General features: G+C 42.7%; 1 long non-coding RNA gene across 1 annotated transcript; it reads left to right on the top strand.

Moving 5' to 3' along the window:
- Positions 1-40,382: 40,382 nt before the first annotated feature.
- LOC125165627 (uncharacterized) lies at positions 40,383-63,146 on the top strand. Its single transcript, XR_007152173.1, has 4 exons — positions 40,383-40,424; positions 43,542-43,621; positions 51,952-52,847; positions 62,361-63,146. It is a non-coding gene; the product is annotated as an uncharacterized LOC125165627 (long non-coding RNA).
- The last annotated feature ends 8,943 nt before the right edge of the window (positions 63,147-72,089 follow it).

The following is a 72,089-nucleotide window of genomic DNA, read 5'->3' as shown; positions in this document are numbered from 1 at the left end:
CCCCCGCCCCCAAGTGACGAGGATACACCCTTGGCTCTGGCCATGTGCGATTACATAGACAAGGCACCACAGCCAGAACCTTGGTCTACACAAGCAGGACATCACTGCTACTTCAGAGGCCCACAGATGTAGTTTGGGGACTGCTTCTTTCTCAAGTCCAGACTGCTTGCTAACCTGAGAACATACACATCACATTTTAATTGATTTACTTGATTTCCTCTTACGTTGCGCACTTTAAATTTTCCAGGGCTCTTCCCTTTCGAAATTTCCTCACGCGTCTCCTCATTATCATCTCCCTTATTCTTAGCCCCACAAGTCACCCAATCTGCCTCGAGCTTCAAGTCCGGTGTTCCTTCCACTGTTCCATACAACCTGGGCCCTTCACACACACGGATGAAGTAGATGCTCGTGTGGGAGTGTCCCAACGCTCAATCTCAGTGACAATGACCTGATTTGGAAATAGGATCTTTACAGACGTGACGAGGCTGTGAGTTAAATGATGTCATACTGGAACAGAAGAAGCCCTTAACACAGTATGACCAGTGTCCTTCTAAAAAGAAAAGGCAGGGGGTGTGCCTGGGTGGCTCAGTTGGTTAAGCGCCCGGCTTCGCTTTGGAACAGGACACGATCTTACGGTTTGTGAGTTCGAGCCCCGCGTGGGGTTCTCTGCTGTCGGCCCAGAGCCTGCTTCGGATGCTCTGCCCCCCTTCCTCTCTGCCTCTCCCTCACTGGAGCACGCACACACATACACGCGCTCTCTTCATCTCTCAAAAATGAACATTTAAAAATTAATGAATGAATGAATTAAAAAAAAGAGACAAGGCTCCAAAACAGATGCACAGAGAGGAGAATGCTAATGTGATTCGGGGGCAGAGACTTCCATTCCCCTGGCCTTACACACTGCCTGTAGCACCAGCTCCCAGGCACTGTCCCACCGTGATGCTTTTCAAACTGTGTTGATCTCTGAAAATACCCAGCGCCCAGATCCTGCCCCTGGACCCATTCCATCTCAATCCCGGGACCTGGGCGAGGCACTTAGCATCATTATCTTTACAATTTTTTCCGGGTGTTTCCAGTGATTATGTTACAATGTCCTACAAATTCCTCTTGGGGTTTTATTTCATCAGAGGATGCGTGTAAGTGAGGCCTCTGCCCTATGATAAGCGTTTAGAGCAACATCAGCCTCCAGCTTACAGCCTGTTTTAATAAAGTTTGGGGGGACACAGACACAGATTTCCATGTTGCTTTCCAGCTGCAATGGCAGAGTTGAGTATTATGAGTTTGTAGTCCACAAAGCCAAAACTCTGTCTGATCAGGTATTCAGATGAATTACCTGCTTCATCCTTCCTGGCACAGTGAAGATTTAGCAAAGGGCTTTGCACTTAGTAGGGGCTCAAGTGAATCCAACTGAAGGCAAGTGAACTGAAAGGAACGGAATTAAATTGAATCTTCTTCAGCATATTATCTGAAAAGAATCCAAGGTGTTATACCTCCCAGGGGTATTCGCCTGTTAATAAGTAAGGAGCAAAGCCCCAAAGCTTTTATTCGAAGACAGAAGGCAATACCTGATGGCTGAAATTGCAAGCACCTGTAATTATGAATGTGCCGTTCTGTTCCATGAGATTGAGAAATCTCAGCCGGAACCCCTCAAATTGCACCAGGAAGGTTACCCCCCAGCTTACCTAAGCACAGAATCTAGTGCTTCTAGAATAGGCTCACCAGAGGGCTCGATAGCCTTTACGGTGAAACAATATATATCTCCAAGGTTTATTTGTTTTCTTTATAGTCCTATTTGTTAGCCCAGCAAGGTCCCCCCATGGGATAAAACTGGTAGGTTTTCTGAAAAGGTGTCACCACTTCCCATTTTCTAATTGCTAGAACGTTCTTCCCCTGGGGACTTTTTTTTTTTTTCCTCACTGTGAACATGTATGTCAGCGTAAATAGGTTGGTGAATTTCATTATTTAATTTTACACTAGTCCATGAAGGCTGGGAATTTACTGAGTTAAATTTGCCTCAATGCCAAGTCACCTTGGGAATCTGTCAGCCAGCTAGAATGATGCAGTCTTCGAAGATCCTCATCAAGTAAGAAGTTCTTGAATTTTAATTAATTGACATCGATGCTCCGAAAGAACAAGTGTCACTCTTGTGTCCCAGGTAACCCAAACTCTCCCAGGGGAAGGGCTTTGGGAGGGTAACTCCCGAAAGAGTCAGGGAATGGGAGACTTCAACCAAGGAGTTCAAACAGATCCAGTTTTGAATTCTCACTGTTTGTTTCCATTCAGTGGCGAGTAGACTCAGGTAAGTTCTTGAACTCTCTCAGTATTAGTTGAGAAGAGTTCAAGTGAAAAGGGGAGATAATAAAAGGGTTGTAATGACTAGTGACATGTGGGGACCTTGGCACAGTGCTACAACATAGTAAATATTAAATAAATGCTATCTTTCCTTATGATCTTAGCTGAAATTAAATTACTGTTATGGGAGCTTGCAGCCCTGGGACAGATGGCTCTGGAGAATTCTAACCCCTATTTGCATGAGATGAGAACCCATGACAGACCATTCGGTAATTGCATCTGTGTGTGCTTGCCTGTGTGTTTAATTGATAAACGTGGAGTTCTGGGGTGTCTGGGAAGCTCCATTGGTTGAGCATCCGACTCTTGGTTTCGGATCAAGGCTCCCATCAGGCTCCATGCTGACAGTGCAGAGCATGCTTGGGATTCTCTGACTCTCTCTCTCCCTTCCTCCCCTCCTTCCCTCCCTCCTCTCTCTCTCTCTCCGAATAAATAAACTTTTAAAAAAGTAAAGTTCTGACATCTACCAAGCAACATACTAGAACATTTCATGACTCTGAACACAATAGCCACACCTCCTTACCTTTACGTTCTTCCTTCCTACCAAATCATTCTGTCCACTGCATGATCACACGTTCCTCCTTTTCAGAAGGATTGAGTGGCTCCTTCCTCCCACATGAAAAACATAGACTGTTCTGCTTTCTTTCAGGAGCCACAACAATCTGCCTCCTGAGAAACTGAGTTTACTAAATCCCACCCCAGGACATTGTTCTTTTATTCTGGATTTCCCTCTATTCTACACACGTGTCATGCTCATCATCTCCTCTGTTGGCTCAGCCTTGAGTTCCTTAATCCTCTCTTCCCTCCATCTTCTCGAGTCATACTCATCTGTTAAGATTCAGCTTTGGTCCAGCCTCCTCCCAGTCTCTTGAATTTCTCCTTTATTCCTGAATTTGATAGCAATTACAGTCTGTGTCACACGATTCAACCTTTTACTAAACACCATCTCTCATTCTTCACCGATACTTTGCATGTCCTAGTTGTAGCTCCTTAGCCTGGGTATAACCCTTGAGGTAGGAGACATCTCTTAAGATTCTTCTGTAACACACGTTTTTAGATTATATATACCGTGTGGTGTGAAGGGCATCGGATTTGGTGTTAGACGTACCTAACTTCCGGTGTTCAGTTCTAGGACTTTGGGCAGGCATCTTAACCTTTGTGGACCAAAGTTTCTTTAATTGTAAATGCTGTTATGGGGTCCAGTGACATAACGTCTAGTGCCTAGCCCATAGAAACCAGTCAGTAACCACTAGCTATTATTAAGTCTGATTCAATACATGGCACTAAGCGCCTTTGAAATCCAGTGTTTCTTCGTCTATGCGGTCTCACAGAATGTGTCTTAGCTTGGTGTTGCCCAGAAAACAGAGCCTGAGGAAAAGCTTGGGTGCTGCCACTTTGTTAGGGAGTGCAATGCAGAGAAACGGAAGTGAGGGAAAGGGGAAATGCGCCAGAGAAGAAGGGATGAGCCTAGTTGAAGGGTGCCTAATGGAAGTGGCCCGCTCTGTGTATGGAGTGCTGCTGATTGCTCTTTCTGGCATGTGAGTCTTGGGGGAGCCATATAAGCTACAGCATCTGAGTGCAGTACGTTCAGGGGAAGAAGGAGGAAGACTGTATCCACTGGCCCCTGTCTTCCCTTGGTCAAAGGTTCTGCCCACAGGGCCCTGACTCCCCCGTACTGCTAGCTTCTGTTTCCCGTGGCGTAGAATAAATCCCCAGCATCTGAAGCCTCAGCTTGATACTAGGCCAATAGGGGACACCCTGCGGCTGAAGGCTTCGGAGAAAATTGAGGCCAAGAAGAAGCCCATAAACTCTGAGATAAATGAAGCTTTCCTATCATTCATTTAATGCTTTTATATTTATTTCAGATCTTTTCCCAAGGTTTATACCAGTCTTGTTATCATATTATTTTGTATGTTTCCTTCCCCGTGGATGTTGACATTCATACTTCTCTCTGTAAGATTGTTTTGAATTTGAAAGTAATAAATGCTTAGTGAAGAGAAATTGGGAAGCAGGAATAAGTAGATAAGAAAATAATAATACTTCAAAATTCTTCATCATGATATATATTATACTTACAGCTGGCTTTTCTTAATATATTTCTTAACTTAATGTGCTAACTTAGTATGTATTCTTGTTAACAAATCACAGTCTAGAATCTCATTTTAAGGGCTTTATAACATTTCATTTTATATTTGACCCGTTATTTGCTTCATCAGCCCCTTATTATCGGACATTTACATTGTTTAAATTTTTGCAATTATTAATAACACCAAAGTAAGCAGATAAATATTGTTAAAGATAAATTCCTAGGAGGGAAATTGATGGCTTAAGGGTATGAATCCTTTTAATGCTTTAGATAATTATTATCAACTTCTCCTCCAGAAAGGCTATACCAATTCAAACTCTTCCAGCAGTGTTCAGGATTAAGATACGCATTTGGCTACTTGCAGATTCTATTTAATGGCTCTGACCTCAGTGGAAAACTGCCGGGCAGATGGAGCTCGACCAAGCATGATTCCAATCAATCAGCACTCCCTCTTATCCTCACGTAGGGTTCTGAGGACTCTGCAGGAAGTAGCATTAGCCTCTCGGGGCTCTGGAGCTGCCTTTCTCCTTTCTTTCATCTCTACCTGAGAAAACCATCATTCTCATTGTTACCCTCAGTATCACAAAGTAGCATCCACCTTGGCTGCGAAGTCAACGCTAGTGGCAAATAACAGTCTTCCGGGCCTTGGTGGACCATCAGGGTCCGATGAGGGTAATTCCCACATACGCAATCCCGAATAACCTGTTTGCCAACCTCACAGGACTAAACCACAATTTTCTATGTTGTTCAATCCTTTCATCTCTGGGAAACACATTCGCCCGCCCAGCTAGGTCCTTGGTGTGCATAAAACAATAATAAGCATTTACGCCGGGCTTTTAATCTTCAAAGTACTTTGTGAACATTAACTAATTAATTTTCACAACACTCTTGTAAGATTAGTAAGTATTACTCCTCCCCTGGAATAAAAACAGCATAAACCACTGAAACATTTGACATCACAAAAAACCCGGAACCTAATAGTCTGGGAAGAGAAGAGTGTTGATTACCAGCTCAGTTATGAGAGCACAAGGAAGCTGGGCAGGCTAGTGATTTATCCAGAATCACAAAGGGAATCAGCGACGAGGCAGCAATTAGATTTCACTTCCCTAGTACCCGTGGCTTGGCTTACACCAGAAAGCAGTTAGACTATGTAATTCAGTCAAAACCCTGGACAAGAGTTAAGAATATCTGACAGAGTCAAGGTCACCTACATACAAGCAAATGATGTGAAGGAAAGGTACCAAGAAAAGTTATAAGTATTCAAATTAATGATTTAAGAGGACGAAAGTGTATCTCCGTAAACAGGCACAGCAGGCGTTGAATTGAAAGGTTAGGCATCGACGAAGACATTCAAAATATAAACACAATGACAAGGGACTTTACAATGAATCCTAAGAGGACTGTCCTATGAATTCTTTCTCGGATGTACACCTCTACCGTCACCTAATTGACAATTAGAAATGCCAAAATTCCAGAACATAGGCAAACAGGCAGCTCTTAACGCCCGTGAAAAAATTAATTTGTGTTCTACACCTGGGAACTAGTGATTACTTTTGACCTTTGTGCCCTGAACAGATGATAAAGTAAAGAATTCTAAGGTTTGAAACTTTTCATCATGTGCTAAACCATTAGCTTCTTCGTGCTCCCGAATCCAGTCTAGGAAGACGGGTGTCACTTGGTATATTATTTTTTTATTCTGTGTGAATGGCACATGTCATGGGCACCACGGTATAAGTATACTGGACTCCTGGAAATGAGAATAACACTAACAGCAGCAACAATATAATGCAAATATTGCATATATTGCAAATATTTACCGGAATATTGCCTATTAGTGGTGGATACTGTACACAGAATGTGAAAGGCGAAGCCTACCTTATGGTGTGAAAGAGTGTGGACTTCAGCAGAAAAGCCCCAACTAAACTGTAATTCACTACGTATTAACCATGTGTCATTGAGCAGGTTACATACACTCACTAAGCCCCAATTTCCTCATCTGGATAATGAGGATAATGACACAGTATTGGCCAGGACTCTCGGCTGCAAGTGACCTTTCCCTGACTCCAGATTCCCTCTGGCAACTGTGTTATTGTTCTGCTTTTCCGAAAGAACGGCCCATACTCTGTGTCCAGGTTCCAATTTCCCCAACTCTCTTCAGCCAACCACAAATAAGCTCCTGTCCCTACTGCCATGCCATTGGAATTCCTCTCTCTCTCTCTCTCTCTCTCGTCTCTCGCTCTCTCTGTCTCTCGCTCTCTCTTTTTAAATTTATTTATTTATTTTGAAAGAGAGAGAGAGAGTGAGCACAAGCAGGGGAGGGGCAGAGAGAGAAGATCCCAAGCGGGGTTCTCTCTACTGACGCAGGGCTCGAACTCCCAAACCGTTAGATCATGACGTGAGCAGAAATCCAGAGTCAGACGCTTGAGCAATTGAGCCACCCGGGTGCCCCTTAAGTTTTTAAGGTCAACTTAGGAAACCAGGATTCAATTCTTAATCCTCATCTTGCTGGACTCCCAGTAGCTGGTCCTCAGTGCACAAGTCTGAGCACATGCTTTTCTCTTGAACCTCTTCCTTCTCTTGACTTCGTTAATATCACAATCACCTGGACTTTCTTAAACCTCAGCAGCCATGACTTTTCAATCTCCCCTGCCGACACCTCTTTTTCTGCCTGAATTCTAAATGTTGGAGTGTCTGAGGGCTCCGTCCTTGTCCCTCATCTATAGATATCCCCACCCCCTCAAGAGCTCACCATATCTCATGGCTTCCAATAGAATAGATATTTATGTGTCCAGCCCAGATGCTTTCCTAAGCTCCCTGTTGGCCAATTCAACAACAGTCTCCTCGACATCTGCTCTGTTATAGATAAGAAACATTTCAAACTTTACACATCCAATATTGAAATTGTGACGTCGGGGCACCTGGATGGCTCAGCCGGTTAAGTGTCAGGTCATGATCTCACAGTTGTTGAGTTCGAGCCCCACGTCGGGCTCTGTGCTGACAGCTCAGAGCCTGGAGCCTGCTTCGGATTCTGTGTCTCCCTCTCTCTCTGCCCCTCCCCCACTTGTGCTCTGTCTCACTCTCTCTCAAAATAAATAAACTTTAAAAAAAAAAAAAAAGAAATTGTGACGTCCATCCACCCGCTCATCCTCAGTCCTGCCGAACTTTTCTTCTCCACGTCTTCTCTACCTACTTTATTCATCCAGTTGCTTAGACTAAGAACCTAGGACACATCCGTATGGCTTCCTTGGTTTTCCTCTCTCGCTCTGCCCCTCACACCCTCCACTCATATATTCAACCATCAGGAGGCCCTACTTGCTCTGTCGAAGGATACCTCCTGATTCCCGCCACTTCCCTGTGTTCACCACAACCACCCTAGTTCAAGCCAGCAACATCTCTCTCATGGATTAATGGACGTTTCCCTCCCTTCCCTACTGCTTTCCCTCATGTATTGCTGTCGTTCGTTCTTCACGTGACAAAGTAATTATTTTGGAACAGGACGCAGATAAGTCTATGCTTCTACTCTAAAGCCACCAATGGATTCATAATGCAATTATAATAAAACTCAAACTCCTTAGCAGGTTCTAAGAGGCTCTGCATGAATTAATCATGCCTCACCCACCACCCTCGTTCATCGTGACCTTCTTTCTGATACTTGAATACAACAATCACATGTGGACTTCAGAGACGTTGTACTTGTATTTTCCCATTGTACTTGTACTGGGAAACTCATGCCCCAGGTTTTCACGTGGCTGGCTCCCTGACAACCCAGATCCCAGCTCAAATGTCAATTCCTTAGAGAGACTTTCTTTGACATTTTAAAATAAAGTTATCTCCACACACTTCCACATGCACACATATATTTTCTACTCCATTAAACTTCTTCAATTTTTTCAAGCCCGTATTACTATCCGAAATTTTATTAATCATTTATTTATTATCTGCCTTCCCCCCATCATAAGATTCTATAAAGCCAAGATCTTATGTCTTTTCTTGTCTATATCCTCCACACCTAATAGAGTTTTAGTCTACTCAGAGGTACTCACAAAGTATTTTTTAGAGTGTAGATGAAAATCCAACCTAAACTATCTTAAGGAGAAATAGAAAAAATAAATGTAACTTAGAGGTTGAAGAATAGATTTAACATAAGTTATGATGTAAACCAAGTACCCAAGATTGACACACTAGTGCTGTTATATTTCTCAGTCTCTTGGCTCAGTTTCCCTGTGGGGGGGGGGGGGGGAGAGGGGGTTGTTTTGTTTAATTTGTTTTGTTTCCTGCTCAGGCAGATGAGACAGGAGAAAACACAACAAGTAGAATCTCCTGAATATAGTTCCTTTTTTTTAAGTTTATTTATTTTTTGAGGGAGAGAGAACACAAACGAGGGAGGGGCAGAGAGAAGAAGAGACAGAATCCAAAGCAGGCTCCATGCCATCAGTGCAAAGCCTCATGTGGGGGCTCAAACTCACAAACTGTGACTTCATGACCTGAGTGGAGATGGAGAATCAGACGCTTAACCGACTGAGCCACCTAGGTGCCCCCCTCAGTATAGTTCTTATAGTTCTCAATCTCAGAGAGAGAAAAATTCCCTGGGAAGAAAGTCATTGATTTGCCCACTGTTTTTTTTTTTTTTTCAACGTTTATTTATTTTTGGGACGGAGGGAGACAGAGCATGAACGGGGGAGGGGCAGAGAGAGAGGGAGACACAGAGTCGGAAACAGGCTCCAGGCTCCGAGCCATCAGCCCAGAGCCGGGGCTCGAACTCCCGGACCGCGAGATCGTGACCTGGCTGAAGTCGGACGCTTAACCGACGGCGCCACCCAGGAGCCCCGATTTGCCCACTGTTTTATACCCCAAACCTAGAAGAGTGGCTGGAACATAGTAGGCACTCATTAATATTCACTGAATGAGTTCATTACAGAATAAATACACACATTTTCTCTCCCAGTCCCTACATATCAACTCCTCCAGAAGACTCCCTTGGCCCACTTGAAGGAAAGTAATGCTGAGAAATCACCTGGATAATGTGTCCATGCTGGCAGGCAGAGTTTCCACAAAATCACAAATGATGGCTGATGGCAGATTCCCCTGGAAAAATGCCATAAGAAAACCAAAGTACTCTACCACAAATACTTCCCTGCTCAGGTTGATTTAAGCATTCAGTGAGCTAATACTGGCGAAAATAAATCCTAATGCAATACAGGAAACAAAAATATTTCAGCAATTAGTACTTTCTTCTGCCTCTTCAAATACTTTAACCTATGTGGGGCATAGAAGTGGTTCACATTAATTAAGATCCATCCACTTGCAAAACTTAAGACTCCCTGAAAAGGATACGTTTAGGGGCGCCTGGGGGGCTCAGTCGGTTGAGCGTCTGACTTCAGCTCAGGTCATGATCTCACAGTTCACGAGTTTGAGCCCTACATTGGGCAGTGTGCTGTCCGCACAGAGCCTGCTTTGGATCCTCTGTCTCCCTCTCTCTCTCTCTGCCCCTCCCCAGCTCTCGTGCATGATCTCTCTCCCTCTCTCTCTCAAAAATAAACATTAAAAAATTAAAAAGAAAAGGATATGTTTATAAATTCCTAAGCCTGAGAAGCCATTCTCATATCAAGATTCGTTTGGACCTGAAAACATTGGAGTTTCAGATACCTGTGACTGTATTTGCCCAAGGATTCTAAGCCTCCGATGCTGAAAAATAAGTTTTTACAGGCTTTTGGGTCCATCTGTTTTTCTAGCGCTCCTATGTCTAGTCTGCTCTGGTCCCAGTTCTCTCTTAACATAAATAGATGATACGGATACTTCAAATGGACAAATGGCTATGATTTGGACCTTCTGTTGTGAGGGGGGTTTTGTGATGAACACATTTTAGGCTTGGGAGGCAGCATAGGGGAAAGAGTACTTCTGGCTTCAGCAAGAGTCAATTTCACTTACTAGGAATGTGTTGTCTTATTTGCGCATACTCATGGCCCTGCATGCTATTTATTTCTCTGGTCAACTCACATTCCCAAATGATATTTTTCACATTATACTCTCTCCACAGACTTCAAACTTCTCCCCACTCCTCATTCTCAACAAGCATCTTCTCTTACTTTTCTGAGGAAACAGACGTTACCGAAAAGAGCATCCAGAGGATCTCACCGATAAACCTGTTCTTCTTGCATAGAATCTGCTCCTTGTGTAAACAAACTATCTGTTCCTCCTATCAAGGACCATGACCATCACCATGCCTTCAGCTGTACACTGGACTTCCTCCTCTCGTCCATGCAAGGATATTGGTCTAACCAGCATTTATTCTCTTTCCTGCAAACTCACTTTTCCCTCTGGGTGAACCATGACCATGAAAGCATGCTTGAACGATCTCTGTTGATAAACGTACCCATTCAGCAATGGCCTCCTTTCTCTTGACAACAGTAGGGCTGTGAAATAGCTATTTGCACTTCCTTTCCTCACCTCTCTTTTGAAGCCCATCCAATGAGATTTCTTGCTCCTACCGCTCCACCAAAACAGCTCTCGCCAAGGTCACCGTTGACTTCCACATGGCTACATGCTACGATCAAACCTCAAGTTCCATCCCCCTCTATCAGAAGCAATTGATACAAAATATTTTTACCTCCCTCCTCCTTCTTGAAATACTTCCCTCCTCACTTTTAGAACAACGCTTTGTACGATCCTCCTAGCTCATTGGACACCCCCATCCATTTCTTTGCTGGTCCTTCTTTGTACGCCAACCTCTAAATATTCCATTGATCGATGGTTCCATCCTCAGACTCACCTTATCTATCTGTATTCTCTGCATTAGGAGTTTCATCCAGTAAAACGATTATCTATATGCTAATAACAACCAAATATACGTCTCTGGTCTCTAACTTTCCCCTGAATCCCCAGCTTGTCTGCCACATTTCTCGCTCAGTATCTCCACTTAGAATTTTAATAGGCTTATCAAACTTAATCTACGTTAAAAAATCCCCCAGGGGCACCTGGGTGGCTCAGTCGGTTAGGCGGCCGACTTCGGCTCAGGTCATGATCTCACGGTTTGTGAGTTCGAGCCCCGTGTCGGGCTCTGTGCTGACAGCTCGGAGCCTGGAGCCTGCTTCTGCTTGTGTGTCTCCCTCTCTTTCTCTGCACCTCCCTGCTCATGCTCTGTCTCTCTGTCTCTCTCTACTTCAAAAATAAATATATATTTTTTTTAATTTGAGAAAAAAAATCCCCCGAACTGAAAACTTGACCCAAACACACTCAACCCAAAACCAACCCCAAATGCTCCTTCGCGTGTTCCTCACTTCAGCGAATGGCAACTTAATCCTACCGAGAAACCCTGTCAGCTCTACCTTCAAATAGAGGCAGAAAATGACCCTTTCCGGCCATCTTCACCTCTACACCTAGTCCCAACCTCCATCGCTTTGCGTGAATTATTTTAATAGCCCCGTTACCTGCCCTGATTGGTCCTTTTGTACAGAAACCAGAGAGGTTTCTTGAAAATACAAGTCAGGCCATGTTACTCCTCTGCTCAAAAGTCTCCAGTGGCTTCGCATTGCTTGCAGAACAGAATCTGAACTCTTCAACATGATACAAAGGACGCTATGATCTACGCCTGACTGCCTTTATGACCTCCTTTCCTACCGCTTTCCCTCTCATTCACTCAACCCCAGTCACACTAGGCTTCCCTTCTTCATTGGACATGCCAAGCTCATTCCCACCTCAGGGTCTTTGCATGTACTGTTTGCTCCATCTAAAACAATCTGCTCTACAAATTTCACACACCCATTCTTTTCTGGCCTCAAAATCTTTCCTGATGACCTTATCCAAAACAATTCCTCCTCTCCCATTCAAACTCACCTTTTTTTTTTTTTCCTTTAGCACTTACCACTCTATGACCTACATATTAGTGCCCAGTCAGGAGACAGAAACCACACTATATAATTAAGCAGGGGAAATGTAACGCAAAGAACTGTTGGGTTGCCTGGGTGCCTCAGTTGGTTAAGCGGCCAACTCTTGATTTCAGCTCAAGTCATGATCTCACAGTTCAAGAGTTCAGGCCCTGCAATGGGTTCTACACTGACAGTGTGGAGCTTGCATGGGATTCTGTCTCTCTCCCTCTCTCTCTGCCACTCCCCAGCTTGCTCACATGGCATGCATGTTTTCTCTCTCTCTGTCTCTGTCTCTTTCTCTGTCTCTCTCTCTCCCTATCAAAATAAATAAATAAAACTTAAAAAAAAAAAGAATTGTTAACTAGTAGGAGGTGGTTAAGTGATAAAAGCGTTAGCAGAAAACCCTAAGGAGTCTAGATTTAACTTATGCAAAAGGTAGCCACTACCTCTAGGCTGGGGAAGAATGCACAATAAGGGAGCTAAGGACTAACAGTGCTGCCCTCTTTCAAGGCTGAGGTACAGATCTTTTCAGAAATGGCATGGCCACCACAGGAACATGCAGGCTGGCTATGGCAAAGAAACTTGTCTAAGGGTATGGGCTTCTACCAGTCTTTAGACGCAGTCTGCTTTTGCAGAGGCTGTGCAAAGTTGGAGGTGGTCTCTAGAATGGGCCCACCATTGCTGGAGGTTGTGGGAGACCAGAACTGATGGAAAGTGACCCTGGTAGGGATAGCCTGACCTAAGGATGCAGCTCGAGCTCATCTGCAAGAGCTTCCAGGCTTTTTAGCCTAATAAAGGCTTTTGAGCCTAATAAAAATGGAGAGCTAGACTCTTGAAAGTGTTGCCAGGTGAACTGGGGAGACCCTGGGCCCTGGGGCCTCAACCCAGCCAGACCCAAAGGAGTCACGAAAAGTTCTTGGTCTTGTCATGAGAACGAATGTAAGGACAGATACACAGTGCTGCAGATAAGTGACCCAAGGGGAAAAGCTTATTAAAGCAAAAAGTACACTCTCAAGATACAAGAGTGAGAGCAAGAGTGAGCTAGCGAGTGAGCGAGAGAGAGAGAAAATGAAGCCTAGGGCTGGGATTCTATGTTTATTTGACACTTGTTAACTAGGAGATGGCATATTCATTACTTGGGGCAGGAAGCAGGTTTTCATGCTTTCTCTTCCTCATTTGGTCAGGGGGTTCCTGTCATGGCATCTGCCATCTTGGGCCTGTCTCGTTTGATCCAGCTTCTTATGGAATGTTGCCAGGACAGGGCTCTGACTTTCCTGGTAGCTGTCCATGACTTCCTCGTTGCTGACCTCCAGGTATCCTGTTATAACCTAACTAACTGCCTACTCTAACAAAAGGAAGTATCTTCGTGCCTCTCTCATTTTGACCCATGGCTTTCTGTTAGTAAAATCTAACATTCCACCATCTGGAAAAGTAGAAATGAACACAGGCCCAGCTTCAGTATTACAGAGCAGGACCAAGAAGGGAAGATTCAGAGAGACAATAAATTGGTAACAAGGACAACAGGTTACATATTTCTCTGTTTATTTGTTTTTTCCCCACTAGCATACAAGCTCTAGGACGGCAGGGACTTCAGCTTGTTTTCCTCTGTGTTCCAGCATACAGTTCCCAGGATATATCAGCTATTCATTAAATATCCATTAAATGAAAATATCAGGGTGCCTGGATGGCTCAGTTGGTTTAGTGTCCAACTCTTGATTTTAGCTCGGGTCATGATCTTACGGTTCATGGGATTGAGATTCACATCAGGCTCTGTGCTGACAGCATGGAGCCTGCTTGGAATTCTCGCTCTCCCTCTCTCTCTGACCCCCTGCCACACACGCACACACACACACACACACACACACACTCAAAATAAATAAACTTCAAGAAAGAAAAAAGAAAATACCAGTAGATAGCTTGGTTCTTTCTAGAAGTCATGTGTTCTTTTGGTTACCTGGCATCCCTCTCCTCTTTTTTGCCAATCACACCCCACTTTCCCCCAATAGAATCCCACTTTTCTGACTCTGAGGCTATGTAAGTGCATCATATGTTTCAACGGTGAACCCACGTCCTAAGTCAATTAATCATTATATTCTACCCTTTAGCCAATGAGTATCAGACAGAGATGCTGTCCAGAAATTGCTAGTGAAAAGGAGCCCTGTATTTTGTTTTTTTGTTTTTTTTATGGAGAGGAAATAAGTCTGGGGCTGCTGGCGGATGCCTCAGGCATCATGGGAGGGCTTGTCTGAGGTTGGAGATAGCTCTGTAGATAAAAGCCAAGCAGAACAATCGAGAGATACCAGTTCCAGGTGACATCATTTGAATCCCTGGATCCAGCCACACACATACTTTTTAAGTACATTAGCCAAAAAATGTACTCTGTTTCTCCAGAGAAACAGTACCAATAGAAGATATATATATATATATATATATATATATATATATAGGTAGATATATATATATCTCTATATACACACACATATATACATGTATATGAAATAGATATAGATATATAGATAGATATAGATATAGATATAGATATAGATATAGATATAGATGATATAGATATAAAGGGATTTGTTTGGACGAATTGGCTCACATGATTATGGAGGCTGAGAAGCCCCACTGTTTACCATCTGCAAGCTAGAGATCCAGCAAAGCCAGTGGGAGAATCCCAGTCTGAGTCCAAGGCCTGGGAGCCAGGGAGCTAATGGTGTAAATCCTAGTGGAAAGGCAAGAAAAAGCCAATGGACTAGCTCAAGAGGCAGAAAGTGAAAAGGGCAGTTTCCTCCTTCCTCAGCCTTTTTGTCCCATCCAGGCCCTCGGTGGACTGGATGGTACCCATCGACTTGGGGGAAGCCAGTGTCCAGAGCTGAGTCTATTGATTCAAATGCAAACCTCGTCCAGAAACACCCTCACAGACCCACCCAGAAATAATGTTTAGTCTGGGAGTTTCTTGACCTGGTCAATCCGACACTTAAAATTGACCATCACCCTAGCCCGTTTGGTTTGTTTTCCTGTCACCGGTAGCTGAACACGTTCAGTTGTACTTTCTAATTTTCTAAACTCACAGTCTTTAGAGAGCATGTCCTTCCCTTAAACCTTCTCCTATCTCCACACGCACTGGACCTTCCCTGGAAGACGCTCAGGGTGCTCATAATTTAGGTTACACCAATATCCATGAAATTTCTGGAAATTAGCTTTCCGTTTGGCCCCAGATCTCCATTCCGGAATAATGACTTCGAGATATGTTTGCCTATAAAAATGATTGGCAGAGGAAATAAAATATTAAAATTTTTAAATTTTCTTCACACATAGACAAACGGAAGTGAAGAAACAGCTTTAAAACTGACAGAAAATCTCAACGTAGCCAAAAATAACTAAGCCGCTATATAAATACCTATGGTGATTTTAGAATCCAACAAGAGTGGAAGTTGCGCTGTCACGTCAGGGCAGAGGTAAGAACGACAACAAAATTCACGGAGAACTGCCTTCTGTCTAGCAGCACAGCGGGTATGTGGCCCCCGACCCAGAGCCCTTCTTTAGGGCCACCCATAAATTGCCTATGGCTGGGAATATCATCTCCTGATGTACCACAGCCAAGAGACTTTCTGGATGCTGTCTGGCCACAGTGATCTGCTTCACTTAAGGTTCTCCTCTCAGGGGAGGATAACTGGCTGGTATAAGGTCCTAAAGACCCGATCCCCTTACCTCAACTTGGCCTCATTGTGGAGGGCGGTCCCCATTCCAGAGCTCCCTGCAGGAATGCCTAAGACCTCAGCTGCAACCACGTGGTCAATGCCCGGTGCATCCCTACACCCGTCACTAGGGATGTAGTGCTTACAGGCACTCCCTCCCCAATAAGCCTTCCGCGGGCACTTCTCCGCCCCAGACTCTGTTTCCACCAACCTGATCTAAGAAAGGTAAAAAAGGAAAAGACATTGAGAGAAGATGAATCACATGAGCGTTTTCATATAAAAGAAATGGAGACAGTGCTGCACTTGAAAGAGATTGTCTCAGATTATTTTAGAGCCCCAGAATTCTGATTTAGAATGCAATCGGCAGCACACCCTCTAAGCTACTGACTCCTAAATCAGGGGATAGAGACAGTAGAAATCTTACTATTTAAAAAACTTAGTATTTTAAGTCTGGATCACTGCCTTCACCTCTCCTAACACAAAATGCACTGCAAGTGCATTGAATATGTAAATAGCAACAGTAAAACCAAACACATTAAATTAGTGATAGGAGAAATGAAAGAGAAGGAAGGAAGGAAGGAAGGAAGGAAGGGAGAGAAAAAATTCATATGTATTCATTCATCATAGCTCTTCTGCTTCTCTGACTGAACCATGACTGATAAATTATTAAATTGATATGAACTACATCAAAAGCCTAAGCGTGAGGGCTTAGGACCTGAAAACTTTAAAAAAAAATTAATGATTGAATGACGAGTGAGAAGACATTACGGGTAGAGCTCAGGTTTGTCTAAATACCCCTAAATGAGGCAGATGAAAATAGTAACTCCCCTGGAAATGTTACAGATCAGAAAGAAGGAAAAGACACAGTCCATTTCGTGACTTAAGATGCTACATTCACTGTAATAGGCTGGTCACTTCTGATTCTACTTCATTTTTATTGTCCAGACATTGGATGAAAAAGGAAACAGCTGGGCTGGGATAAAATACTTTATCCTGGAAGCATCCTGGACACCAGATTTTTTTTTTATCTTTTAAGTTTACTTTTGCTTTAGGTTATGTATTGCTTTAAAAGTATCTATGGGGCGCCTGGGTGGCACAGTCGGTTAAGCGTCCGACTTCCGCCAGGTCACGATCTGGCGGTCCGTGAGTTTGAGCCCCGCGTCAGGCTCTGGGCTGATGGCTCGGAGCCTGGAGCCTGTTTCTGATTCTGTGTCTCCCTCTCTCCCTCTGCCCCTCCCCCGTTCATGCTCTGTCTCTCTCTGTCCCAAAAATAAATAAAAAAACGTTGAAAAAAAAATTTTTTTAAAAATAAAAGTATCTATAGGGTGCCTGGGTGGCTCAGTTGGTTAAGCCCCCGACTTCGGCTCAGGCCATGATCTCACGGTTCGTGGGTTTGCGCCCCATGTCACGTTCTGTGTGACAGCTCAGAGCCTGGAACCTGCTTCTGATTCCGTCTCTCTGTCTCTCTGCCCCTCCCCCGCTCACGCTTTGTTTCTCTCTCTCTCTCTCTCTCAAAAATAAATAAAACATTTAAAATAAATTTTTAAAAAAAGGATCCATTCCATCCCTATTTCCCACAGAAGAATTGAGGTTACAGCTAAAAACAGAAAAGGTGGGGTGCCTGGGTGGCTCAGTCTGTTAAGCACCTGACTTGAGCTCAGGTCACGATCTTGCAGTTCGCAAGTTAGAGCCCTGTGTCAGGCTTTGTGCTGGCAGCTCAGAGTCTGGGGCCTACTTCAGATTCTGTGTCTCCTTCTCTGTCTCTACCCCTCCCCCACTCACGCTTGTTCCCTCTCTCTCTCTCTCTCTCTCAAAAATAAATAAACATTAAAAAAGTTTTTTAATAAAAAAAAGAGACAAAAGGAATTTGCCTCTTTCCACAGTGTATAAGGTAATGCAAATATTTCCATCAAGATTACTTCCGATTCAAATTCTTTATAACATCTGTTTCTATTGAACCAAAATAATATGCTGTCATGTATCTAGGACATACTCACACTTTCTATTTTCATATTAACAGCACAAACACTGTCATTGTTAACTTGATACACCTGCCACCAATACGCTGACACGCACAGTCACAAGTTCATCTTCTCTATCCTTGGAATGCTCTGCAAAAATCAGCAATTTCCCTAGCTCATTTTAACCTGTTTTCAATCTTACATTCTGGATACAAGGTGATATTTTTACTCCAACGCACACAATAAACATCTATATAATGGAAAACAACATGTTCATGTTGTTCATGTTCATGTTCATTCCCTTCAGTATTTTCCACCTTTCCGACGCTGAGTAGGTATAATTCTTCCAAACAAACAAACAAAAAAAAATGTGACCTATTTTTGAAAATGAGACAATATAAGTTTCTTGTCTTTAAATTAATAAAAGAGACACTCTGAACAAAGTAGAAAAATATGTGTAGAACTGAAACGTATTTTACAAGGTCTCCCCTGATTGGGCATATTCTACTCTGAACAGCACTTTTAAGTATTACTTCAGTATTCAGTAATCCTTTACATACATATATTATATATATATATATTACACACACACACACACACACACACACACACACACACATATATGTATATAGTTGGAAATTCCTAACTCTATATTCATTTGTTAAGTGTGGAAAGGGAGAGAAATGACTCAGTCACTCTCTGTTCTTGTTGTCTCCTTCAGAATTCTCCACAGGCCCTGAAAACTCCAGTCCTAATGTCTTATTTTCTTCTGTCCCACCCGTCTTTCAGTGTCTGAGTTAACGTCCACACAAGATATCCGAACCAGAACCCTACAAGTCATCCTCTGCTCTTGCTTTCCGTACCCACTCTATTGCCGAACCTTGTAAACCCTTTCCCTCAAATTTCCCCTAAACTCCGTCCGTCTTCTCCATCCCCTTGGAAACACTTTCATTCTGGCTCTCCCACGGTTCAGCTGATTGATTCTATGGACTTTCATAATCTGACTAGTGAGGAGTCCAAATCATTGAAGTTTAAACCTGACAGGGTCTTATTTTTTTCTAGTAACTTCCTCCCCCCCCCCCCCAGGTATGTTGAAAATTTCCTTTCTAGATCGGGTTCCTCTAAATTGCTTGAATTTTACTTATAAATAATAGTGTCTTTTTTTTTAATGTTTTTTCTGAGAGAGAGCGAGCATGTGCACGCAAGCTGGGAAGGGACAGAGAGAGGGAGAGAGAGAGAATCCCAAGCAGGCTCCACGCTGTCAGCGCAGAGCCCATCTTAGGGACCCATCCCAGGAAGTAGGAGATCGTGACCTGAGCCGAAATCGAGAGTTGGACGCTTAACTGACTGGGCCACCCAGGCGCCCCTTGTGTCATTTTCTTTGTAAAGGTCAGGTCTGTTTTTTCTTAAAACTCCAGTGTCCCACTGCACGCAGAGGCGATCACCTCCCTGCCTTCACTGCTACGTGGAACCTGTGGTTCCAGCAGTCTGGAGAAGGGGTGGCAGATGTGGAAGCATCCGGGTCTTCATTTTCGTCACAGACTCAGCCAAGGAGGGAAGGAAGAAAAAGGAAAGGCATAAACACCTCCTTGCTAAGCCAGGCTGGAGTACTCTCCTCTCCCTGATTAGCTGCAGCTGCTATTATCTGCGGGTTCAATGAGAATGGATTGTGGCCCCCAACGCTAGGCGTTGGTCTAGTGGTCCTCTGCGAAATTCATTCTCTCTCGTGGGCCCCAGGCAGGGTTGTTCTTACTACATCTCTCCCATATTCTCCATCTTTGCTCCTGTGTGTCGGTAATCTCATCAGGATTGGCATCTCTGGTGTCATCTTTACAACACAGCCAACCCTTGGACCTGTTGGCCTGGGTGGGACCCCTCTCTCTCACCTCAGGAAAGAGGCACTTGCAGGCCCATCTCAACCTGTGTCCTCCCTGTGGTTCCCCGCCACGTACTTAATACTCTTGTCCTCAAATTCAGTCTATAATCATAACTCCTTGACTCGAGGCCCAAAAAAATACATTGATGTCTTACTGGACCCCTAATTGGTATTACCATGTGCAATCTTGTTCTTGTCCCATTCATCATTTATTTCTGGGGGATTGTGAAAGAACCAATTCCCTGAAAGTCAATTTCTCAAAGTCAGTTGACCAAAAGACCAATTTGTCAACTTTTCCAAGTTTACTCATTTACCAAAAGCTTATTTTTCAGAAGCCAGTTTACCAAAAATCAATGTAAACAAGGTCAGTTTGCTGAGAGCCTATTAGCCAAAAGAAAAATTAGCCAAACTGCAGATTTTCCAAATACCTGTTTTCTGTTACCCACTTACAATGCACAGCAAAGTTACGGGGGAAATTTCAGCAGTCTTTAAGACTCTGTTTTGAAGTTTTGGCTCATGTTTAGTTGTAGATTTAGCTGAAGCTTCTATTTCACTGTACTAATTTCAGCCAGTTGATTATGCAATGAGTTTGCTAGTCCTTCAAAGTTGAATGTCAGTTCTGCGTATGGTTCACATTTCTGATGACGAGACTGCTCATATTTTTGAGGCATACCCAAAATATATTTGAATTGGGTAGATTAAAACATCTATAAATTCTCAAAAGGACAAAAGGCAGTGGGCTCTAATGTGTATCTTTTAATGAAATTAAAAGTAATGAAATTACTTGAGTATTTATAAAAATCCTTGACCTCAAGATATGCAAAACACTTGTAATTCAAAACACACCGAAAATGTGCACTCCCAAAAGCTACAGACCAATCTTCCAGAAAATGCCAGACACTTCTGAGCATTTCCTGACCACAGTATAACGTTCACTGCCAAGAGCAAACTGAAGTGTATAAGAAGTTTTCAACAGTCAAATGTAATTTCATGGAAATCATCAAAAATTATTATAATTATTATTTTCCATGGGATTGCCTACGCTTTAATAAGTAGATAGAAGAAAGTAGCGAGTGTGGTCAATTGGGCACCTCATGAGACCAAATTGGGGATAACAATGAAGTGTGTAATTCACACCACACCTGATGTTGATTCAGAGCCTAGGATTATAACCGCACTGCTTGGGAAGGATGCTTCATCTTCAGCCATTGTGAGAGCAGGGCTGGATGTCTCCATACCCAGGAACATACATCTAGGGCATATACAAGGTAAATAATTGCAAAGAATGGCACACAGAGGAATGGGTGGCCACTGTGGCAGGAAGAGGCCCCCTGGGGGCAGAATCGTGTACGTGTGGAGGCAACAGAGGACGGGCGGTATCCAGCAGAAGTAATGGGATCAGAATTTTCCTTCGAAGATCTGGGGGACCTGCCCCTCCAGACACACTTAAATCAAATGAGAGTAAAGGTAGTAATAATTAAAATGCTAGCCGCTATGTACCAAGGCAACTAAGTACCTTAGTGTTGGCTAGAACCAAGATCAACTGAGGCTGAAACTTACACTAAACGATATATTCTCAAAACCCTGAAAGTTCAAAATCTGAAGTGCTCACCCTCACAAAACCATCCCCGCTGACTTCATGCCCCTCTCCATTACTTGCTACGGTCCCGATTGGTATCGTCTGGGAAGAGGGGCAGTCAATTCCTAATTGCACAATAGGCATCCGGTGCCTCTTGGATGTAGAGAGAAGACACAATACAAGATGGGTTGGATACGAATACTTCCCAGCTAGGACACCTCCTATCTGCAGAGAAAGGAACAGGAACTCAAACAAATAAAATCTCAGGGCAACTGAGCTCAAGAAATATTTTTAGTACAGCTTTTTAATACTGAGGTTACGCCTAGTGCTGTTGATGTCTGGGATGATATAAGGAGATGAAGATATGATTTTCCTAAAGTAAGCAATGCCCTGTGATTAATTTCCTGGAGGCCTGTGGCTGTGTGGTCCTTCTGGGATAAAGTAGAACCACAAAGCCACCGAGGCTGGGAGGTGCTGGCTGCAGGGCCCATCCTGTGGGATGTCACCAGATGTCACCTGATGTGGGACTGTCACCATGGCTCTGGCAGGCAAGTACGGCTCCAGTTACACAGAGGAAAATTAGACTGCAAAGCCCTTGTTAGACACATTGCTAGCAGATGACATTGATGTTCAATGGCACTTTGTCAGCCTGTTGTGTCTGCTGCATCTTATTTGATATGGTAGAACCCAAAATAATGAAAACAAATGGTGTTTATACCCCCCTCCCATCTCATATCTATCTGGGTCTTGTTCGTTCATTTCCCCCTAGTCCTTTACATTTCTAGGGAGGATGGCTTCAACTTGTATTTTACATGAACGTCACACTCTAAACATTTTTGTACTGCGTTTTTGTTAGTTGATGCTTCTTTTTTTCTTTCATTTTTAAACTTTATTTTTTTTAAGTTTATTTATTTATTTTTGAGAGAGACGGAGAGGGATGGAGAGAGAGGATCTCAAGCAGGCTCCACATTGTCGGCTCAGAGCCCAGTGCAGGGCTCGGACCCACAACCCATGACCTGAGATCATGACCTGAGCTGAAATCAAGGGTCAGACGCAGGCGACTGGGTGGCTCACTCAGTTAAGCATCTGACTTCGGTTTAGGTCCTTTGGCTCAGGTCATGATCTCACAGTCTGTGAGTTCGAGCCCCGCGTTGGGCTCTGTGTTGATGGCTAACTCAGAGCCTGGAGCCTGTCTTTGGATTCTGTGTCTCCCTCTCTCTCTGTCCCTCCCCGATCAAGCTGTCTCTCTCTCAAAAATAAGTAAAACATGAAAAAAAATTTTTTTAAAAAGAGTCAGACGCTCAACTTACTGAGCTACCCAGGCACCGCTGTTATTTGATATTTCTCTATTTTTCAAATGATACTGCATATTCGAGGTACAAACTATTAGACTTTGTAAGGCATACTATTTTGCTTGATAAGACCTTTTTCTTTATTATTTTAAAAAGAAAAGATATGGATGTGGCTCGGAGGGAGGAGACCCATCCTGGGTTCAGCACGGCCTTGAACTCGTCAACTCGCTTGTGCTAGGGTGGCTTTGGTTTAGTTTTCTCTGTAGATTGAACCGTAAGCCCTACAATCTCCCTTCCAGCTCCCAGTTTTGCTCTCTGTGCACCCTCTGCATGTAGACTCATTCACTTCCATACTATTTTGCTTCCATAGGGGAGAATGTAGCTCTGTGTCAAGACCCCTGCAAAAGCTGGTCTCTAGAAATGATCCCATGTGGGTGCTTCAAATAAACGAATAAAAATGCCTTAGTAAGCAGTGTTTCTTAACTCACTGTTAGGAAATCATTTATTTCCCCAATCTTTTCTCCCCTCAGATTAGTAGCATTTCCTCCGACTCCGTTCTCGGAATACAGTTGTCCTGCTACCGCTAACACTTTTGACATATTCTAAGCATTAGCCCTCATCTACAGATATTAAAGATCTGTCTTCATCTGATACAATACATCGTTATTGTTCCCGCATAAGGACATATATTGCAAGGTGGTTTTGTAAGTGAAAGTATTGACCTATACCAGTCTGAAAATCTAAGGCATACCTGCCAAAATTTCATAGGCATTTAATTTTTTATCAATAGGTAAGGTAGCCGAAGAAATGACATTAAAAAAAGTCAAATAGGATTAGTTTATTTCCAAAGCACTCATTGTTTAAAAGTATTATTCGCGTTACTACAGCTGAATTTCATATACTTTTTATTGGGTTTTGTTCTGCTTTATATGAATTATTGCATTCATTTTTTTAAATGTTTATTTATTTGCGGAGAATGAGAGAGAGAGAGAGGATGAGTGGGCGAGGGGTAGAGAGAGAGGGAAAGAGAGAGAGAGAATCCCAAGTAGGCTCCACACTCAGCACAGAGCCCAGTGCGGGACTGGCTCCTACAAACTGTGAGAGTGTGACCTGAGCTGAAGTCAAGAGTCAGACGTTGAGCTGACTCAGCCACCCAGGTGCCCCTCATCTGCTTTTTTAAGTAGGCTCCACCCCCAATGTGGGGCTTGAACTCACAACTCCAAGATCAAGAGTCACATGCTCTACTGACTGAGCCACCCAAGAGCCCTTATTTCATCCCTTTTTAATGGAATCAGAGATGCAGGGAGAAAAGAGACACATGATATTTTTAAAAAATATCTATGGCTATAGGTGCTCATAAGTTGCAAAATAATCAACATAACATTCGGTTTTCAAAACAATGCAATGAGTTTTTGAAAGAATAACCTACCTTCATATCAAACCTTTTTTCCCCTCTTAATTTACAACTATTCGGATGTCAATATAAATAATTGGAAGCCCTTTATTAAATTTCATTTCTTTTTCTTTTTAGAAATAGAATTCCTTGTCGTAAAATTTATACCATTGCCCTGTTGGGAAGACCAATCTGTTTCCGACATATTTCTATTATGCCACAAAGAAAATAAATCCAAGACTTTCCATTTCTCTTTTCATTTTTTGATACTCTTCTTCCTTTCAGGAAAGGCAGTGCTTCTGTTTATGAGCGATGCCTACTCACTTTGCTTAGTCATTGTGATCGTGTCTGTCATTTTATTTACATGACTAGTGTTACTCCGCTATCTCCCTGATAGTAATAATGGTCAGGCCCATATCTCTTCTTGAGAGTCTGTGTCATCAGTCTGACTGAGGGAAAACTGAGGGAAATGGATGCAAGGATAGGGCTCCAGGGCTGTTTCCACACCCAGGAGCTGCTTCACGACTTCCCGTCCACGATGAGAACATCTCAGGAGAGTTCCGTGGTGCTGGCCTCAGGCCTTGGCCTCATCTGTCCTGTGCAAGGCAAAAGCATCTGGTGGGCAGCAAATCGACCGCCAGCTCTTGCCTATCCTTTCTCCAGTGATTGTCATAGCCACTCAGTTTTAAAAGGCTGAGAGAAAGTAGACAGCAGACACAGAGACATCCCCTGACTCCCCTTGGCCTCTCCATCCGTGCCCATTAATAAGGCCACATGGCGGACCCCCAGCAGCTGGTGGGAAGGGCCAGGAGTCTGCGTTTGCCTGAAGGGAGGGGAGAGAAGACAAAGAGGGTGTAGTTCAGACCGGCAGGCATGACAAAGGCCCGCCAGAAACAGCACTGGATTTTGCCATCTGGGCGTCACCCTTTAAAGATGACGTGGCATGCCCTCGCCTCGGACTCTGTTAGCAACCTCACTGGCTGGGAATTAACATATGATAGGAGGGTTTGAACCAGTTTTAGCCGACGGTGTTAGATGTGAACTCGTCAGAAGCTCCCTGGAAGGTTAGGGCTGGTTTGGACCCATTACGCGGGGTTTGCCCAAGGTGTGAGTGGTCAAGTCGTGACTGAACGAGAAGGGCATGAGCACACCGGTCAAAACCAAAAGAATATCAGCAAAAGGAATATTTTCCGGTTGGCATAACAGTGTTCTTTCTTACAAGCTAATTAATGCTCTTCTTTCGTAGTTGATAGTATTTCATGTGTTATAATTACATGACCGCTTTTTATAATAGAGCGTTTAACGCTTACCATCGTTTGTTGTGAAACATACATTATTTACGTTAAGTTTTGTTTTTCTTATAGTCCTGATTCAACTTCCCTCCCTTCTCAGTAAGTAACTTCTTAATTCAGAGTTGCCAGAAAATGACGAATGATGTTAATATGTGTACCCCATAGTCCTGAAAGTTTTGTTTTACACCACTCGACTGGCTGATTAACTCACGTTTTTGTAAACCCTAGTGTGCTTCTAAGACACTATAAATAATCATGACAATATCTAATAAAAATAGATGTCATATCACAAAACCACAGCAGAGTTTAAACTTAGTTTAGCAAAATCAACAACTTGCTCACAAGACTGATGAACTGCAGTTACGTGTTTTTAACAAAAGCATTTCGAGCAACCAGATAAGCAAGTGTCTTCTTGACAGAGATGGATGGTAGCACATGGGCCAGAAGCCAGTGGAAAATAGGAGCTGTCATCTAGAAAATGACAGAGCCATTTCGAGTCCCTCTAGATTAGCACTCCATCTTCGGCTGAGCAGATATACTGTTAGCTGAAGGTCTATTGCCAGCAAATCAGAAGCAAGAGGGCAGAGCCCAATCGTTCCACGATGACGAGAATCATCAGAGGCTCAGAGGCAGAGGTGCACATGATGACATCCCAGCTTTCTGGAAGGTTCGTGGCAAAAAAAAAAAAAAAACACTCAAATAAAAGAACTACTATGTGGGTCAGTGAAAATGTAAGTTCATCTCTTCACCATAGAAACTCCCCTATGTTCACAAATATTGTAAACGTTGTCCATAATATGCTGCCTCATTCGAAATTGTCCTGCAGACAGGTCCCTGATTGTAACATCACCAGCTTTGCCACTTATCTTTATTGAAACAATGGAGTGTTTGGAAATTTATCTCCTCGGCCGCATGTGCCTAAGTAAATACCGTCTAACTGACCAACCGGCATCTAGGGAGGAATGTCCAGAGTGTACTGAATTTCGCGAGACAGATTTTCTTTTTTTTTTTTCTTTTTTTTTTTTTAACGTTTAGTCATTTTTGGGACAGAGAGAGACAGAGCATGAACGGGGGAGGGGCAGAGAGAGAGGGAGACACAGAATCAGAAACCGGCTCCAGGCTCCGAGCCATCAGCCCAGAGCCCGATTCGGGGCTTGAACTCACGGACCGCGAGATCGTGACCTGAGCCGAAGTCGGCCGCCCAACCGACTGAGCCACCCAGGCGCCCCGCGAGACAGATTTTCAAATGCAGCTGGGTCTGCATTTCAGCAAAGTCTTCCCCACCTTATCTTGGAGCCCACTGGAAGCCATCTCTTCGTGACTGGGCTTAATGGCTAAGGATAATATGCTGTCCCCCGCATGGTCCTCTGGTAGGGATGGAACACTGCTGTTCCGTTAACGGCTTAGCACTGCACGGCACACTCTTCATAACCCTGATCTAGTGCCTCTGGGCACAGCGGAGCCTGTGCAAGGGCAGACGGCTCCCTCATGGTCAGCCCCATGGGCAGATGGCTCCCTCATGGTCAGCCCTTATGGCCTCTTGATTTTCAAGGACCCAACTCGGGCACCATTGGGTAGGTCAGCTCCCAACTATGATGCTTGTCTGAGTGATCGTCTCCACGGGACACCAATGGGCGTATCAACAGTTTTGCTGCAAAACAAAACAAAAAGCTGCCCTAGACACATTTTTGTTCATGACGGGGCTTAGCAGAAGAGAGGAAAATATGGTTAGAAGTGTTTAAAAGCTAAGAAAAATAAAGAAACAAGCAATTCTCCCAGGGGAGAAATGACTGCCTTTCATTCCGGTTGGTTAACAAAGGCCTTTCAACTCTAACTTGGAGCTCAGGCTAACGGTTTGTGTATAATTTAGGGCTCTCTGGAATCTCCTTCCACCTAGCAGGCCAAGCAGTGCTGTACAGATTTTTCTAATTAATGTAACAAGCCAAATAAAATCCAATCGTATTGATGAGGCTCACTCCAGAAGGCAATCCGTTTCCAATTATTTATTTTGTCCGTCATGACCATTGGCTCGTCTTCCGTGCGGTGGCTCAAGAAAACCTCTGCTTCCACGGCACTGTAATTCGGTTTCAGGTCTGTGGATCGCATGAAAGCCCCCCGACCCCCCAACCCCCGCCCACGTTTTTCTTTTCGTCCGTGACATTCGAGGCGGTGAGCGCTCTCGAAGAAGCTGCTGCTGCTTCTCTTCAGCTGGCGGTGTCAGTTCTGAGCGCGGGGTCCTGCTTTGTCACTTCCAAGGTCTCTCTGAAACCCTGGATCCCAGGGCGCTTCAATCAGGAGCTCACAGAGAGAAGGGGCCGGCAGAGTGGATCCTCGGCCAGCTCTGTGCAAGCCGCCTGTCTCTTTCAGGGAGCGCCGTGGAGTGCACCTTTCATTTCGGTGCCGAGGAAGACCGCCTCATCCACAAACCCTCCTTGACGAAACATATGAATAACCTCCCAGCCTCCTAAGGGACAGGGGGACATTTGGGGGCTTGACCTCACGCGACCTCTGCTTGTCAGCATGATTTGACTTGAAGAAACACAACAGTGGATCCCGTTTTCTATTGTGGTTTTAAAACCCGGCATCTTGTTGAACTTCGGGACATCTTAGTTATGCAGGTCGTGGCAAAATGCATCAGTAAGAATAGACGAGTGGGGTTTTTGTTTTGTCTTTATTTTATTTATTTTATTTTTTTTTTTGTAAAGAGAAATGTGCTCCTGTGATGGAATTGCTATTCTTTCCCAATAAATGTCATGATATTTCTTTTTCTTTCTTTCTTTCTTTTTAATGTTTTATTTTCAGGATAGCTCATCATGGAACCTCTTCCAAGATCATATTTTCAATGTTGAAAAAGCGTTTTATGTATACGTGGGAAATGAAGATGAAAGAAAACATAGAGTGACCATTTAGGCAAAAAAAAAAAAAATGGCAATGCTAGGCAGATGTAATATTAGGATTTACATTTCTAGCTGAAATCAAAGTGGCAAGTTAGCAGAGAAGTCTGCAAATGGAAGTGGATTCTTGGTCACACATACTACGGACCAACGATTGGAAGTAGAAATTCTCCTGCCTTGTTGTTAACTTCTTTTTTCAAATTCTGTGGTTTCACTGTGGTGCTTATTTAGCAGTTGTGTTCCGGGTTGTAGCTTATTCAGAGAAAATAAGCCTACCTGGCTGAAGACCATGTAATCTGGTTGTCTCCCACATAATCACCATCTTCCAGGACCCCCATCCCAGCACGCGATATCATCATCATCCATTCTCAACCAAATCAGAGCCGAAGCTCACAAACGTATTCATCTGGCGTCTTACTGGTGAGGATGAGCTTTAAAGATCCGCACTCCTTGGTGCAATGATGACTAAAGCTATGTGTAGCAGAAAGTGAGCATTTTCAAAAGCACATTTATGAACATAGGTGTTTTATCGATGAAAAACTAGCTATTTTGTAAAGAGACTCTGATAATTATAAGATACATGTTTCTGTATCACCACATATGAAACTACACCCAAACCGACAGTTACCAACAAGGTGTCAGGGGAGGGGGAGATGGAGAGTCGCTCTTTAAGGGTAGAGAATTTCATTTGTGCAAGGTGAAAAAGCTCTGGGAATCCATTACACAACAAGGTGAGGGTAGTTAATACCATTGAACTATCTACAGTTAAACCCGGGGTTCGGAGTAACTTGTTCTGCCAGTAGTCAAGCAAGCATTTCCTAATGAATTTTATTTTTTTATTTTATTTTTTTTATTTTTTTTTCAACGTTTATTTATTTATGGGACAGAGAGAGACAGAGCATGAACGGGGGAGGGGCAGAGAGAGAGGGAGACACAGAATCGGAAACAGGCTCCAGGCTCCGAGCCATCAGCCTGACGCGGGGCTCGAACTCCCGGACCGCGAGATCGTGACCTGGCTGAAGTCGGACGCTTAACCGACTGCACCACCCAGGCGCCCCAGAATTTTAACTTGATAAATGAGCCATGTCTTACAATACAAGTAGCACGTGACGCTGAATGTCACGTGATCACAACTGAGCCCCTGGTTCTTGAACTTCGCTCTGACATACAAGTGCTTTGGATTACAAGCTTGCTTCTGGTGCGCATTTTGCTCGCCAACCAAGGTTTTACTGTACTTAAAATGGTCCAGATGGTAAATTTTATGTTCTGTGGTTTTTACTACAATTAAATGTTTTGCACATTTTTCTAATAGAATCAAGAGAAGCCCTCTCTAGGGCTAGGAAGATGGGCTAGGTGGGATGCGTTGTGTACCTGTCAAAAGCCAGCTTTAAGTTATAGAAGCACCGGTAGGGATCGAGGAATACAAAAAACAAAGGTCGTCACTGCCTTTGACTCCTTGGATAGTTTTGATTCATGAAAAATATCAGAAATCGCCTCTCAGAAAAACCTCTCACCATGAGATGTGTGGCTGGGGAACCTGTAAAAAACAGTACAAGGCTTATTAATCCTTGACTCTGTCGTTGCTTAGACACGGACAACACCGAGTTTCTAAATATCACACGTGCAGCAGGGACAAGAAACTTTTTGGGTGAAAGTAAAGGAGAAGACAGTAAGATTTGTCGAGCCTGCCCTAGGTGCTTCACCCGTAATAATTCATTTAATCCCGGGAGGCAGCTGCTATTATCCTAATAGTTCTAAAGGGAGAAGTTAAGTCTGAGAGATTAAGGAATTGGCCCCATTTTGCCTGGAGAGTCCCGATGTCACTAGGAATGGACTTCCTACCTCGTCTGATTCAGTCCCACCCTAATCTCTCTGCCGTGTCATTGTGGAAAGTCCAAAGTGAAATTGAGGGGCGGAGGCATACCTAGTTTTTCTTGCCTGCTCACATACGGAAGGATGATTCTCACACACTAGGACTCTGTGGTCCCCGTCCCTGAATCCAAGTCTGGCTTCTTAAGCACCTATCTACTGCTCAGTGGCCTGAGCCACTACGATTAGCCACTATGCCAGTAGTCATCCTTTTAACACCTGACCATCAATACAGAAATCCTTGGACACAGGAATCGGAACAAGGTCGAGCCCTTGCCCTCAAGAGGCCACCCGTCTAGGGGGAAATACTGACCGGTAATAAGTATGGTGAGGAGCTGCCACAATGGAGGTATATTTGTAGTTTCCCTGGGGAAAAAAATTAAAAACCAAAATGGAGGAAGGAGTTGGTAGAGAAAGTGTGATTGGGAGGGATACAGTATCTGCAACCAAGGGCACGGAGTGTGACAATGGCAATGCGCTGTCCGCCAAGCCCCAGGCTCTGTCTCAGGTCCGCCTCCGTCTTTTGTGGGCAAGATTCCTAAAAACTGAAGGGAGTTCAACAGTACCTAGCGCCTTAATTTTTGCCTTACAAAACCCACTGGCCAAGTGACGGATCCAGAGTATTTTATATTCGGTTACTGAAGACTCAGTTTGGTCCTCAATTAGGAACCAGATGTGTATGTGGAGGTGGCAGGCGTAGAAGGTAGGCCAGAGTGGGGCTGTGGAATCAAACTCTGTTATTCGTGATTGTCGCAATTTCTTCAAGCATCTCGAATGGGCATAAGCTGACAGTGTTACCTCTCCTCGTGCGTATGTCTAGCATGCTGGACAACTGAAGGTTGATTCTTTCATCTGTCCCATGAAGCAGAAATTCGCCTTCCAGTTTTGGACTATTTCATGCATAACGTCGTATATTATATCGTCTGTATTACAGAATTTTTCTACCGATATAATCCGGTCCTCCAAAACGATTACCTTTGACGTGACAAAATGTGATCTGTTGGCTATACTCGAGAAAGCAGTTATTGAACTCCTGGTACTGCCTTGACTTTTCTTTGGATTTTTTGGATCTGGTGTTCCCAATCAGTTACAATAGGTATGCTGAAGGAGAGCCTGTCAAATATGGAATGTCGCTATAGAGGGCCAGGCTGGAGGGGCTACAGGAGATACTCCAGTGGGTGACGTTGCAGAATCAGCATGAGGAAAACAACAAGAAGAAAGCTGGAGAGATTCACAAGCTACAATTGGCTCCATGAATTCCCTTTAACTGAATTCCTAACATGCTGTGTAAAGAATGGGGACATTTACGGGAAAAGGTAGCACACCCCTTTTTTGTCCCAGTGATGGGGTGTTAAAAGCATACTACATTTACAGGTCCCCTGGCTATCAAATTTATTTTCTTACCACAAAGCTTCCCCAGCATTGTTTGTTATCCAGGAAATTCCACAGCTTTAGAGGACCCAGACTTCAAAGTCAAGGAAGTGGATTGGGGGCATGGGAGTCTTGGGGCACAGGAGGGAAACTATCCATCAGCATTAGAAAACTTCTAGATTTTTTTTTTGGTCTTTGTTTACTATAGGATGCAAATCAGAAGAGGATATCCACAGATAATTTTGAAAGCCCACGTATTCATTTTTGAAGACTAATATAGACACTAGCTTATCCTTTCCTAAAAAGTTGAGTCTACCAGACAAAACACTGTTTTATCAGTTGTTGATGGAAGGAGCCTTCCTTTACTAAACATTGTGCAGCCCCCCGCAGTGTGACCCTCAGGTCATGGGATAACACTAGCGTGCTCAGGCTCGAAGGGGCCTTTTTTTTTTTTTAAGTGGCACCTGCTGTGAGGCTCTCCGCATAAATATCGAGCGCCTGCAGCAAATCACAGATGTTTTATGCACTAGAAAAACCGACAGGAAGTAATCACTAAAAGAAAGCCAGAAACAGTATGGAGTAGGTAGGAGCAGGAGGAGAAAAGAAAAAGGCTATTTTTACCTCCGGGAGGATGTTTGGGGAATGGATTTAAAATGCAGACTATGAGTAGCCTTGCTGAGTGGTTCAATGTGACCCAGACTCCCTCTCGACCCAGCTGAGGACAGGGTTTCTGAAGAAGACAGGACATCCCATGACATAAGCTGAGTGGCAAAACATTCTTGAAAATCCCTTTACATTGTTCTTGGGTGGGGTGGAGTCCTTAACTTTTAGTTGTTACTGTTATTTTGAGGCAGCCAAGTTTTTCATAGAACAAATACCCTATGTCCTTGGAGGGGGTTTTTTGTTTTTTTGTTTTTCCAAGTGTGAAAATAAATGCCTTCATTTTGGTGCAAATCTTTCTTACTAGCCAGGGACCCTTTACACACCCCAGGGCAGTCCCTACCACCTCTCGTAGATGCTTTCTCCTGTTCACAAGGTTCACATTGGCTATCGACCCTCTAAAAAAGAACGTCACGCATGAGTTTATCTTGTTTTCACACCAGCTTATTTTTGGTGTATCTCAAAGCCATATCGTAACATTATTTTATAGAGTTCCAAGTAAGTAGTAACAAAGAAAATATTTGTCTACTCCCCATTTCCTCAACAATCTCTGGACCTCATTTCAAAGCGATGCGTGTTACCGGAATATTAATGTGTTTTTCTTTCTTCCAGAGAAACCAAAGCATATTGTTTGTTTTCACAGGAGTATTTTATACTTCACGCGCTTACATTTTAAGACACATTTGCTCTATCCTGAGATTACCTCTCTAATAACTAATTTTCAGCGTATAATCACATTAACAATCTACCCCTAACCAATTCTTCTGAGTCCTATTTTTTTTTTAATTTTTATTTTAATATTTGACGTTCCCTTTGGAGAAAGGCAAGAGCATTTGAGATCATATTGGATATTTTGCCAAGTCTGTCAAATGAATAGCATTTCCACTTTCCCAGCTCCGTCTCATTAAAATTGTATTCTAATTCTGTCTTAACTTGGTCTCTGTGCTTCATAAGTCATTGCCTCCTCATTACGTGTAGTGTGGGAGATGAAATTTATTCAAACCCGATAGCTGAGATAAAGAATTGAAAGGCAGGCAGCTGGGAGAAATGAAATTAGCCTATTTTAGGGCTTTTCCGGCTGGATTTTTGCACCGCCACCCGTTAAGCCATGTGTCAGTTTGCATTTGTGACACCATCTACGTTTGGTTTATAGATTTTCGTTAATACGATATTCTTAAAACAAGAACACAGAGATTCGCATTGCCCCCCCCCACCACCTTTTTTTTTTGTCTTAGCCTTGAAATGCCACCGAGTGTCTGAGTTGATAAAGGGGTAAACATGATTTTCTATAGTTTTCTATAATTATAGAATCATTAAAATCGCCCAACAAAGATTAATCGTTTCATTGTGTTACAATTCGTATTGGTGTCTCTTACAGAAAAGAACACTGGTGACAAAGAGTAAATGTTATACCCTCAGAATGGTTACAGGGGAAATGGATTTGGAATGTAATGTGACTTACAGGCAATTTCACATACAATCCAGGAGGGAGCCACGCTTTCTAACGCAACCACTCCATCTTGAGCTTTAAATGTCAGAAGAATACGCTGTCGAATTCCTAATTTTGAATATAGAGGAGTTTTTGGAGGAAATTGACTGAAAGCACTGCACTTTTCCATTATAAAATTGAGTTGTTAAGGAATTATATGGTCTAATTACTAAACTTGGTATTTTTTTTTTACTATTTTGATTATGAACAGATATTGTCATTAGCTAGCTAATTAAATTGACTGCAATAACAAGCAGTAATTTAGAAATATGTTCCAAATTAGTTTCTATATGAAAGCAAAGTCTTTGTTGATCTGTGTATGTGATTAATGTCAAGTGTCGTGAATTAGCTGAGGGAATTCTGTGTAGAAATATATGAGTTTCTATGAAAGAAAGAAGAGAGTCATTTACAACCTGCACTTCTGAAAGTAGAAGATGAAGCTTGATATGTGTCTAAATATAAGTCCTGGTAATTTTTTTTTTCTGGTCACTCAAAGAAAATATGGAAAGAACACATTTCCTAGAGCTGTGATGGTTAGTTTACATTAGGTTTCTCAGTCTCTAGGTACAGGGCAGGGTATATACCCAGCCTAGAAACTTCTCAGCTAATATATGTAAATTTAAATTTAAACAGAGCCGGCCCAAGTATTATGTAAGATATGTGGACACATCTGTCAAATCCACCGTAGTACAAAATCACGAACTATTTTATGTGGCTAATAAATTGTGCAGATGAGCAGCGGACCGTAGTCATAAACAAACTTGCCTTTGGTGTCGGTGTTTCCTAGGGGCAGGTACTGGATTGGAAAGGTGACCCTCTTGAGAGCATTTAGCATGGTGGATTTTTATTTGCTTTTTCTTTCTTTCTCTCACACATAGCTAGGCCCTGGCATGGCTTAAGAGATTCTGCCCAAAGGATCATGGAACAGGTGAACTATGCTATAGTCATATATACGTATGAGTAAGTTGCAAACCCCCAAACCGATGTGGGCCTAAACAATTTACTCTCACAGGATTTATTCTTTTTTTTCAACGTTTATTTATTTTTGGGACAGAGAGAGACAGAGCATGAACGGGGGAGGGGCAGAGAGAGAGGGAGACACAGAATCGGAAACAGGCTCCAGGCTCTGAGCCATCAGCCCAGAGCCCGACACGGGGCTCGAACTCACGGACCGCGAGATCGTGACCTGGCTGAAGTCGGACGCTCAACCGACTGCGCCACCCAGGCGCCCCCAGATCGATCATTTTTAACACCAAGCCTGGGTCTACATAGTCCTCGAATTTGTAACTTAAGCCTCAGAAATCTACACCCTAAAGGGCTCTGTCGAGAAACCTACCAAGAAAACACACCATATGTTTCTGCACAAGACTTTGACCTAGGTCCTCAGTAACAAATCAGTTTCCCCCCTTTTCCAGGCTGTAAGAACCTGGTCGCCAATTATACTTAAATTATTTTACCTGGCCCCTTGATTCTTTTATCTACTGGATGTCTTCATAGAAATAACAGCTGCGGTAGCCGCATTTTTTTCGAAGCCACAAGGAAAGAATCTGTTTTCCCCCACCCCCTCCCGCCCTAGAGTCCCAAGTTAGCCTGTTTCTTCTCACCACAGAGGGACAAAAAATACCTACAGGGAAAATGAATAGGAGAGCAAAGGGCCATTATGGATCTATTGTCCGTCTAAGGCCCTGCTGTGGCCACCAGGCTTTGGGGTTGCGCTCTGCCCTCAGGACTGCTGCTTACCTCTGTTCTTCATGGCTGGTGGTGGTATTTCAGTTTAGCACCAGTGACTACTACGGTCAGTGTCAAGGAATTTGGCTGATTTCTCAGATGTGGGGATTATTGCCTTCTCCCTGGATATTCTGAGTTCTTAATATTTCTCGAGAGCCGCGTGCCTTGTCGTGAATTCCAGCCCCACGAAGGCATTTGTGATGCCAGATCTCAGAGAGGGGATCTTTGAAAAAGTGGGAGGCCTCACTGGAGTGTGTGCGCATGAGTCTTCTGAGTAGGCACACCCACACCCGTCCCCATTAGCTTTAGTGCACAACTCGGACAACAGTATCCGTTTGCTTCTCGTCACTCCCCAAACCGAAACCTGTTTGTCCCGCAAAACATTGTTTGCCCATTTTTTTTTACCTTTGTATTTGACTTTCTTGAGATGTGACTGTATCGTTCTTTGACTAATTCCAGTAGTTGAATCAGTACTTGTGATCATGAAGAGTGCCCCTAATTATGAAGATTTTCTTTGAGAGTTCTCATTCAGCATCAGCGCTCCTGGCCTCTGCAGTGAGATGTGTCTTAAGAAAGTAACCAGTTCCTAGGGCACCTGGGTGACGCAGTCAGTTGAGCATCTGACTTTGGCTCAGGTCATGATCTCTCTCTTTCTGTGAGTTTGAGCCCTGCCTCGGGCTCTGTGCTGACAGCTCGGAGCCTGGAGCCTGCTTCACATTCTGTGTCTTCCTCTCTCTCTGCCTCTTCCCCACTCATGCTCTGTTTCTCTGTCAAAAATAAATAAACATTAAAAAAAAAAAAAGGAACCAGTTCCTAATCAACAAATGAAAGTAACTTTCCTTTTTTTTTTTTAACATTTATTCATTTTTGAGAGACAGAGCATCAGTGGGGGAGGGACAGAGAGAGAGGGAGACAAAGAATCTGAAGCACACTCCGTGCTCTGAGCTGTCAGCACAGAGCCCAATGTGGGACTCGAACACACAAACTGTGAGATCACGACCTGAGCCAAAGTCAGATGCTTAACGGACTGAGCCACCCAGGCACCCCACAAGTAACTGTTTCCTAATCAAAGAAATGCCCACTTCTAAAGCAATGTCTTCTCTCGTTTTCTAGAGTTTTACACCCAGTATACTCCCATATTTTTACCCGCCCTGGCCTCTCAATCTGTTGTTCCCATGTCTCCTTTCTGGAATGACGTTTACTTCCCAGATATTAGTGTACTTAGTCATCAGAGATGAGCAGTCAAACTTAGGGACGTGAAGTGGCTGGCTCTAAAAACAATCACACCGAAGATCAGCTTTTGGCAAAAAGAGAACAAAAATCACGTAAGACATATTCCCAAATTTGTTACAGGACGAGTTACAAAAAGAGGAGAAATCATGGCTCCGTATATAAATATAAAAGGAACACACGTCAAAGACTCTAAAGGGCAGACACATAGACCGGGAATATTGAAATGGATTGGCAAATAGATACAAACCTGGCTTCTCCCACAGTGGAGTAGCCAAGTTAAAACTTGCAGTTGCAAATTGATTTGCATGTCGGTAGCTAAGAACTATGTGCATGACTATCCATTTTCTGCAAGTTACTTTCTACTTTAAGGAGTTGTAAAAAACTGTAATCTCTAAAGACTCCATGGAAAGGATATGCAGTCATTTCTTTTGGTTATTCTAAAGTTTTGCTTTTTTTTTTTTTTTTAACAGATCAGTTGAATGTCCTTGACCCAACGAATGAATACCCTTGATTACACTTCTGCTGTACGTAGGATTAATTATTCATTCATTCAACAAATATTATTTCTTACATACCCGACCTACCTTCCTGAGTATGTTCTGGGTGCTGAGAATGACGCAGTTAAAACAGAAACACCTTTATCTTACGTTCTAATGGGGACAGATAGAAAATTAGGAAGCACACAAGCAAATTATGAGCATATGTGTCAGATGATGTGTAGGGCGGTGGAGGGAAATAAAGCAAAACGGAGTAGAGGGAGTAGGGCTGCGGTAGTTTTTAAAGACGATGTTTAGGAAAGGTTTCACTACTATGGAGTTATTCCAGCACAGACCTGAAGGAAATACAAGTCAAAGGTTTTTTTTGTTTTAAGTTTCTTTCTTTATTTTTTGAGAGAAAGAGGGAAGAGAGAGAGAGAGAGAGAGACAGAGACAGAGAGGGGCAGTGAGAAAGGGGGACAGAGGATCCAAAGCAGACCCTGTGCTGACGGCAGAGAGCTCACTGTGGGGCTCCAGCTCACGAACAGCGAGATCATGACCTGAGCTGAAGTCGGACACTTAACTGGCTAAGCCCCCCCCCGGGTGCCCCAAGGTGAAAGTTATACAAATCACTGGATGAAACTAGCAAATGCCCAACTCTGAGATGACACCAGGCTTAGTGTCTGTAGGGTCAGCAGGGAGGTCACTGTGATGGAACAGAGTGAGCGTGGGGCCAGAAGAAAGAATAGTGGAAGAGAAGTAGCAGAATGGATGAGGGAGGGCTTTATAGACTGTGGTACAGAGTGTGTACCTCTAAGGGTTACAGAAAGCAAGGGGAAGGAGCGGGGTAGAGTACCAAAATACGCTAGCCCAGAATCTGCTTCTTTGGCATATGGATTACTTTGAGCTGAAGTCCATTGAGAACCAGCAGATACAAGGAAAGCTCTCAAAGCCGAGCACAAGTTTTCCCAAGGAAATTTACATCTTTAAAGAAAATTTCCATTTGTAATGATAATTCTCTCTCTTACCCTGAAGAGGAGGACTCTTCATAGCTCTTATCAATAGACTTCAATTTGCGTAACAAAACTTACAAAACAACTTGTTTACCATACTTTTCCTGGTCCCCTTCCCCGTAACTTGCGCCCCCCAGCCCAGAATCCCCTAGTCGCTTTTCCTTAAATTAGCCTAAAAGGGTAGGTAAGCCCTTTGGGGTACTCATCACGGAGCATGCCCACGTGTTATAAACTTGTTTTTTTTTTTCTTTCTCTTGTTGATCTATCGTTAAGCAGTCTGACTTAAAAGGTACCCCCCCACCACCCCACCCCGGCAGAAGAATCTCAGATGGGTCGGGGGAGACATTTTTCCCTTACAAAGCTTTTGAGCTTGGGAGTGTAATGATACAATATACATTTTGTATTGTCTCCCGTGGGAGATGGGATCAGGATTTACTGAAGATCAGCCGGGAGAGCTCTTTGGAGATTATTATGGTGGTTTGAAGCAAGAGTGGTGGCTGTGGAACCAAGGAGTGAAACCAACAGGGAATGTCTGCTGACCCCAGCAAGAAGAGGAAATCACTTTGCAAGACACGCACACAGTTCGTTTTTTTGCCCTTCAGAAACTTTTCCTAATTCAGACACAAACTTGTCAAAACACACAAGTATTCCCGGAAGATGATTTGCAGCAGCTCCTGCAAAGCATGTTGAAAGACATCCGTTGTTCGCCACCTTTCCTTACCGAGCCTGTGATGGGTGCTCGCTTGTTTGCACCCAAGAGAAACTTACGGTGACTGAGTTAAGCAGAAAAAGAGAAAATTGAAAGCATATCATTCGTTTATAGACTCTACGGAAGAGTTGGAACCAGTTTTTTGAAGCCAACAGGGGGAAAAAAAGTTTCCTTCATTTTGTGTATGGGGAGATAAACACGAGAATATAGTGTTTTTAAATGTAAAACAGGGACCCTGAAGAAAAAAATTACCCAATGAGTGGAAGACATAAAAATATGAAGTAGGCTTACACAGCTCTGTATCAAATGAGAATTTGCTTATACCAGGAGTCATCAGTTTTGTTGTTTTTTTTCTTTTTAACATTTATTTATTTTTGAGACAGAGAGAGACAGAGCATGAACGGGGGAGGGGCAGAGAGAGGGAGACACAGAATCGGAAGCAGGCTCCAGGCTCTGAGCAGTCATCCCAGAGCCCGACGCGGGGCTCGAACTCACGGACCGCGAGATGGTGACCTGAGCCGAAGTCGGACGCTCAACCGACTGAGCCACCCAGGCGCCCCCAGGAGTCATCAGTTTGTATCGAGTAACCGTGCAGTTATGGAAAATGTAGGCTCTGTCGCTCTGGTTTAAATGGTTTCAAATGGGGGCACGTGGGCGGCTCAGTCAGTGAAGCATCCAACTCTTGGTTTCAGCTCAAGTCATGATCTCACGGTTGCTGAGTTCGAGCCCCACATCGGGCTCTGTGTTCACAGCGTGGAGCCTGCTTCGGACCCTCTGTCTACCTCTTTCTGCTTGTCTCTCTCCCTGAAACATAAATACATATTAAAAATATTTTTTTTAAAAAATAAAATAAATGGTTTCAAATGGAGAACTTCTCCTTGTAACAATGACCATAAAATCCCCAACCAGGGGAATCTACTTGGATCATTTTGGCCATTCATCTGATTCCTCTGGGAAATTTTTGTTAATTTTTTTTTTTTAACACACATTTCCAGACCACAACGCAAAATGTTCTAAATTACCACACTTGAGCTTGGAAACCTGTGCTATCTTTACAAATTTACAGGGATTGTAATGATCAGGCAGTATGAGGACCCATGAGTTAAGCCTCAGTCTGCACCTAATTCTTTTTTTTTTTTTCTTTTAATTCACATGCTCAAAGAGAGTATCTGAAAATAATGCTGTGTTTGTTTATTGGGAGTTCCTCATTTTATTGAGTCACAGAATGTTGGTGTTCAACGATATCTGGTCAGAAGCAAAACCGGCTGATGAGACAAACCCAGCCCCAAAAGTGCCCAGAATCCACAAAAAGCTCAGTTCTCCCACACTTTTCTCACCCCACTGCCTGTTTTCCCATGTGGACATTGCCTGAAAAGTATGCTTAAACATTTTTTTTTTCATATATAATGTGGTTTCCTTACTATGCGGATGTGTAATTTTAATTATCTGGTTTCTATCTATTTTCAGAAAGTTAAGCCGCATTTAACAAATAGATACAACATGAAACAGTAAAAAAAAAAAAAAAAAAAAAAAAAAAGAAGAAGAAGAATGAGAGAGAGAGACCAGAGAGCAAGATCAAGGAAAGAACAAGGTAAATATGCCAGCGAGAATTCATCACCTTTGCAGTGATACAGTTTAGATTGGTTTCCGAGCTCCATGACACTCAGGGCAAAAAAACAAAACCATACTCTAAGTTCCACTGAAGGTAAGTGGCCTGATTTCTTTCTCATTATTTATTTTCCTTCTTCTATGAAGCCGTGAATTGCTTGGTCAATAATTAATGGCTGTGAGTCGTAACACTGGAGCTGACACCACATTAAACTTTCATGCCATTATGCTAAGGGGCTACAAATTTCAGAAGGAAACTTGGAAGGTGGCTAGGACTATGTAGAAAACAGAGTGAGCCGTGGATATGGGTCTGTGTGGGATTTCACACTGGGAAGACATTTAATCAAATTTAAACACCATTGGGGCGCCTGGGTGGCTCAGTCGGTTAAGCGTCCGACTTCAGCTCAGGTCACGATCTTGCGATCTCGCGGTCCGTGACTTCAAGCCCCGCGTCGGGCTCTGGGCTGATGGCTCAGAGCCTGGAGCCTGCTTCCGATTCTGTGTCTCCCTCTCTTTCTGCACCTCCCCCGTTCATGCTCTGTCTCTCTCTCTGTCTCAAAAATAAATAAAACGTTAAAAAAAATTTTTTTTTTTAATTTAAACACCATTTATTAAAGCTTTCCTGAAAGAAATTTGTGTGTATCCTTGTTTCGGTTTTCAGATCTAACACCCAAGCCTAACTCAACACAGTTTATCCGACTTACTATTTTTCAGGCTTCTTTTGGCTTTTTGCCCACGACACGACTCAGAATTCTTCAGGTCCCTTAGCTTTGTTGGGCTTCATCTTTCCCATTTTTTTAGGTGTTTTACCCCAAAACAATGGTGGGAAATACAAAGAAAACAATTGGGCCCTGTGCTCGTAAAAAGTACTGAGCTGCCCGCTTCCCTAGTTTGTTGTGGTTGCCGCTGTTGTTGTGACTGTCCTGTCTTTTGTGTACCTTGAATGGTCCTTACTTTTTAAAATGTTTATCCAGTGTTTCACATACTTCCCATGACTCCCTGCTGATACAGCTTCAGTGTAATTAAAGTATTTCTATGAACACTGCTGAATTCAACTTGCATTATTTAGGCACACAAAGGAAAATTCCTGGCATTTCCAAGTCACAATTGTTTAATCAGATGACGTCGTGTCACTGGGTTTAAGAATACCTTTACACCCAGCAAAAAAAAAAAAAGTGAAATTGCCGTTTTCTCTTCCCATCCTATGGTGTTCTTCGGTGAAATTAGTTGAACTGCATTGTAATTCAATTTGGACTGAATTTTTTAAACTAAGCAGCCTAAAATGGTCGCGCTGGACTCTATTTGCTTATTTAATTGACTTGGGAAAAAGGACCATATCTGAACAGGGAGAAAGCCGTCATCACCATTCAAAGAGACCTCACTGCAGCCCTTTCCCTCCACCCCTTTAAGTAAAGTCTTGCCCCTTGACACATCCTCATTATGGAAATGAATGTAACATCGAATGAGTAATGTCATTCTTTTGGAATTATGACACGGAGGGGAAGAATTCTAGCACCCTGGGAATTCGGGTTAGGAATTGATTTATAAAAGAAATGGCCACGTTTGTTTTTATTGTGGTTAAAGCCCTAGTTTGGGAAAAGACAAAAGGGCAAGGAATTTGCGGAGTTTATGGATGAATGTGGATCTAATGAAGAGAGTCCGTTGGTTCCACAGGCCAGAGTAAGATTCCCACAGTCCTGAACAAACAGTTCTCAGCCTATAATTTCTGAACCTTTGTTTCCCGACTTTGGAATTCTGACTACAGGCAGGTTACCAAGCCAACTGGGTTCACTACAAAGATCTAGCGAAGCTCTTTTTATCACAAAGATCAAGACAACAATTGTGTGCCTACAAGAAAAGAACAACTGAAACCATCCAACAAGCATTAAAAGAACAATTCTAGAGATAGTTGCCTTTGAGCTCCAATAATGGGCAACCTTCAGTCCCAAGATTTGAAATTCAGAGTTAAAAGAATTCATTACCAATCGCCTTTCCTTGTAATTATAAGCGCTTCTGGCAGCAAGTATCTTCAGTGGCGTTACTTTTGTCAAAAGTGATATTTTGCAGTCGTGTTGAATCCCATACAATGGCCGTATTATAAATCTGCTTTACAGACTTAGTTTTGTTTATGATAGAGTTCATTTATGAAATAGAAGAAATCTACATTTTGCCTTGGCTTTACCCCAAACCACAGAAAATGGAGTGTTGTTTCACAAAAGCTTCTTCTGAACTATCACTTCCTGAATGTAAAAGTGTGCTGTTTGTGCAGATACGTTCCGTTGACATGCGCGATGTCCAGCTGAGAAAGTAAGAAAGGGTAACCAATCTGCCTGTTTTCCTCTTTCAGCTGTGTGACCTGTGAACAATTTCAGTTCCAGCTGGAAAAAAATAATAATACTAAGTTCCATTTCTGTGTAAATACTTCCTTTTCTGATGGTGTGAGACTATTTTCAACTGAATCTGAGCGGGCTGCAGTAATTCCGTATAAATATCCTATTGGGAGATTTTTGACCACTGTCATTGTCCAAACCTTAGAAATCACTTTTGAGATTGCAGTCGTTCCTTATCACGAAATCCACCACAAACTATTTGTTTTTATGTGCTTGTTGGGAGTGCACACTCTTTTCTTTCTGCATAAGAAAAACTAAAGTACCCACTATCCCGCGGTTTCCTTTGGGGGACGATGGAGTGAGTTTGCATTTCACAAAAATCTAGCGATGCTACTTCTGGGCACCAGAGCAACTTGTGTTTGTGCATTGTTAACACCTCGCTCCTAGAAAGCTTGCCAAAACACTTCTTGCCAAAAGGCAAAAGATGGAAGAAAGTTGACTGATAGGAAGTGGCCTGGGGCTTCGTTGTTCACTTAGATTTCGATGATTTATTATTGATGTGTATCCACGTATAAGTTTCAGTGCTCCGCCAGAAAATTTTATGCCAGAATCCATATGGAGATCCATTTGGGGATATCTTTATTAATTTCTTAAATGGGAAACTATGAATTTGGCGAGTAACTTCTCTTCAGTTGCAAATGATCAGCTTTAATGCCTTGCCTACAAGATTTCAGATTACCATGAAAAGAATATTGTGATTTTTTTTTTAGGTCCACATTTGAATGCTAGTTACTCAGAAGTCACAGAAATGCATTAATTATTAGCCAACACGGGCAATTCTTAACTAAAGGTAGGTTGGTAAATTACGTTCTTAGAGGGAAAAGAAATCTATAAATCGAATATGATTTTTCCATTAAAGGGTAATTTACTGTTATATTCCCATGAAGACCTCGATGACAAACTTTTTAGGACAAAAAGGGGGGGGAGTAAATACCTTACTTTATGACTGATAAAGAATTTTTCTACTCTGTATGCTATGACAAGATTCATAGAACATCCAACCCTGTATGTTTTTTTTTATTCTTTTATGTTTATTTTTTTTTAATTTTTTTTTAATGTTTATTTTTGAGACAGAGAGAGACAGAGCATGAACGGGGGAGGGTCAGAGAGAGGGAGACACAGAATCTGAAACAGGCTCCAGGCTCTGAGCTGGCAGCACAGAGCCCGACGCGGGGCTCGAACTCACGGACTGCGAGATCATGACCTGAGCCGAAGTCGGACGCTTAACCGACTGAGCCACCCAGGCGCCCGTATGTTTATTTATTTTGAGAGAAAGAGAGAGCACACATGCTCCTGTGCACGTGCAGGGAAGGGGCAGAGAGAGAGGGAGAGAGAGAGAGAATCCCAAATAGGCTTGGTGCTGTCAGCATAGAGCCCAGTATGGGGGCTCTAACTCACAAACCGTGAGATCATGACCTGAGCCGAAATCAAGAGTCAGATGCTTAACCAACCGAACCCCCCAAGTGCCCCAATCCTGTATTGTGATTAAAGAGGAGAAAGAATAGGAATTGTGTCTGAAGCCAATGGTCACAGATCCCAGAAAGACTAAGGCCAGGCAAGTGGAGAAGAGGGAAGAGGAGGGAAGGAAGATTTCATATGCCAGGGCACAAGAGGGGAGACCTACTGACAAATATAATTTGTGACGTGCCGGCTTTTAGATCCACAAATAATAACATGGGATACTCTTGGCAAAGGACTTTGGGTGTAAATTGCTATAAGTCAAAACCTATTGCTATTAGGCATATCAGGCTTTCAAAACGTAGAGGAGATGAGGTGAAAGGATTATACGAACAATGTGCAGCAGGGCACTCACCCTACTTTTGGATGTTAGTAAATTTATGACGATTTCTTGGTGGGCTTTTTGGTGCCAGTAATATTAAAGAGCAAGTGTTGAATTAATACATAAGTTGTTAGACGCAGACGTATGTGCATAGTGGAGAGAAGGAAAAACTTCTCCTCATCCCCCTTAGGGTCCCTCGCTGGGTCTGAAAACTAAACTGGCAAAGACAGATGAACAGGAGAATAGCAGATACGTTTTGTTTCACATAAGATTCACGTGGCATAGGAACTTTTGTGATGAGGACCCGAAGAAACAGCTAAGCCTATGTGTGTTCATACTAAGTGTGATGAAGAGTGGAAAGTCGCGGAAAAATGAGACAGGACGAAAGGGTCTGAACTAAGAGTAGTAAACTGGGGCACACTTACCAAGGCTTGTTCTTTCATAATTTTTTTTGTTTTTGAGAGAGAGAGAGCGTGCATGCACCTGCAAGTGGGAGAGGGGCAGAGAGAGAGAGAGAGAGAGAGAGAGAGAGAATCTTAAGCAGTTTCCACGCCCAGCACGAGCCCGTAGCGGGACTCCGTCTCGCAACTGTGAGATCATGACCTGAGCCAAAGTCGGATGCCCAACTGACTGAACCACCCAGGCACCCTCACATTAGGGTCTGTGACCTGCTTCGGGGGAAAAGGGGGAGGTCAGAGTCCTCCCTACACTTTCTATTTCTCAAATACCTCCAGTTTAAATACAGTCAACATGCAATCTGTCATATTTCAGGGTAGAGCATTCTAAGCCCCAACACTGTGTTTGTATCCCACAAAAACATATACAGGTGTACCTAAAGCTTCTAATTTATCTCTAAAGAGTTAAAAAAAACAACAACAACAACTGTAGATACAATCAAAATACATGGTGAGCTGTGGTCTTTCTGCACCACTATCGAATTTATATATGGTTGCAATATCCGTGCATCTTTGATTTGCCTATGCAATCCTGAAGACATTAACATTAGACATTAACAATAAACTCTTCGTGGATCAATGCTTAATTTACACGTCTTTAAATAGAGTATTGGCACTCCCAGCTTGATCTTTATTTCTCCAGAATTTATCTGGAAACTCTTCCCAAGTACCTACCTAACACCCATCTACTTTCGGAGACTTTCAAAAATTAGAAGAGGAAAGGAATGGGGCTCAGCCCTTGTTTCTCTCACACAGGGACATTTCTAACACCCATAGTAAAAATTTTTTGAGAGTAAAAAAAAAAAAAAAAAGCTTAATTTGGATCTCCACGTCCAGTGTAAAACTGTGGTATGCTCCCTGCTGAACCATAAAGTTAACTTTGAGTTCTATTCAATTACAGATGAACTCTATCTTCCCTTTTTAGCTTTCGCTGATGGGCAGGGAAGGACGTGACATCGTACGTGGTTATGATGGCCATTGCCCGCTTCCGACAAGAACAGCCATAGGGGATCCTTCCTGGCCATCTCATTGCAGCTCCCAGAACCATGATCTGGGCACGCAACCAGGCAGCCATCTTCACGTGTCCAAAAGTCCTGGCGTGAGACCAACTCACAAACTCAAGCTACTCAAAAAGCAAGTAGAAAGGAGCCGAGATGGAAGATCTAAGCACGGGTCACTGCTTTTCATGTTTTTAAAATATATTGTTTCCACTCGTCACAAGACCCTGCGCAGTACATTGTCCCCATTTTGCAGACTGCAAAACTGACAAGTGGAAAGATTTAAGTCACCTTCCCCCCATCACATACCTCGGGAGCAGCTGAACAGGGTTTCACAACAACCTCTGTCTGACTCCCCAGTTCGCAGACCAGTTACTTTAGCCGTGCTGTTAAGATCATTAGCTTTAAGTAGATGGTTATCTTTAAAGGGAAAAAGTCCAACGGCTCTCTGGTCAATTGCTGGAAAGGCAAGAATCAAAATTGTGTCCTACGTATCTCTACCTCCCTCATGGAGATGGTGTCAGTGTCAGCAAAGGAGGTGTTCAAGAAATAGTGATTAAATGGATCATGCATAAATTGGAATATTTGTTTTCAGATTCTTTTAGTTAGACATGACATTAAAACAGTACTTTTCTGTGAATGGAAGATACACATTTAAAATTTTGATTATGCTAGAGCTGGGGTAATGATGTAACACAGAAATCATTAGCTGTTATATTCACTCACTGTCCCCTAAATTTGTTACTTTATTAAGAGATAAACAAGGGGCGCCTGGCTGGCTCAGTCAGTAGAGCGTGTGACTCTTGATCTCTGGGTTGTGAGTTCAAGCTCCACGCTGGGTGTAGCACTTACTTTAAAAAAGAGAGAGAGAGAGAAATAAATAAATCCATGGGTCAATTACACTCTCAAAATGGCGTTGACCTTGTTCCATCTCTGAAACTCAATCTGGAAGTAACATTTTAAGATTACAGACAACAGCGGGACAAAAACAAAACAAAACAAAAAAATCTTATCACATGTTTGATCATTTAAAGCCCAAACGTCAGCCCAAGAAATCTATACATGAGACATCGAAGTCAGTGGATGCGCTAATGAACGCCTCACATGTTTGCCAAAGTAAAACAACATCTAATAATAAGAAAACTGTGATACCTTCCTGTTTACAAAGCGTTTTCCTAAGTTTGTCAAACTGAAGTAGTTGTTCTTCCTAGCAGCAATCTAAAGATAGGGGCACCTGGGTGGCTTAGTCTGTTAGGTGTCTGACTCTTGATCTCAGCCCAGTTCTTGATCCCAGGGTCGTGAGCCCTGCACTGGGCTCACCCCTGGGCCTGAAGGGTAATGAGAAAAAAAAAAAAAAATCAAAAGATAAATGTGGTTAATGTCAAATTGTGTAAAATATTTTTATATGAAAACAAACATCTCTTATAGATTAAAAAGGGAAAATATGCTTTTGTTTTTAAAACATGATCAAGGAGACCTCAATAAAGTTGTTCTCTACTAGGTCCTTAGGGATTTTCCCCCATTTCCTCCCCTACTTACCATGAAAAAAACCCTGCTATATAGCATACCTTTTGTCTTCAAAAGAACCCTGTAATGTATTTGCAATCATGGCCAGTTTACAGGGGAGTAAGGAAGCCCTGAGAGCTTAACTTGTTCAGTGTAGAGGGAAAGGGTTTTCAAGAACAATCTCATTTCTAAAAGGACTTCCTTCCTCCTCTTGTAAAGCCAGCTATTCATAGCACATTATCAACATCATATGTCAATTTACAAGTGCTCTAGGGGAAAACATGCAAGTGAATATGGATTGCTGTATATCCAAGTTTATAAAATACATATATATATATATTTTTTTTTAATATTTGCTCATTTTTGAGAGAGAGCGTGAGTGGGGGAAGGGCAGTGAAAGGGGGACAGAGGATCCAAAGTGAGCTCTGTGCTGACAGCAGTGAGCCTGATGCGGGGCTTGAACTCAGCAACTGCGAGATCATGACCCGAGCCGAATTTGGATGCTCAACCGACTGAGCCACCCGGGTGGCCCTAATACATACATATTTACATTCACTCTCAACCTACTTTCTATTAACTACCTCTCCTACTTATCAACATTATTTTTTCTTTCTATAAAATATGACATATTTTCTGTGAAGTCTGATGAAAATCTCCAACAGTGGTTCTCAAGGAGTGATCCCTTGACCAGCCACATCAGCATCACCTAGAGACTGGTTAGAAACCCAAATTCTCAGACCCCATCCCAGATCTACTGAATCCAAAGCTCTAGGGATGGGGTTCAGCAATCTGTATTTTTTTTAATTTTTTTAAATATTTATTTATTTCTGAGACAGAGACAGACAGAGCATGAGTGGGGAGGCGCAGAGAGAGAGGGAGACACAGAATCAGAAGCAGGGTCCAGGCTCTGAGCTGTCAGCACAGAGCCCAACACGGGGCTCGAACTCACAAACCATGAGATCATGACCTGAGCCGAAGTCAGTCGCTCAACCGACCGAGCCACCCAGGCACCCCAGCAATCTGTATTTTAATAAGCCCTCCAAGTGGTTCATGTGCCAACCTCTGAGACTCACTTATTGGGAGTGACTCTCCTTGCTCATTGCTTCTTAATTGTATACTTTTACTAGAAGTTATGAGTATGTGCAAGAAAATCCATGCAGAATTTCCCAACTGGTGGACACGCCCCATCCCCTCATAAAAAGGCTGCTAGATGGATGTCTAATATATACGTGTTTCCTATTTCACGGATTCCTTGGCAAATTTTTTGATTCACTGACCAACTGTGGAAGCTGGCCCCAACTGTGTTATAGCTCCCTCTTAAAAGAGTTGAAATATATAACAGATCGATAAATGATAGGTAGATAAATTTGATATGAATGAAAAAAGTAAAGATTCAAGCGTACCTCTGCAAATCCCTTAAGAAGCACAGAGAGGGCATTTGCTTTTTGAAATGTCTCTATTTGAATTTTTTTTTTTCAACGTTTATTTATTTTTGGGACAGAGAGAGACAGAGCATGAACGGGGGAGGGGCAGAGAGAGAGGGAGACACAGAATCAGAAACAGGCTCCAGGCTCTGAGCGATCAGCCCAGAGCCCGACGCGGGGCTTGAACTCACGGACCGCGAGATCGTGACCTGGCTGAAGTCGGACGCTTAACCGACTGCACCACCCAGGCGCCCCTACACACTGATATTTAAAAAAAAAAAAAAATTAATGTTTATTTCTTTTTGAGAGAGAGAGGTCGGGGGGGGGGGGAGCAGAGAGAGGAAGACATAGAATCTGAGGCAGGCTCCAGGCTCTAAGCTGTTAGCGCAAAGCCCAACACGGGACTCAAACTCAGATCATGACCTCAGCCGAAGTCGGGCGCTGAACCGACTGAGCCACCCAGGAACCCCTACCGCATCGATATTTTAAAATGTGCCAAAGTTGGGGCGCCTGGGTGGCTCAGTCGGTTGGACGTCCGACTTCGGCTCAGGTCATGATCTCATGGTCCTTGAGTTCGAGCCCCGCGTCGGGCTCTGTGCTGACAGCTCAGAGCCTGGAGCCTGTTTCGGATTCTGTGTCTCCCTCTCTTTGACCCTCCCCCATTCATGCTCCGTCTCTCTCTGTCTCAAAAATAAATAAACGTTAAAAAAAAATTAAAAATAAAATAAAATAAAATGTACCAAAGTGAACAGAACAAATAAAGAACAACACCAAGAACTTTTTTTTTTTAAGTGATTTCACAATCTCTCTGTCCAACGCTAAATCCAGAGAGAAGATTTATACTAAGGGTTGGAGGGAGGGGAGTAGGGCAGGAGGGAGTGTGGATGGTAATATTGCCAAATGGCTGGTAGTTAAAAGCTCTCTGCCTTTGGGCTTTTTTTTTTTTTTTTATCTTAGCCACATTCCCTTCAAAAGAACTGTGAGTGATTATACATTATTGCCTCAAAGATATCTTAACATTATTTAGTAGTTGGTTTTAGAGCAATGCAAGAGAAAACTGTTTCTGTTAGCACTGAGTGATGGCTCAACACTATTTAACTGGGCTTTAGGGAACAAAGCCTTCTGATTACCCAGGTGTCTTTCCCTCTCAAATCTGGCTTCCAGTGTTGGTTTCATTCCTTCTCTTCCGCCGTAAGAAGCAGAAAAATACTTTGAATGTGAATCCGAGGTGTGAAAATGATATCCTCCGGATATAATTTGGTTTAAGCTGAGCAATTGATCACAGATCTAGGATTCAGCTATGAAGGGGAGCAGATTTTGCCACCCCAAAACATGTTTCTTTGGCAAAAGGATTATTTTAACCTAAAGGCGATGCATACCCAGCAGATTCGAGAAAAGCTCTTCCCTGTACCCTCATCTGCCTACGTTTACACCAGAGAGGGGACCTGTACCAGGGAGAGAGCTCTTAGCGCAGATAACTTCTTACCTAAGAAACTTAGCTGCCTAGCAGGGCAGCCTTTATCTTCTAAACCTTCTTATGAAAGGCCTCCCTCCCCTTTGCATCCCTAGACTCTTTCCATAGCTCAAGGTATTCTACAAGCTTCTATTCTGTGATTGCCTTTTGAATCTTCAAATCTTTATGGGGCTTCCCAACGTACATCATTTTGGTTTTCTCTGGTTAATATGCCTTGTGTCACTTTGATTGTTAGACCAGCCAAAGAACCTAGAAGAGCAAAAGGAAAATTCTGCCCCTACAGTTGGCGATCACAGCGGGCTAGACACTGCTCACCGTGACCTGCTGTAGCTGAGAGATCCTGGCACCTCTGACAAAAGCCAGCAGAGGGGCCGAATTCTTGAAGTGTTAGTCCCCTGGATCTCTGCCTGCCTCCTTACATATACACACATTTAGATTATCAAGAGAAAATATTTGGTGGAACTGGTCCCTTGGATATAGTGACTTTGGTCAAAATGTTTTAGGAGTGCTTTCATTTTCTATTGATCCCGTTCCAGAGATCGTCATTATTTTCTTTTGCCTGCGTCATAAAACGTGGTTGGAAAGAAATGTGGACTCCATTTGCAGCTAGATATGGGTTTAAGTCTTTCTTTTTCCTGATTATCTTTGGGAGTACACTTTTTCGACTCCACCCTCTTCTCCACCCTTTTATCCCCAGCTTCTGGTCCCTGACCCTCCAGAAGATCTTACGGATCTCTAGGCCCCTCGTGTAACCACCCCTCCTCTCAAAATTCAACCCCATCATTTTAGCAAATTTCCTTAGATCTCCGAACTCCTCCGACTTCCGTACAAAATCCCTTAAACGCCCAGCTGCCTGTGTTGAGAAGGAAGAATTTCCTCTATCATTCAAAGTCTTTCTAGGTGGGCTAAAAACCGAATTGACATGAGACAGATTAACAGGAGAAAATCAAATTTGGCAATGCAATTACGGGGAATCCACACAGACATGGAAATTCCAGATACAGTGGAGAAACATGGTTCTTACATGCGCTAAGGAGAGGGGTAGGGTTGTGAGAATGCAAATAGAAGGTAGACCACTAGCAAGAGAGTGAAACATGTTTGGAAAACAAAGGTTGCCATATTACGTGGGTATATTTCTTAGTTAAAGAAGAATCTCTATGAATCACTCTCTTCCTGGTACAAGCAGGCAGTTGAGGAGGGAGGCAAAGAGCTTTTCCTGAATCTGCTGGTTTTGATTGCTTTTAGCTCAAAATAATGTTCATGCCAAAAAACCATCATGTGGCAGCCTGCCCTTGGCCCCTACACCTGTTTTGACTGCCTTCTCTTTGTAAGATTTACAGGAAGCATTCTGTGTGATCTCCAGGCCTAGGATATACCAGTTAGTTATATAAACACTAAAAGCCAGGGCGTGAATTTAGCAGAAATACCCCAGATGGACAGTAAAGTTTGCGTTGTATCACTTACAACTACTCCCACTTTCCAGGGCTCTGTACCAGGATCTGCGAGCTTCAGGCTTTCCTATGCAATGTCTTCGTGAACATATCCTGGACATCTGCCTCAAAGAATTCATGAACCCTGGATGGCAGCAGATCTTCTAAATATGAAGGCCTTTTACCTCCAGTTACAGAAGATGCTACCAAATTCAGACAGGAATTAGGAAGATTAGTAGCCATTCGCAAATCTACTCACGGGGACCACGTCTGGTTATTAAGGGATGTTCCTCGCATCCACGATTATACTGTAGTTATCAGACAAGCTAAATGACTCCTTTGGGAACTTCCTCCCCCAGAGGAAACAAATGGCTGTAATTTCTCCCAGGCTCTGCTACAAATGACCTGGAAATGTCTCAAATGGAGGCTGATATTCAGGGGCTGATAGAAGCAACAGCAGAAACTCCTCCAACTAAGGTGAATTGGTCTAAGGTTGAATCATACACTCGGAAAGATGAGCATCTAAAGGCCTTTGCTGAACCCTTCATACAGATTTTTTTCTTAAGGCAGCTACTTCAAACCCCGAAGTTCTCGAATATAGAAATCTTTTCATTTATACCTGAGTTAGAAATCTCCTTGATATAAAGAAGGAAATGAGAGAATATGTGGTTGAACGGGAAAATCGGCCTATTCATATTATTCAGGGCACAACTCAATTCTTTGCGCAAATGGGAACAATTGTCTCTATCTTGCAAATCTCTACAAAACCAGAAATGCAGCTCTGGGAACACTTCAAAGTCCACCTATCCTTACCAAAACAGTATCTCCCTCATTCATCTCAAAAAGCTTGCTGATATTGTGAAAGATCAGGACCTTAGAAACAGAACTGGCCCTGCACTTAAAAGAAGGAAGAAGTTTAATAGTAATTACTCCAGACCTCTGATAATAGGTAAATATATCCTCAAAACTCTATTGGAGAAAAATTGGATGCTATCTCTGTGGCTTTGCGATGTAGATTTTCTACATGCCCACTCCTTATCTTCTCGAGGACTAAGAGCCATCCTTTAAAAGGCAAAATGGGGGCGCCTGGGTGGCGCAGTCGGTTAAGCGTCCGACTTCAGCCAGGTCACGATCTCGCGGTCCGTGAGTTCGAGCCCCGCGTCGGGCTCTGGGCTGATGGCTCGGAGCCCGGAGCCTGTTTCCGATTCTGTGTCTCCCTCTCTCTCTGCCCCTCCCCCGTTCATGCTCTGTCTCTCTCTGTCCCAAAAATAAATAAAAAAACGTTGAGAAAAAAAAAATTTTAAATGCAAAATGTAGGGAGAACTTTCTCATCATAAGGAGAAAAAAAGTGAAATATTTGGAAATGGCGCTAAAGAAGACCCTTCAATGTTCTTTTTTTTAAAATTTTTTTTCAACGTTTTTTATTTATTTTTGGGACAGAGAGAGACAGAGCATGAACGGGGGAGGGGCAGAGAGAGAGGGAGACACAGCATCGGAAACAGGCTCCGGACTCCGAGCCATCAGCCCAGAGCCCGACGCGGGGCTCGAACTCACGCACCGCGAGATCGTGACCTGGCTGAAGTCGGCGCTTAACCGACTGCGCCACCCAGGCGCCCCGAAAACCCTTCAATGTTCTTGCTGAAAGTATTAGTAAAAAGCTTTTGCCATTTGAGGAGATGAACTTAATTTATTCCACCTGTCTAAACAAAATTTGGGTTTACCTGGGTGGCGCATTTGGTTAAGCATCCACCTCTTGACTTTGGCTCAGGTCATGATCTCATGGTTTTGTGAGATCAAGCCCTGAGTCCGCTCTGCACTGACCACACATAGCCTACTTGGGATTCTCTCTCTCTCCCTGTCTCTCTGCCCCTTGGCCCCACTCTCTCTCGCATGCGTGTGTGCTGTCTCTCTCTCTCTCTCAAAATAAATAACTGAACATTAAAAAATTTTTGATCCAAATGCTCTTTTATAAACTAGTGAGTTTTACATCATCATATCAATCTCATGGCTAAAATTTTCTTTTTTTAATTAAAAAAAAATTTTTATTATTTATTTTTTGAGAGAGACAGACAAAGCATGAGCAGAGGAGGGCAGAGAGAGAGGAGACACAGAATCCAAAGCAGGAGCTCGAACTTACAAACTGTGAGTTCATGACCTGAGCCAAAGTCAGATGCTAACCGATTGAGCCTCCCAGGCACCCCTAAAATTTTCAAACAAAAACTATAAGGTCTCTGTTTGTATCTGTCCGTATATTGATAAGTGATGTGTATGTTGTAGATGTGAGTTATTTTTGTGCTTCAAACCGAATTACCATATTGATTTGTAAAAGAGCTCCTATTTAATTGGCTTAAAAACAGACATTTATGAATTAAAGATTGCTGAAACTCTCAGACATATTTGAAAACTAACCCCAATGCTTTTCAAGTTCATGTGACTTGGGAAAATATTTACTATTAAAGCTAGTTTAGGTGTGTTGGTCCAATGAAAATAGGTATGTCTTCAGAGTTATCAGTATTGAAAATCTGCAAGCATACAACTTTCATTTTAAGTGTTTATTAAATAAATTCATGTTATCTCTGTTGTAAAATTTGTTAGCAAGAAAAATAGCTTAGGATGATGGCTGACTTTGTCTACTGTCTTATAACATCTTCATGAGTCATCTAAACATAGACTGTTTAGGAACAAGTCAGTTGTATAGATTTAAGCGAGATAAGATTGTAAGTGACCATTTTAAGATTTTATTTTATTTTTATTTTTATTATTTTTTTGAGTAAACTCTGCATTCCACATGGGGCTTGAACTCATGACCTAGAGATCAAGGGTCGCATGCTCTACCCACTGAGGCAACCAGGTACCCCTGAACTTTTTAGCGACAATTATGTTTCAAGGAGTGTGTGCTTAAAAACAGCTTCTAGGGGCTCCTGGGTGGCTCAGTCAGTTAAGCGTCCGACTTCAGCTCAGGTCACGATCTCGCGGTCTGCAAGTTCAAGCCCCGCGTCGGGCTCTGGGCTGATGGCTCAGAGCCTGGAGCCTGCTTCCAATTCTGTGTCTCCCTCTCTCCCTGCCCCTCCCCCATTCATGCTGTGTCTCTCTCTGTCTCAAAAATAAATAAACATTAAAAAAAAATTTAAAAAAAAACAGCTTCTAAAATCTTTTTGATAACTTTGAGGCTTTAGAATTTTGCTAGGTTAAGTGATAAAAAATTTATTGACGTTCTAGATCATTCCAAATAAGATAACACTGTGAAACTTGAATTAAATGACTATAGATAGGTATTCCAATTTTGGCTTCCTATTGCAGAAGAACTAAGGATAAATTTGGGTTGGCTAGCCAACATGTCTTGTGCCCCATTGAAACATTGTTCTAAACAAAGAGCACATGCTTCTAGAAATTATGAAGTGTATTTCAAATCAGAGACTCTAAAGATTGCTGGTATAAAATACAAATTTACAATTGCTTACTTCTTAGTTTTCACTAGAAAGGTTACTAAGGGTTAAGGATTCTAGTTAGTGTGTGAGATGGAAGCAACTAGAAATAACAAGGGAAACAACTTTATGCGAGGACAGTAGGCTGTGTTTTGGATTAAGAAAAAGTATGCGATATGAAGATGCATTTTTTGTTCAGAGAAAAGAAAGTGAATTTATCCCAAAATAAAACTGGTTATTTCAAAATAGGAAAGGAGAAAATCATGGACAAACAAAAGAAGAAGTTGGGAATAGAGAGAGAAAAAAAGATCTTACCCTGGGGGACCAACTTGGCTAAATTTGAATAAATCATTAGAAAAGTTTTAAAATTTAGCTTTAAAATCAGTAACATACGTATAAAAAACTCAAACTTTATTTACTTTCAGAGCACCTGGGTGGGTCAGTCTTTTGAGCGTCTGACTTGATTTCTGCTCAGGCCATGATCCTAAGGTGATGAGATTGAGCCCCACGTCAGACTCCTCGCTGAGTATGGGGCCTGCCTAAGATTTTCCGTCTTCTCCTGCTGCCCCTCTCCCCTGCTTGCACTTTCTCTAAAAAACAGTACAAAACAAAAACAAAAACAAAAAATATCTTTTTAATTAAAAAAAAATTTAGGGGCGCCTGGGTAGCTCAGTCACTTAAGCTTCTGACTTTGGCTCAGGTCGCGATCTCCTGGTTTATGAGTTTGAGCCCCACATCGGGCTCTCTGCTGTCAGCACAGAACCTACTGGGGTTCCCTCTCTCCCTCTCTCTCTGCCCGTATCTCACTTGCGCGCTCCCTCTATGTCTCTCAAAATAAATGAACTTAAAAAAACAAACAAACAAAAAAACCCCTACATTTACGTTCATCTGCCAAAAGGACAAAATTTTCTTGAACTATCGATCTGCTCCTGATAGGAGATTTTGAAAGTTTTTTCTTTCTCTCTCTCTTTTTTGTAAGTTTATTTATTTTCAGAGAGTGAGCAAGCAGGGGAGAGGCAAAGAGAGGAGTGAGAGAGAATCCCAGGTTGGCTCTGTGCTGCCAGCCTGGAGCCTGATGCAGGGCTCAAATTCCCCAAACCATGAGATCATTACCTGAGCTGAAACCAAGAGTTGGACACCTAACGCACTGAGCCACGCAGACACCCCTGAAAGGTTTTTCTTTACCTTTTACATAACCTGCCTACAAAGCAAAAATTTAATAAATATATTTATTCAAGTAATTTCCTGTGCTTAATGTTAACTTTATTATTAGGCCTTTGATTATTTAGGAAAACTGAGTCTTCTTAGAGCTAAGCTTCTGAAAGAGCTAAATTTGGGGGCACCTGAGTGGCTCAGCTGGTTAAGCATCTGACTTCAGCTCAGGTCATGATTTCATGGTTCGTGGGTCGGGGCTCTGTGCTGACAGCTCAGAGCCTGAAGCCTGCTTTGGATTCTTTCTTTCCATCTCTCTCTGCCCCATGCCCAGTCACACTCTGTCTCCCTCACTCTCTCTCAAAAATAAATAAACATTTTTTTAAAAAGAGCCAAATTTTGCTCACAACTCTGTGACCTTCTGTATTTGCCGTTGAAATCTTTTATGTCATTTTGGTCGAATAGATAATTAAGTGTTGTTTCATACTGATCATATGTCCAAACCTTTTGATATTTTTGACACATCTCCCCAAATCAAATTCCGACAGCTTTAAGGAACTGTGGTTGACTTTATCAAGCCAAGAAAGCCTCTTAGAAAAACAGCTTGGTACTTTGTTTACAGAGCTCCCAACAGGTGAGTAAGGAAGGTCACTTCCTAGCAGGTGCAGGAAACTTTGGATATCTTTGGGACCTCAAGGAGAGAGGAATTCACTGAAATCTATAGATATTGCAGGTGAAGTCTGATGGCACATCCTTGCTTGGCTTCTGAGGATCCAGAGGGTTTTAGGAGTCCAGCCTGAATCTCCTTATGAAAAGTCCCAACAAAGCAGATTTAAAAGAGTCTATATGGTTGATCATTGTTCTTGCTAAATTTATATAAAATAACCAGGCCAAATATAATAAGATTAGACTTATTTTGCAAACAAATTATTTCTACTATAATTATTATTGGTAGAAATGGGTTGATAATAGAGAGAAAAAAATATATTTCAGTAGAACTGTGCCATATATTGATAGATATCAGATTCTAGTTCTGTTAATTACCTTTGAGGTTTTGTTATTTACCTGTAACTGGACTGGATCCTGAATTCTTCTAGTTTCCTCGTATGTCTGGCTACAAATCTCCAGACTAACATCTCCAATTGTCTTCCACTCTCCTGACTTGGAATCACTAAGGGAAACAAACAAACAAACAAAAAGGCTGTCCCTTTCCTCGAAGCCCTGCAAAGTGTAAGTGAACGATTTGATTTAAACTTCAGAGAAATTGCCACAACTCACGTATAGACCATATTTGTGGCTGTTGCTGTATGCACGAGTCAGAAAGATCACCAGAGATATTCAGACCGCAAAGCAGGAAAATCTGTCAGAGTGCCACGGTCTGCCCTCACTCTGTCGGGAGATGCTTTGTGCCTGACATCTAGAAATCTTCTCGACTGCCTGCCCCGAGAAATGGGAAACTGGGATGATAGTCTGCTCCAATCATTAACCATTGTTTCCCTGTTGTGTCCATAGGTATGATCTTCTCAAATACCTGATTGCTTGCTTACACAAAATAGGCCTAGCTTTGGGAGTCTAACCTGCATCCCCCACTCCCTGAAATGAGACACAGCTATCTAACTATGCTCCTCTTTTCCAAGACTGAGATTGGCCCGGTGAGACACGGAACCCAGTGAGATCTGGAGCAAGCTCCCAACTCAGCTACTAGACCGTGAAACTTCCTCTTCGAGGTTTCACAGGTGGGCCTGAAGGGAAGCAGATTTTGCCGTCCCAAAATACGTTTCTTTGGCAAAAGGACCATTTTGAGCTAAAGGCAGTCAAAGCCCAGCCGACTGAAGAAAAGCTCTTTACCTCACTCTTAGCTGCCTAAATTTTCGCTGCAGAAGGGCACCTGTACTAGGAAGAGAGCTATTAGCACAGGTCAGTTTTTAACCTAAGAAACTTATCTGCGTAACAGGGCAAACTCTATGTTCCAAACCTCTCTTCCACCTTCCGGGGAATGGCTTTCCTCGTGTTTGTAGCCCCAGAGTCCTACCCCTTTCCTTATATAAGTCTCTATTACCTGCCTGCCTTTTGAGTCTCCATTATCTTCACAGGCCTCCCGTACATAGGTAACCCCGTTTGCTTTCCTCTGGTTAATCTGCCTTATGCCAATTTGATTGTTAGCCCAGTCAAAGAATCTAGAAAGGTCGAAGAGGAATTTTTCCGCCCCTACAGCAGATTTTTTCCTCTTGCCAGACTTTACATATGAAGATGGGTGAAAGACAGTTTCAGTGTCACCCTGCTGGTTTTGACGTAGCTTTGCCTTGTGAGCAGATATAAAGTTGTATTTCTTGGCGGAAAATGACCCCAAAGAGAAAATAACTGCTGTGAGAGTTAGGGCAAAGAGGGAGACGTGAGACAGGGTCAAAGAAGGAAAACAAAAGCTTTATGAGGAAATCATACACTTCATGTGTGTCATCAACAGAGACCCATGTCTCTGACCCACTAGTCACAATAGCTGAACATGAAGACAACCCATGTTGTTTTCCATCCACCCGCCCATCAACGGATGAATGGGTAAACACAATGCAGTACATACAAATAATGAAATATAATTCAGCCTTAAAAAGGAAGGAGATTCTCATGCTACAAACAAGGGTGAGCCTTGAAGATGTTATGGTGATGCTAAGCAAACTAAGCCAGTCACAAAAGGACCAGTATTGTCCGATTCCACTTCTACGTCAAGGTCATAGAGACCAAATAGAATAGTGGTCACCGCAGGTTGGAGGTAGGGAGAAATGGGGGAGGTATTTTTTTTTTATTTTTTTTTAACGTTTATTTATTTTTGAGACAGGGAGAGACGGAGCATGAACAGGGGAGGGAGACACAGAATCTGAAGCAGGCTCCAGGCTCTGGGCTGTCAGCACAGAGCCCGACGCGGGGCTGGAACTCACGAACCGCGAGATCACGACCTGAGCCGAAGTCGGCCGCCTAACCGACTGAGCCACCCAGGCGCCCCGGGGGAGGTATTTTTTTAATGGGTACAGAGTTTTAGTACGGGATACCAGTGATGGTTGCATAACATTGTGAACATACTCAGGGCTGGTGAATTGGACACCAAACAGTAATTAAAGGGGTAAATTCTATGTTATGTACATTTTACCACAATTTTCCAAAATGAAAAAAAAAAAAAAATCTTGAGATTCACAAAGGTCCATAGGATGGGTTCCAGGTACGTGCAAAAGGGGTACGACAATGTTACTGCTTTTAAATGGAAAAAAAAAAATCAATATGGATAATCTAACAGGCATAAACAAAATGCTTCAAGAAAATGACATTTAATCTCACTTCTAACAGTCGTCACGTAATAAAGAATGTTAACTAAAAGAATCTCTAAAAGCACTCATTAAATATATCAAAAGTTTAGGAAAAAAGCAAAAACAGAAAGAAAACAAATGCATCAGTGAGGCAGTAATTAGTAAAAATTTGCTGTGCACACATCATAAGGACCCTTTGCAAACTGGGAATATTTAAACCGAAACATGGAATGAGGCTTAGAGGTGTATTACTGTAAGGCAGGTTATACATTGAGAAGGCAGTGAATGTTTATTCTTTACACTGGTGGGTTTAGAGTTCTTTTTTTTTTTTAGCGTTTATTTATTTTTGAGACAGAGAGAGACACAGCATGAACGGGGGAGGGGCAGAGAGAGAGGGAGACAGAATCGGAAGCAGGCTCCAGGCTCTGAGCCATCAGCCCAGAGCCCGACGCGGGACTCGAACTCACGGACCGCGAGATCGTGACCTGAGCTGAAGTCGGAAGCTCAACCGACTGAGCCACCCAGGCGCCCCTAGAGTTCTTTTTAAGTGAAAGGGAGTTGGTTAGCTGTTAACTCCTATCAGTTTTGCAGAACGATATTAAGTTTCATTTACGATTTTCGGAGGCGGAAACACGAAGTCACCCAGGTCAAGTTAACTTCGCTTGTCTTGCAAAATAACCTACCCGAAACACTGCTTGTATGACTTCACTGGATGTGTCTGCTCAGGGAACATTCCAGTGTGGTCTCTGCATTAGCTTTTAACAAATATAAGGAAACAAAGTTATCTTAAACCCACAGTAAGCAGTAGGGGTGGCGTGAACAGACTGTATATCAACGTTGGGATGGATAGTGAAGTTTCAAAAACTGATTTCTCGGGTCAGTTTCAGAGGCGTCAGGGAAGAGAGCAAAAACTGGTCGAAAAGCAAAGACAAAAAGAAGCCCGGCTGACGGCCAGCTATGCCGGGGAAGGAGGAGAGATGAGTGTGAGTGGAGTAGCGGCTGAGAGGTCTGACATGGCAATGGCTTGAAAGCTAAAAATAGAGAATTTAATCTGGGATGGAAGAAATAGTGTGTGACACCTGAGGGCGATTGCTGATGTCACCTGCTGTGATGTTCTTACTTTACTCTCGGCATCAATGAAGAGCATTACTGATGGCCATGGGGAGGAAACTTTGGGATTGGGAGCCAGAGACAAGTATTTTGGCTGAAGATCTGTTTTTCTTTTTAAGTTTATTTATTTATTTTGAGAGAGAGAGAGAGCATGTGCAAGCAGGGGAGGGGCAGAGAGAGAGAGAGAGAGAGAGAGAGAGAGAGAGTCCCAAGCAGGCTCCACGCTGTCAGCAAGGAGCCCGACGTAGGGCTCGAACACATAACCCGTGAGATCATGACCGGAGTCAAAATCAAGAGATGGCCCTTAACCTACTGAGCCACCCAGGTGCCCCTTGGCTGAATATGTGCTGTCATCAGAGTAGGGATGTGGACAGCAAGAGGAAGAACAGTTGTGTGGACAGGAGCTGCAGGTGGGAAGCAGCCCAGGCGGGGCAGGAGGTTTCGCAGGTTTCCAAAGGGGAGAAAGAGACCGTCCTCATCGTCGTTGGCATTGATGGAGAGCTACGGGGCGGCAGGACTCCGGGTGGGAAAAGACAGAAGGAGAGATAATTGAAAGATAAGAAGGAGCCTCTTACCTGGGAGCCAGACAGAAAAAGTGATCGTGCAGATGAAAGGAAAAGATGGGGGGCGGGGGTGGGGTGGGGGAGGAAGGAGGCGGTTTCCATAAAAGCAAAAAGATTAAATGAGTATTTAATTATCAATTTAGCAGTGTGTGAAGTGTAATGCCTTAAATTTCTTTAAGTTCTCTACGTGTGAACAGGAAGACAAGGAGACATGTTGAAAAGAAACTCCCAGAACCTTCTCACAGGAGGAACTGTGTCACTCAGCCATCCACACACACAGACACACTGATGGGATTTGTTAAGAGGCTTTTTTTTTTTTCTTTTTCCCTCAAAGCCTTGGATGATTTGATTGAAATCTTCATTTATGACTTTGAATCTCATTTGAAGCTCCTTCCTATATGCCCCGGTGTAGAAAAGCATCATGTACTACAGAGTTTGCGATAAATCACCAGGCATATACGGGGCCATGCTTTTGTGTTACTCACCCTAATAAAATAGTGTATTTGGTGTGTTTCACTCCACCAAATAAATAATGTGTTCAGCTGTTTCCTTACACCGAATAAATCAATGAAAACAAATGTCTTTCTGCAGAATAATTCCGTCTTAAACTCTTAACATGTATCAGAAAATAGATTTCTTGTGTTCTTGAGCATGGATTGTAAACAGCACCACGTCAGTGGTCTCTGTTTATTGTTTTGGGGGAAGTTTGGGGGGTGGGGGCAGGGAGAGGCTTGTTTACTAGACTAAAATCCTTTAAAAAAAAAAAAAGGATCCTTATCTTTCATTTAGGTTAATAACATACCACATATATTTGTCAATCAAATTAGAATTACTGTCAGCCCATAATGCATTTTAGTTGAGCCAATATCAGTCAGTCCTGATTTATTTGCTTAATACAAATCTAATTGAGTTTCAGCCTGCTCGTCTCCTTTCCGCTGTTAACCGACCAAGTACATCTTTAATTTCCAAGACCGATGGTGTGGTAGCAGTTGAGAGCAAGAGTGATTTGCATAAAGCCCCAGAAGGGTGCCAAAACTCTTCACGCTTTAAACAACAGCCTTTATTATTCTGTAAGTGGATGTGTTGAATTTTCATGCTTTTGTTTCCAGTTCAGCCCTGACAGAAAAGAATAAAGTAGATTTTGCCAGCACCCCTGCTGTGCCCTGGGGGAGAAATTCAATGTGCCTCATTTGTCTTAATTGGAGAACCGCCCTCAGCACCAGCTTTTTCTATGAATACATTAGCATAACAGACAGAAAATTCAAGCCCACTTTTGTGGCAGCCGTCACCCCCCCCCCCACCCAGCACCACGCACACCTCCCATTTGAACACTAATAAAAACTGCACGAGGGGAGAAGTACTTGTTTCATCTCCTGGATTTCTCATAGTTGGTGTTGTAAAATTCTCTGTACAGGAGAGATGTATCAAGCCTATTTTATCTCTGCGCTGTTATTAGAGCCGGCAGTGAAAAATGTGATAAATATCATCCATGACAGAGAGCTGAAAGCTTCTCTTTATTCTTTATAATGTGCTAATCCTATATACTTGTTCTGTGACTGGTTATGCTGCTTTTTCAGAGGGGAGAGTTGGTTTTACAGAGACAAATGGGGAGCAGCTATGAATGAACCTGGGGGGGGGGGAGAAAAAAAAAGAAGAAAGAAAAATTCTTACCGAGGTGAATTTATTAGCACTAAAACAAACGCAGTTATCGGAGTCAAAGCAAGATTTTAAACCCCGTGCCAATTCGTTGGAGGAACAGTAAATTCATCCGCACATTTTTCATATTGCAAAGGGGCTCTAAGTCTGGACAAACGGTGCCCTGTAAATCACTTCCCTCATCCAGTCCCTTCCAGTGTCTGATTGAACTAATGGCATTTAAAGGTAGGCGTTTCAAAAGAAATGTTTCGTTTACATGTTCCCAAGACCGGTATTAATTCTTTCATCACATCTGTTCAACCTGCTTGCCATTGCCAGCTTCTGAAAGAGACGGAAAACATGGGGGAAAGATGTAATTTCTTAATAAAACGTGCTGTACGCCTTCTCTTGGAAAGATGGCTGCCTTTCAAAAACACAGTGAATCCATATTTTGTCTTGATTTTTCTCCAGCAGGCCTAATTTACCACGTCAGTCACACGCTGCTCTCACTAGAAGCCTTCCAGGGATTTTAAATAAGGTTTTTTTTGTGTTGTGGTTAAGAGCTTGTGTTGTTTTGAATTCTTTGTCCGCCCATTTAAAAATTAAATACCTTTCGGGTCAGGTCCTTGTGGGTAGGTGGAAGGCAAAGTCATTTTAAAATAATAACTTTGAGATGCACCAGCTTCGCGGCCTAAGAGAGGACTAACCAGTTCTTACTGAGGCACAACTCCTGGTTCTGTCGCCAACTTCAAAGGCTCGGTGCACACAGTCCGGAGCCTGAAGGCATCACTGAGGGTTAAGGCACTCTTCCCCTCCCCCTTTCCTTCCTGCATTTTCCATTCACTCAGTCCCAATAAACATTCCAAGAGGCTAGGATGAGTTGGTGAGTGTTGGAGACTAGGAATACAATGTTTGCTTTCTTCTGTAAATGAAGCTAAAAATAATCATTTGGCTGTATCTGTCCAGTGAGAGGATGTCAGCTTTTCGCTTTACTACCGGTTTCATTTACATTATAAAAATGACAAGCAGTTTATCAGATAATCCCCCGCTGCTTTCTAAACAAACATTCCAGCCACGGAGTTCTTTCTGGAATCCTCCCTCCCCCGCCCCGAATGGCCTTGAAGTCCTGTCTGGGGTCTGGACGGGGCTGCCTCAGCCCGTCCTCCCCATCAGTAAAAGATGGTCCCGTGAACGCTCAATTCTCCCTCTGTCCCCTACCAATTTGTTTCTTTAAAGAAAAAGAAAAAAATACACTCATCTCCCAAAGATCTTCTATTTACTACTATTCCCGACAACTTTCAACAGTCTTAGGGAAAGAGAAATGGGATTGCAGGCTGCATGGAGGACTGCATTCCAGTTTTTCTTGGGACGTTGTTGCTTCAGCATATTATTACAGAGTTGAATGTTTGCTATCATGAGAGGGGCATGTGTTCCCTTTATCCAAATGAGAGAATACTGGAAGGCATAGAAAAGACTAAGAGCCACTCGTAGCGTTTTGTTTGTTGTTGCGGCTGTGTTATTGCTTCAGTTTCTGAGAAACACCCCACATCCTTTGCAGACATAGTAGGCAAATTGTATTTTCAAATACACTGATACGGTATTTGCATGTTGCCCTCCCCTCCCCGCCATGTTGGTTTGGCCCACCTGTGTGGAGTTGAGCGCTGTCAGCGGTATTTAAATTCTGGGAAGACGCATCAATTGGGAAGACGCATCGCTTGTTAACCTGAGCAGAGCTAAGGAGGACTGTTTCATGGGTAAGTCGTCAATTATTTTTTTGTGTGTGCCGTCACTCTCTATGAAAATCACGTCTCCCCACAAAGATCAAGTATTTGTAGAATGACCCCAGAAAATCAAGCGTAGGTATTTGAGGGGAAGAAGGGGGACACGTTAAGTTTGGGGAACGATGGCTAGGAAAGTGACTCTCCCCACGTCCACAAGATATAAATTTGTCCTGCAGACCTGGAGTAAACATAATCCTGCATTCTTCTGCGGGCGCTGCGTGGGGTAATGGTTAAGTGGGTACCTTGATGCAGAGATGGGTCTGGATGTGGCACGTCTCTTCGAAGAAACCCTTGGGATTCTCGCCAGAAGCAAACTTTGAAGGCTGAAATTTCAAAAGTTAGGTCATTTATAGGAAAAAATCTGTAATTGACTTATTTTTTTTTTAATTTTTTTTTTAACGTTTATTTTTGAGACAGAGAGAGACAGAGCATGAATGGGGGAGGGGCAGAGAGAGAGGGAGACACAGAATCCGAAACAGGCTCCAGGCTCTGAGCAGTCAGCACAGAGCCCGACGCGGGGCTCGCACTCACAGACCGGGAGATCGTGACCTGAGCCGAAGTCGGACGCTTCACCGACCAAGCCACCCAGGCGCCCCCGTAATTGACTTTAGAAAGTATTCTTGTGACGTTGCAAATCCATTTAATGGGCACCAGTTGCCTTGCTTGGTCACGGCACAAGGGCCAAGCAATACCAAATTAGGAGAAAACCGATGCATAAGAGTAGGACTTCGAGTAACGCCAGAGTTGAAGGCCAAATATTCCTGACTTAAGTCATACAGTTCGAGTAACAGTGATCTCAGATTTCAAGCAATGATCGTTTCTGTTGAAGTTACAAAGAAAAAGACGCAGACGTGCTAATGTAACATCCACGGATGAACAATAAGATTTCGCTACCAAAATTTCTCACTTTAGTGAATTGGTATCACATTAGCCAAGAGAGTCTATTTATTTGGGGAACACCCCGGCTATTGTTTTTTCTTGCTTCAACTCCTTGGGAAGTTACTGATTGACTCTTCACAGTCTTGATAACCTCTTTGTATCTGATTCTAAAGACTTGGCCCACAGAAACTGGGAGAGTCCTTTAAATAACCTCACGTTTATTTGTCAGCTCTCTTCAGTGATGTGCTCTCTGAAAAGAAAAGGAACGTCGGGTAAGGAAGGATAGTTGTTAAGTTACCATATCCCCTAGGGTTTCGCCTAAAAATGCAAGACACCTGTGTGAGGTACGCAGCATTTTTCCCTCTGGAAAACTCACTAGTTCCCTCTAAGGAGGTGAAATACAGGCACTGCCGTGGTGGCCCGGATCTGGAGTCTTGAACAAACTAACGTGGGACCAAGATTCTACTCTGCACTGTTGTTTGGTCAGATAAAGAATGGGAAGGAAAAAGGGGACACAGGCAGTCCCTGTTCCCAGGGAAAAGCAGTTTTCGAAAGGTACAACAAGAGGAGAAAGTTTGGGTGGTATTGGAGTGCTAAGAAACTCAAGCAGTGTCAGGGAAAGACATTGCAAGATGCATCGCTGGCAGGAAGACACAGAACTCAGGAGAGCAGGGGCGCCTGGGTGGTTCAGTCAGTTGAACGTCCGACTTCGGCTCAGGTCATGGCCACACACTTGGTGGGTTCAAGCCCGCATTGGGCTCCGTGCTGACAGTGTGGAGCCTGCTTGGGATTCTTTCTCTTCTTCTCTCTGCCCTTCCCTCACTTACTTGAGCGTATGCACTTTCTCTCTCCCGAAATAAATAAACTTAAACATTGCTTGAATAAATTAACAAACAAACACTGGGTTTGTGTTTGCCTCCTTGAGAGGATTTACAAGCCCTTTTCCTGGTATTGCATTGCTGTTCCCACCACTTGATCATCTTTCTGATTTTCAGTATGATCTGCATTCGTTCTTAATTTTCCCACAGATGACTCACCAGCCTGAGAGCCCCGACAATGCCAGAGCTACACCCGTGGTGACTGAGTTTTAGTGTCTAATGAAACCACAGTCTTGGGGTCACCTGGGTTGCTCTGTGAATTGAGTATTCGACTCTTGATTGTGGCTCAGGTCATGAGCCCAGTCTTGTGGGACCAAGCCCCGAGTGGGGCTTTACATGGAGTGGGGAGCCTGCTTAAAATTCTTCGTCTCCCTCTGCCCCTTTCCAGCTCATGCATTCACTCTCTCCCATTCTCTCTCAAAAAAAAAAAAGAAAAGAAAAAAAGAAAGAAACAACAATCTTAATATCTTAATCAATGTGGAAACAACATTCTAATCTAATGACTCTCTAATCCTTGGTTCCCAGGCACTGAAACCCCCGTTATTGTTGTTAGACTCCATATCGGTCCAACTATATAGTTCCCAGCAAAAACTAATTTTTTGTGATGCAGTCAAGAAACGTCTAAGCAGCCTCTCAACTATGTTTGTTTGGGCACTTGAAGGCTGGTCTGCTTTTGCAATGGCTCCCTTAAAGACCAAATGGGGAAAAGCCAAGAACTCTGGGCAACACTTCAACAGTCAGCAGCTGCTCTGCACTCCCAGTCAATCCCAATTTGCCACTTGGCTGCTTACTGATGAGCTGCTTGTATGAATGTTTGATAGCACCATGGTGGATTCCCTAGTTCACTCATTGGCTTACCAAGCTTTGGGCAGATATCGGGTACCCCGGGAGCTTGGCCTCTCTGCAAAACAGCTTGTTATAAGGGAAAGAGAATTTGATTGGAAGTCAACAGTCCAGTTGCAGGTTTGAACTGTCCCTAATTACATATATGGTGTTGGGCAAGTAATTTAATCTATCTAGGCCTTAGGGGTTTGTCGTTGTTAACATTTTATTATAGGATTTTTAAACATATGCAGAAGCAGAAAGAAGAATATAATAAATCCCATGTACCAATCATTTACTTTCAGCAATTATCAACTTCAGTTGATTAAACTCTGCCTTGCCTACTGGATTACTGTGAAACGAATCCCAGACTCCTGTCCTCTCCATAAATATTTCAGAGTGTCTCTCTAAAAGATTAGAACTACTTTGTTTTTAAAAGCCACGAGTACATTAGATACCAGCAATAATGATAACTCTAATATCTTCCAGTACTTAATGTTCAAATTTTCCTGAGTGTAAAATTTTTTTTTTAATTTTTTTTTCAACGTTTATTTATTTTTGGGACAGAGAGAGACAGAGCATGAAAGGGGGAGGGGCAGAGAGAGAGGGAGACACAGAATCGGAAACAGGCTCCAGACTCCGAGCCATCAGCCCAGAGCCTGACGTGGGGCTCAAACTCGCGGACCGCGAGATCGTGACCTGGCTGAAGTCGGACGCTTAACCGACTGCGCCACCCAGGCGCCCCCTGAGTGTAAAATTTTTAAAGATACTAAAAAAAAAAATTTTTTTTTAAGGTTTATTCACTTTTCAGAGACAGAGAGAGACAGAACATGAGTGGGGGAGGGGCAGAGAGAGAGGGAGACACAGAATGTGAAGCAGGCTCCAGGCTCTGAACTGTCAGCAGAGAGCCTGACATGGGGCTTGAACTCATAGACTGCAAGATCATGACCTCAACGGAAGTTGGACCCTTAACAAACTGAGCCACCCAGGGGCCCCTAAAAAAGTATTTCTGAAAAAATAAAAAAAAATTTTTAGGGGCCCCTGGGTGGCTCAGTTGGTAGAGTGGGTGATTCTTAATCTGGGGGTTGTGAGTTTGAGCCCCACCTTAGACATGGAGATTACTTTAACAAATTCAAAAATTTTTAAAAATTTTTAAAGGATCGAAATGAGGTCCCTAAATTCAATTGCTGAAATGTCTCTTCTATTTTAAACTATAGATTCTCATTTTCTCTCTGTCTCCTTCAACTTATTTAGGGAGGAAAAGTGACATCATTTGTCCTGCAGACATTCTCAGTCTAGACTTTGTTAATTGCATTCTTATAATGATATTTAATATATTGCTTTATCTTTTATATTTCCTGTAGTCAGAGCTCCAAGCTTAGTCATTTGAAGAACTAAAAGTAAGAATGCTTGGGGTGCCTGGGTGGCTCAGTCGGTTGAGCATCGGACTTCGGCTCAGGTCATGATCTCGTGGTTTGTGAGTTAGAGCCCTGTGACGGGCTCTGTGCTGCCAGCTCGGAGCCTGGAGCGTGCTTCGGATTCTGTGTCTCCCTCTCTGTCTGCCCCTCCCCCACTTGTGCTCTGTCTCTGTCTATCAAAAATAAATGTAAAAAAAAAAAATTTTTTTAAAAAGAATGCTTAGTATCATGCACTTCCCCTGGGAAGCATATGATGTCTAGTTGTTTGTCCTTTGGAGCTGTTAGCAGCCATTGATAACCATTGTCTAGATCCATTTATCAAAAGGGGTTGCAAAATGGTGATACGATATTTTTAACACACGTTCTTCATTTACTAGTTAGAGTGCTTTTATAAAGACTAACTTGTTCTTGAAAATTATGTGGTTACCCTGTAGTATTGAGACATAGGAAGGGCAGGATAAATGATTAAATCTTTCCCAAGTTTAAAAAAATAATCATTTTTCTAGCATCTTCTAATGAAGAACAACAAAGGGGTTTTTTTGTCTGTTTGTTTGTTATTTAAGATCATTATACATTTTTCGGTTTAAACATATTTGACGTGCTTTAACTCATTTTGGTTATTATTTTTGCATAAGCCAGTGGGAACTCTTGAATTAGTCTAAAAAGGAAAGAACATACATAACTCTGTCTGCAGAAGGCATCAGCTGTGGGAAGTAATTATGGCAAAGCTGTACTGTATAATATTAATATGTAAAATTCAATATATAATTAGATATAATACATAAAATCAGTAACTTTCCTATACACTGGTAATGAAAAAGTAGAGTTTAAAAGTAAAATTTCAGCACCCCTGAAAGTGAAATACGTAGCTGTAAATCTAACAGAATATGCATAAGATCTAAATGAGGAAACCTTAAAAACTCTCAAGAACAAACTCAAAGAACTAAATAAATGAAGAGGTAGTCCATGTTCATGGATATAAAGACTCAATATTGTCAAGATCTCAGTTCGTCTAACTTGATCTACAGATTCGTTGCAACCCCAATCAAAATTCCAATACGTTATTTTATGAATCTCAACAAACTGAGTCTGAAGTTTTATAAATAAAGAAAAGACCTGGAATATTAAACACAATATTGAAGGAAAAGAACAAAGTTGCAGGAATGATAATATCTGATGTCAGGACTTACTGTAATTGCAAACTTGTGCTCTGCAAAAGACATTGTCCCAAAAATGATAGCACAAGCGACACACTGGGAGAAAATATTTCCAAAAGGCATATCAGATGTATCAAGAACTGTTAAATATCAACAATAAGAAAACAAACAATCTGATTTTTAAAATGAGTCAAAGAAGAAGAAGGGAGAGTAAGAGGAAAAAGAAGAAAATGCCATCATTATACCTGTCAAGAAGGCAAAGAAAAACTCATCTCTGCAGTGCTGGAAGTTGAATGGAAGCCAGGACACAAATCCATGCGATTTTCTTTAGTGCTCTTTTTTTTTTTTCCCCAAGTAAAAAAGCAACTAATAAAAAAATTTCAAGTCATCAAGAGTCAACTTGTGATGATGATCCTGTTTAATCAAGCCTGAATGAATCAAAATAAGTAGAGGTTTTATAATTTTTAAAGTACTTTTCCAAAAAAGAAAAGTACCCATAGAGAAAAATAAAGAAAAAAATCAAGTACCCTTAAGGTGTTCGGGAAAATGTACTTACATGAAACATCTCTATTTTTAGTGATTCTGGATAAATGATACGTGACTGTGACTTCTTCCTTGGTTAACTTATAAGCTATTACGTATTGTAACATGATTGAATACATGCCATTTCAAGCCAAGCCCAAAAACAAATGACCCATATTTCAAGTTAAGCTTTTTACATGTTAAAAGAAGACAACAATCTTAAACCATGACTAAAACCCAGAACAGAAAGACTGATGTATCACATATTCTAAATATCATTGAGTCAAAGGCAATGAAATTTGCTCCTTACTATGATATTTGAGAATGTAGGTGAGCTTTTTCAATGTACTCCACTGTTCAGTGCTATTAAGTCCGGATCCATCCAGGTGATGCATCGCATCATCAACCTGCCAGGAAGCCTTTGGAGAGCCATTTGTCCCTGGGTCCAAATCAAATATGTACCCTAACTGTTAAAAAATATGTTGTTAGACTAAATGGCTGAACTATCTTTGGCAGGAAGGCCAAATGAATTATGACAACAGTTGACCACTTTGGACCCTGGGGCAATATTACCAAAAAGAAAAAGGCAAAAATCGGTTCTTTCTAAGTTTCTGATCTTATGCAGACCAAAGGCATCCTCCTTTCTGTTACGAATCTCGAAGTCCAAGACTCTTGCACTCGTCTATATTGGAACTTATGTCATTTATCCTGTGTATTATTGGAAGGGGCCTACACGCAAAATTGGTATAGAACATTATTTCTGAATCGCAACAGAGTTGAGGCTTCATAGAGAATTGTTGGCTTCTGACTTACCTGGGATCACATACCAGCATCACCTCTGATTAGGGTTCCCCTCTTTCAAAGTGGGGGTAATAATGTCTATCTTCTGTCACGGATCTGTAGGTCAGTGGTGAATGTTAAGTTTGTGACCTGTTGTGGGCCCTCATAAAAAAGACAGCTTGGGGGCCACCTAGGTGGCTTAGTCAGTCGAGCATCCGACTTCAGCTCAGGTTATGATCTCACAGTTGGTGAGTTCAAGCCCTGCACCAGGCTCTGTGCTGACACCTTGGAGCCTGGAGCCTGCTCCAGATTCTGTGTCTCCCTCTCTCTCTGCCCCTCCTCTAGTCGCACTCTATCTCTCTCTCAAAAATAATAAATAAAAACATTTAAACAAACTATTTTAAAAGACAACTATTAAGATGATGATCTAGCAACAGGCTTTATCTAGAATTGCCAACTAAAGTCTTAAGAGGCTAAGTATATGGCTACAGTTATATATCCGACACGGGGAACAGTCCACTGGGATATGCATAACCTGCCTACAGGCCTTCAAAAACAAAAGCAGCAACCAAAGAGACAAAAGCAGCAACACAACTGCAGGTAAACACCAACAACAATAACAAGCCCACTGTGCCACCCCTGTCAGCCCTGTCTGCCCATTTGGTCCGTCAACATTAACATTTAAGTGATGTATTTAGGAAGAGTCATCAGAAACCATTTTGCCTTTCAGCAACTATATGTTAGACATGCGAAAGAGGCTTTTACTTTTTTTT

This window comes from Prionailurus viverrinus, chromosome A1 (assembly GCF_022837055.1).
Source record: "Prionailurus viverrinus isolate Anna chromosome A1, UM_Priviv_1.0, whole genome shotgun sequence".
NCBI lineage: Eukaryota > Metazoa > Chordata > Mammalia > Carnivora > Felidae > Prionailurus > Prionailurus viverrinus.
This window is presented reverse-complemented; position numbering and strand designations above follow the sequence as displayed.